This window comes from Trachurus japonicus, chromosome 12 (genome assembly GCF_045865225.1).
Source record: "Trachurus japonicus isolate A0001 chromosome 12, Traja_1.0".
Lineage (NCBI taxonomy): Eukaryota > Metazoa > Chordata > Actinopteri > Carangiformes > Carangidae > Trachurus > Trachurus japonicus.
In genome coordinates, this window is record NC_140918.1 from 14,472,618 (window position 1) to 14,543,999 (window position 71,382).

Below are 71,382 nucleotides of genomic sequence, written 5' to 3' on the forward strand. Positions count from 1 at the left end.
TTGTGTGCTCTGTCTTGCCTGAGCAGCAGCCTGGCTGTTCACAACACGCAAGAGCATGAAACCACAGTTTGACAACATATGCAGTGGTGTATATATTTCTTCATAATGGACATATTCTGTTTTTACTAAATGGCAATGACCACGGCACAACAGGCTAGATGAAAAAAAAAAGGATAAACACAAGAAGTATTCAATATATTGATGTTTATTAGGGATTAAAATGGGACATTTATTAATAATTGCTACACATTCTTCGGGTAAATTTAAAAGGATGGGAAGCGTAAAGATATTTTTCAAGGTGCCCAGCACTGGATCTATAGGAAAGAAAGGAATTGCTACAGTAAGGTTATTGATACATTTAGATTGCTTCATAATCCTGATCAGATAATACAATAAAGCGGATTAGCACAAAGGATATAATTTATATAGTGGATTTATCAATTTTAGGTTACCAGTGCAGTGGAAATTTGGGCTATGTTTTTTTTTTTTGTAACTTTTTTTTTCAATTGTTATTCATTGTTATTTTGTTTGCATCAAGTTAAACTAAACTTGACATGTTAAATTCTTATTACTCATACTACATCTGAGGTATAAAACTGTTTACTTTAGGCTTGAAGTTTGCTATAAGGTATATGTATGTTAAGTGTTGCACTAGAAGATGAATGCCTGTTACATCATAGACACACAGGAAACTGTGAATACATCTCATTGCCACGTGAGCCACACGATGCAAAGCGTAGTCTGAATTATTGCAACATACACTTGGATATATATATATATATGTATACATATACTTAATATAGAGTTAGATATAAGTTATAAGATCTCATACACATGCCAAGTGACATTAGGATCACAGTGGACAGATGACTGGAAACTTGACTCATCTCTTAATGTCATTAGCTCTTCCCCTTAAAGCCTGCTAAATACTAACAGATGTATGTATGAATTTATAGTGTTAACACATATATATCTATGATGTCAACATATATATAATATTTAATAGTTTATATAATACACATTCTTTTATTATTTAATAATATTTTGTATATATATATATTTATATTGTATATCATTAATCATCCACTATAATTTATTCTTTGAATTGATTTTTGGTTGTCACTTCCACAGTGCACTCTATAAGCCGGTGAGGTCTACAATGGCTTTAATGAAGATTGTGTCATCTCTCAAATAGGGGCTTTTGCCGGCCAGTTTGGCCAGTGGACAGAACAGCGGGCAGCCACTGGCGATGTTCATCTCACTGATCGGCCGTTGGAAGGAGGTGGAGGTGACGTCAGGGCGGAAAGCGTCGATAATGTGCTCCCTGTTGTTCTGGTCCAAGAGCATCAGAGTCACCTGGGAGAAGAGGAGGAGAAGAGGGAGATGGATGTCACATCAGTCTGTGCCATTCAGAGTGGGTTCAAATGGGCAGACGGATCAGTTACACTGTGTCCTACCTTCTGACTGAATGGCCATTTGAGCAGCGCATCGCACTTGCCCCTCATGACGACAAAGAACAACGAAAGGTGCGTTCCTCGGCCGGTTCCATCACCGTTCAAATACAGCCTCAGGCACATTTTGTAGCCATATTTGCTGGAGTAAAATGCTATGAAGAGAAAGAGAAAGAAGAATCCAGACTATAATCAGAGATTTAATGATGCTATAAGAGAAGGGAGTGACATGAAAACTCCCCGACACTCCCTGAAGGACAAAATGGGGTGTAACACACTGGAAATCTCCCTTACCCACAAGCCAAGCGTTAAGGTCATGCAAACAAAACATGAAAATAACCTCAAAGCTCTGAGATAAGATATGCTTCATGTAAAGTAGACGCTGGGTGACGTCCGTCTTCTTACCAGGTGAGAACATTGCAGGCGCTCGACCGGCCACTGCGTCCTGTCTGCGGCGAGAGAACTCTGAGATTTTCCAGACAAATATGCCGTCGTAGGTGCAGAACTGGAGTTCTCGCAGCTGCTGGTCCGTCTCCGACAGCTGCAGGTCTCTCATGGACAGTGTTCGCTCCAGCTGTCGGACTTTGTTGGATAGATTCTCAATCTTTTCCTGGTCTAAACGATGTTGATGTGAGAAAGCTTCCAGCGTAACAGAACTGCGCTCCACTTCCCGGTTGAGGACACACACAATGTTTTCTAAGGCGCTGACCTGTTGAGAGACACAAATTCATTTAGATGCTCTTTTCTTCTTATCATCAACAATTAAAGGTCCAGTGTGTAAAATGAGGGGAAAAGAAAAAGAAGAACGCCGCACACTCAGCTCCAGTTGCAGAGATTTATTTTGCCAACGTTTCGGCCAAGGCCTTTGTCAAGTCAATCCATCGCCAGCACCTCTACGCTTCCTCATCTTAAAATGAGGGGAAAACCATGACATCTAGTGTTCAGATTCTAGATTGCAGCGCTCACTCGCGCTCGCTCACCCCTCCCGTCGGCAAAGTGACGGTGAAAAAAATTTTTCAGGAGCATGGAGCGATGAGGTGAAGATCTAAACCATATGACGATATCCCTGCCGTTTCCTCCTTCTTTCCTTCCACCTTCTTCTTCGTTGGTTTATTTATGCACACGAAACTCGCGAAACGCGCTCTCTGGTTGGCTGGATTTTCCGTTCGGGCTGCCGTATAAACATGGCAGCGCAAGATGGCGACACTCTCTAAAGCTATATATATTGCTATATGTATAAAAGAATAATTATAACCAAACACATTTTATTTTATAGCGATTATACACTTCATGGGTAGTACTGTATAGTCAGATTTGGCCAATAAACCTTGCCAAATATTACACATTGGACCTTTAACATTAAATCCATTCAGACTTACCTTTTTTTCTAAGTCTACAGACTGTGCTGAGGCTGCGGCTCCAGCGCCCAGAGCGTCTCCCTCCTCAGGAGCCCTGTACAGGCTCAGACCAGAGTCCTCCTGCCACTCCCCAGGACCAGGAGCCTCGGAGCGAGTCCGGGCCATCGACAGCACCATGGTCAGCAGCAGACGCAGGTGCTCCATGGTGCTGCTGTTCTCATGGTCACTGAGCTTCCCATTCTCGATCTGAGAAACACAACAAATCCTATTTAGCTGCTATAAGGTCTCAACATGGGGAAATTGGTTTTACTGATGGGGTATTTTTTCATCCAGTGAAATTATGGATTTGATTTGATTCCCACACATACCACAGATTTGCAGCCCACTTCGCTGAATGGACAGGCGCTCTTTGACTTGACACAGGTTTTGCTGTGGTCGTTGAACTGAAGGCAGAATGGACAGACAAGATAACGTAAGTGGACCAGCTCCAAACAAAACATCAACTCAGAATGAAAGTGAAGCACTGAATTCTCAGCCTGATGAAACTAAGTGGACATGAGGGGATTTTTAGGTATCGTTTCCCTAAACTATTACTGGTAATTAGAAAGGAGTTCTCAGGTATGCAGTCATGGATGATTACAGACATCAACTTTTCTTGGCTCACTTATTGTAGTGTTGATCTTTCTGTTGCTTGTGTTTCATATAATTCCATGTATTTATTTCTAGCATTGTACCAGTACAGATGGGGGAATAGTTGTAATAACTATACCAAGTGCTTCACATGCAAGTTTATATGGAAAGTTGCTCAGACCTTCTCTCTTGGGATCTTCTTCTTGCCACAGTCCTTGCATTGTAAGGGAAACTTCTGACAGATTTCATCATGGGCCTAAAATGCACAGTGAAGGACAATATTACATTGTGTCCATTCATGGAGACACAACGGGCAGCTGCTCTACTCCAGATAATCTTTATCTCTCACCTTGATGTCTTTAAAGTTGAAGGTCACTTTGCAGTATTTGCAGTTGAGCGTTCTCGCCTCACATTCTCTCTCGTTGTGTCGGTCCTTCTCAGTGCGAAGGATCGAGGCTTGGCAGGCCTCGCACTTTATCCGCTCAAATTCACAGCGGCCTTCATGCTGAGCCTAAACACGGGAAACAGAGCTGCCGTTATCACCACGTCCCTGAAGGTGTTTTCACACGCAAACCCGGATTTGTTTATTCACCGTCTTTCAATAATGTCAAAGCCTGACAGTTGAACTTTATGATGGTAAAACCTGTTATTGTTTTGTCAGTTTGACACACACACCTAAACAGGTGTGTTTGTTGGCAGCAGTATTGTTGAAAACAAGATGTTATGCTATGACTCAGTTCAAAAATATTCAGACACATAATATTTATATATCTGTACTGTGTGAAAAACACAAACACAAGTTAAATACAAAAGAAATGAGACAGGAACCAAAACAAACCAAAACCAAAAAACTAGGAAGTCGTTGGGAAAAGAGGAAATAAAAGTTAAAAAAAAAAAGAACAAAGAAGCACAGAAATAAAAACTAGAAGCACAGCAATTTATTTAGGATGTAATAAGTTTAATAATATATTTTTCTTAATTCTGTAAAACACTCTTTTTTTCTTTGGAAAAATACCGGGAAACAAAAAGGGGAGGAGCTCGATGAGCTGAGGGGGGGCGAGAGGGGGGCGGGGTGGAGTCAATCGGCGAGAAGGAAGTCACTTTCATAATGACTACCAACAACGAGCTGAAGCCACAGAGGAGGGAAAAGAGGTAGGCTAGCCTGTTTTTCGATTTCACAGCTCTTTCATTCGACGCTACGCTGACAATCTTCGATCCAAATCACCACATTAAATATGATTCATATCGAACATCATTTCCGTTTGATCCCTATCCTCACTAGGCCACTCACAAACCACATTTAGTCGACTTTTCCAGCTTCGCAAGACCTCGTTTTTTGGGCGTGTGCGGCTAGCTAACGGAATCGCGGATCTTTCCATAACCCAGTGACTAAGCCAGCAGCCCACAGATATTTATCCAAAAACATGGGTGTATCCATGCAAACTATCATTCCGAGGTAGTGAATAGAAAGCACGTGCTTCACACAAGAAGACAATACAATAAACAAGAGGAAGGGTTATCGCCGAGCTAACCGCACCGAGCCACATTTGCACAGCATGCAAAATAACCTCCGACTTGTGATCTCGACTCAGACATTTCCTGCCATCGCCTCGTTGTAACATTTCCTATCTAGCACCTCACATCAAGAAGCACAAAGGGTACGGTGCAAACATAACACCCACAGACAACAACTATTTACATGCTGTAAACTGAATTAACACGAGGAAGCCGCTTCTTTAATAAACACAGCGTCGCCCAACGCTGAGATGTCTGCAGCAGAGACAAAAAAACTGTAGACAGATGACACACACAAACAGCAGAATACAAACAGCACATGTGGTTAAGAGAGGGCTGTCCTATATTTGCACAACACACTGTCTGTCTTAAGGAGGATATGGTTCACTGGCTGGACCTGTTCCTCTTCGCGATTTGCAGCTGATATAAAACCAGCAGTTTCATTATCACACTGCTAAGTAACCCCGCCATGAGCAATCAAACAGGGTCAGGCGGGTCCATGGTAACATCCTGGTACTTTCCCACTGAGCTGTTTTGATAATGTGAGCCGCAAAGTGGGGACTTTCCAGGCTCTTTCACTTCCTGTTTCTCTGCAGTGCAGTAACACGAACACACTGTTCTGTCATGTTCTGAACTAAAAGTCTTGAGGGAAAAAAAACACACATGACATGGGAGTGGGTAAAATGTGACAGAGAGACTAAAAAGTACTGACAAGACCGGTTTGGGTGTGGTAAAAGAGTAAAGTGACACATGCTGTATGCAAGTGTATTATAGGGCAGACAGAGACTCTCTATAGAAATAGGTTCACAGCAAACAATACATTTAAAGCATTTTTCTTTTTTCTTTTTTTTTTACCTCATACTCTTTCAGTGAACCTGTCCAATCACAGCCCTGGTTCAAACACCTGGCTGGCAGACTTGCAATTTCTCTGCCTGCTGCATTGTCTGGGAATGCCTAGGAAAAAAGAAAAAAGAGCAGGTTTGGTAACCATGCAAAACAAAGAACACTGTGGGTGGTATTTGTGAAATGTGGTGAAGAAATCCCAGCAGTTTTGTTTCCCTTTAAATCAGTGAGGTAAAGTGAGAAGGGAAAGCCAAATTACAGGGAAGATATCTCATACAAGAACAATGTTGCCTTGAAACTGAATAGGTCATAACTTACCTCATTACAGTTGAGAATGGACATTGGTTCCTCATACATTTCTTCTTGGCGGCAGGCTTCACAAGGCTTTGGGCCAGAGCTAACAAACAAAACAGGTTTGTGACTTTATGGTGAAAAACAGCCGATTGGAGCTAACAGTTTCTTGCCGATCCATGACTGGAACGAGTGCCGACCAATATGGATCGCAGCTCATGTGGACAAAAATGATCAATCAATGCAAGAGCAGGGAAAGAAGCCTGTAGCGCTACACAAATGCAGCAATATGCACCTTTGATAAGGTGAGAAATCATGAGAAAATGTAGCTATTGAAGGGTTGAGGACAAAAAAATGACTGTTACTAACACACACAAACGAAACCCAAACAAAAGCACGTGTGAAATGATCATAACAACCAGATGAGTTCACATAGCAGGTCATGTGAAATAACCTTCCCAAACAGCAAATTACAACTAGCAATACACACCCAAAACAAAAATCCCAACTGCAAATCATATGAATTGGTCACAGCTTGTTTTTGGACTTGTTGTATAACATTTCACAAATGCTTTTTGCTTTCATGTGAATGTTGGAAGATTAGCAAAATGAGACAATGGTACATTTTGTGTTTTCAAAGATTAGTTTAATATATTAAGTTATATTCAGTGTTATGTATAGCTATTATGATTCATTTCACCAAGTTTAGCATTTTCTGCCACCTTATGTCTAATGATGACATCAAAGTATCATTAGATATAAGGTGTTTCACCACTGTGTTCTGGAAAAATTCAAAGTGCATGAATCAATCACTGAACAAACAGCAAAAGAGTGAGTCAGCAGCCCACGCCAAATTCCAACCATCAGTGTCAGGGACAGGAAAAAACAACGAAGGCCTTTAGCATGAGCCAGCATCCTAAGTCAGATCCATGTGATCAGTGAAATCTGTGTTAAGAGTCCAGTCATGTGAGGGATGAGGTTGCAAAAAGTAACTGATCTTGGGTGCAAACAAATCCCCAGAGGCGAGCAGAGGTAAAAACACACAGGTTGTGCTGAAGCATGTCCAGTAAGAAGGTAAAGCATTAGGGTGTGGAAGGGGTTTGCGATTCGCACGGTTGTAGGTGGTCTGACGACCTCCGGTGTACCTGGTCAGCTGTTTGAAGCAGTGTACACAGAAGCGATGTCCGCACTGGGCCTGGACAGGCCGCCTCAGCACCTGGAGACACTGCTGACATTTGTATTTATTCTCCATGGGCACCGACAGCACGCTGAGGGGAAACCCTGGTAAAGAGCTGGGGCAGTCCAACGAGATTCGGGCCATTCTTCTCCATCAATCTGGTGCTATAACCTGTGAATGAACACCACACATTGACAAGCTGTCAACAACCAAACAATGTGCGTGCAAACGAATACACTGTTTTGTGCCAACATGCCAGGAACTACATAATGAGCATTTACAACTGAAAATGATAATCTCATGGATGATGCGTGCGGTATGCAATTATTGGTTGGCCTGTGTTGTTTGTTCGTTTGCTGGTTCATGCATCAGCACACAGGAAATTCATCATATATTTAAGAACTTGCAATAAAGGCTCATTTCATTTTAAAAATTAAACTATGGCGCAGATTCATCGCTGTGAAAGACCGTCTTGAAGTATCAAGTTTGGGAGCTATAGTCTCAAACATGTTTTATATTACATCACACCGAAATGATTTAGGCATGTTAGAATAATGTAGAAAAGAAAAGAATATGATGCCCTTTAAAGAGAAACTATGCAGGATTTGTAGCTTAACTATGCTACATTTTACCTTGATTAAACAACTTTGGAGTAACTGTGATGGTTTAATAAATTGTAACTTGTTACGAGGGAGAATGGAGGCTCTCTGCTTCCATGTGCATGTAATTTATTGCGTCTCTTGGCTGAAAAACAACTTTGTAAGATCCCTCATTTCTGCTCAACGCGACACAAACGCAACCCATTACCCATAATCTCTTGTTTATGTAATATCGTAACATTGTTTATGATATATAACGTTATCGACTACCGTCCAATTGATTTATTTCTCGCCGGCTTTGTTGTAAACAAATGCACATGGCCAGGAGGAGGGTTCGAAAATCAGTGGTAAAGCGACTGGACTTCCATAGTTCCTCTTTAAAATCGTGGCACACAAAAAAAAAAACAGCAAAATTTGAAGTGAAGGCAGTGGTGTGGATTCTCTTCCCCCCTACTTCACACGCCAAGGTTATTCAATTTAATTAACAAATAGTTTTGAATGAAATTCAAATGGGTGTAGCCATTGAGGCTACAGAGAAGCATGTGTGTGAAAAAGAATTTGCTAAAACATGTGTGGAAAACATGTTTGTACTCTTGAGTGAGTACCGTGAAGACAATCTCTAATCAGAGATTATGTTGTAATCTTTTCATCTGTTTGCTGGGAAATGCTCGCTGACCTTATCTACTGTGGTGAGGTGGTGAAATGCTATCTATGTGGAGAATGCTATCTTGCAGGTCTTGTACCGGTATCTTTGGGATGACTAGTCAGTGAGCATTGCGTGAGAACGGCCATACAGACTGTACGGTTACTGAGTATCCTTGTTTATTCACAGAAGTAGTAATACTGTGGCATTACTTAACACTATTTCAACATCTTTCTTAAATACTTTTTGTTTCACCAACTGTTGCACACTCTCAAAATTTCACCATAAAGAAAGGCTGAACTGTTAACTGTGTTGGTCACATAACAAACTTCGCTGACAGCCAAAGGCCCAGTGCCAAAAAACTAACTCTCAAACTATGCAGAGTACGAACACAACAACACTCCAATTAAACAACACGTATGTAGCTTTTCGCGAGGTTGTGCCAGCTGCAACAGCACTCAGGATCACAGCGCCACCGCGGTCCTGGTACACCCTTTACGCTGAGCTCCACAGACCGAGCTCAAGCCCGGTCTCCCTGCTCCTCTCACCCGCACACGAGCGCTAGCCTCCCGTCCAGAGCTCAGTGACACACAAAACCCGTTTGCTCGGCAGCGGCACCAGCTCTGGCTCCGTCAACAAATTCATGTAGACTACTTTGCTTCTTGGTGGATAGAGCATGTAGTCCTATTTACGACACAGGCATCAGACAGTTGCCCTTCTCAACCAGAGTGCTAAATTTTACATTGTGTTGTCTTAAAGAGATCTAGGTCAAAAGTTGTGGTCTACACCACCACATTTTTGGTCCGTCTGTGAATGTTTTTCTTTGGTAATGACCAATTTTAAAAACCCCATCAGTCTTCTAAATGTAGGTTATAGGACAGGGCTACCCAACTATGCTACACCAAAGCCCAATGAAGTAAATCTACATTTGCCCAAACAGAATGAACTGAAACTAAAATATGGAATTTGGCACTCAAAAGATGGGGTTTATTAATGAGTACCCATTCGTGCTTGTGCTACCATCTAGTGGTTGCCCACTGCCCACTCACAAGAAATAATGCACAGTAGATCAGAGTAGAGTGTGGTCACAATGTTTACGTTTCATAATATTGCTGCACAATGTATAAAATGCAACAATATATAGGTACTATGTTTACAATTATAATATTTCTCCATTTTGTGCCATCTAGTAAAGGTTTCAGACATCCCTTTCCCCAGCAGAAGGATGTTTGAAACCCCCCTCTTAATCTGCTGCCACAATGGCCATACCCTTGGGGGTAATGGCTGGCTGGCCAGCTGGATATACCAGATATACCTGTTATTCTGTGGTTCCCAACCTTTTTTGGCTCATGACCCCATTTTGACATCACAAATTCCTGGCGAACCTGCGATCATGTGCAGTCACGTGAACGCAGCCGTCAATCAAGATGCACTAGCTCAGATATTTTTATATGCTGCATTTTATTTGAACTGGATTTATATTCGAGAAGGTGAAAGTATAGAATACAGTTGTTTAAGATTGTGTGTGGTGTTTTTAATTATAATTTTAAAAAGAATAATAATTACTTAAAAAATATATTTTCTTTGGTAATTTCTTTTTTCAATTAGGCTACTAGATATTTCAGGCAACCCCATTTGAATTCCAGGCAACCCCACGTGGGGTGCCAACCCCAAGGTTGAAATACACTGCATTAGTGACTACATGTTATGGTGTTATTCACAATTCTCAACTAGATGGCAGTAAATGGAAAAAATATAAGAACAGTGGCTTCATATTGTTTAAATTTACCTGGTGTAGGACCAGGTTATCGGTGTGTAGTTCAAGTGAGTTTGCATGATGACCCTTAGTGCCTTAATTCCATTTTTACGAAAGTGATGCCATTGTAGTTTTAAACTGACCTTTATTGGTGAGAAAGTGACCTGCAGTTTCATAACTTGCATAACATGCATACAGATCACATAGGCCAGCATTTAAGTCAGCAAAATAAAAAAGTGGTAGCAACAGCAATTTCCACCAGTTTACTTCAGCGATTAAATCTTGCTTGGCTGGTGATGCATTTTGACAACTCATTAACTTCAGCTTTATCTTGTTTATCAATAGCTTTAACAAAAACAACTGGATTTAAAAGAGTGTGTCATCTAATTAGCTGTTGATCCGTTCTCACAAACTAATTGCGATGCATTTGACTGATAATCATTATTTTTCTTCAGGACATGTTAAGACTGAAAACAAAAGCAGGAATGAAGCGGATGAGGTTAGCTTAATAGGAACTGAAATTAAATCCGTGGGGTATATAATGTCAGTAAACGGCAGTATCATAGTTGGTCATTATGATATTGTCCAAAGAACAATTTATGAGCAAGAAATTCCTTTGTGGGCAAAGGGGTTGGGGAGTTTTTTCCCCACAAACCACCAGATGTCATCATTTACCAACATATTCCAACCAAACTGCAACTGCAGAAGATCGCAAACTACGCTTCTGCGACAAGGAGTCTATGACTAAAAAATTGCAGACTGCAGCTTTACATGTGAGGATGTGTGAACGTAGCCTTGAAATATTTCTGGCGGGAGTTTAAAGGTAGCATCATAAGTTGGAATTTATGATTCAAACTTTGTGCTGTACAAAGGGCACGTTGAGCAGCTGCACCTACTCATTTGTTTAATTCAAATCATGTAAAAAAAAAAAAAAAATTCAATTCAAATTCACTGTCAGTCAAAATGCCACTGACCTTTGCAGGGCAATAAGATCGACTTACACTTATAGAGTTCAACACCATACTTTCAGCCCACATTTCAACCCACTGTTTGGATACAAATACACTTTATTTTGCCCACTTCATCTGGGGAGAATGGAAATGTTGTGTCTCTGCAAAAAGCAGGGTTAAGACAGCCTTGCATTTCGTGCTTTTGCTGAGAGTTTGACCTTTTTTCTGTTGATGCAGCTTATAAAAGCAGAAACTATCCAAATCCTCTTTTTTGTACAAAAAGGGAAATCTCCTGAAACCTCTGTTTTTTGAAGTTAGGTTAAAGATAAATGCAAGTAAAAACATACTGAGATTATTCTGCCTACAGACTGCTTTCACTAGCAGATTGAGCCCACAGCCTTTACATCACTATGACACATGGCTCTTCAAGGAAAAGGTCATAATGAAAATCTCATGTTAATGAAACTAATAACAAAATCACTTGACAAATGACTATCATGAGACCTGCTCACCATGGGTCCAACATATGACCACTAATGCATCATCAGTCACTATTAATAACTGAAACCATTAAAGCTACAACACTATGATGTTTCATGTAAGACTATTATTCAATTAACTAATTAACTTACCACCTAGCTGATATCCTTTCTAACAATACTAAATGAAGTTGATACAAGTTGAAACTGTTTTCTAAGGAATTCTACTTATATCAAGTATATTAATATGACTTTTAATTAAAGTTTTCCTCATTTAAAACTTCTATCCCATTACATGAGAAATTGAGACGGTGAATTTTCTCAAGTAATGATAAGAAATTATTCAGTTGTCTTGATCCACTCTATATTTGAATTTCAAGAGGAGCTCCAGCAAAGGTAGGACACATTTTACATCTAAGAAAAGCCCAAATATATTTACTATATAATTCTCTAATTATTACTCAGATCTGTACACATTATAGACTAATTGTTGACTCGTGTGATTCAGCTTTACCTGTTAAAACAAGTCCAACCAGTACAGGTAATATAAAACAGTCACATGAGAATGAAATGAGCTTAGCCTTTAGCACAGTACACCTAAGCTGTTGTTAAGGTTCTGTGTACACTACAAATGCAGTGGAAGCAAACATTAAATACAAATGCAGTGGAAGCAAACATTAAATCATGCAATGTCAGAAACCATGGTATCTGTGCCATATGCCACACTATATTATCCTGGAAAGACTAATAAACAGACCAGAACATTTAAAACAAAAAGGGAAGTGACATAAGTCATACAGCTAAAAGCTGAAAAGTGAACTGTGACAAAACAAAAGAAAAAAGACTTGCAGAAGAATCTTGGAGTATTCACTGTAAATTATTAACAAAGCCATCTGGACATTCACTTTTAACACCCATATGAAGTTTACACTCACATTTTGCAAAATATACACTACCAATAATTGCTCCTTAAAAACAATGCACTGGAAAACAGACTGCAACAAGCTATCCCCCTCAGTCTGCAAATGCATTAGTCTTTGTTTCTCCCACTAATGCCCCCATGACTAGCAGTGGGACCACTGGGAGAAAACACCCTGTCACTCCGCCATGTTCTTGCTCAAATAGTATTCCTGTCCCCTGACCAAGGGGTCCTCAGCACAAACACTGCCACCAGACCTGAATCTTTACTTACCGAGGAGCTTCCAAGTAACAGCCTGTTGGTCTTATAATGTCACATCAAGTCAACATAGTATTTCACAGAGTTAGTTTCTCGAGTCCACCTCCACCCTCACACAACACGTCAGCAGAGGATATAAAAGTCTGAGTCAGTGAGTGCTCAGTCAGTCATATAACATCTCCTGAGTCGTTAACATATGTCTTTAACGTTATGGGACTGAATAACTTCCACAGTTGTCATTTTTTTCATGTTTTACCCAGGTTTTACCTCTGTGTTATTGGAATAATTACGTAACATATTTACGTGTTTTAATTCAGATCTTCACTGGTGGCGTGGACAAGTACCTACGCAACTTTTGTGCAGCTAGGTTCATGCTAAGTTAGGCAGTGTGCTTGACTTGTACTTACAGTCAAGTTATGTGTTTAGCGAGTTAACAACGCAGTTAGCTAACCTGGTTAAAATATTTATTTTAGAGGAGGAAGAAACGTCGTTTGTGCTAACTAACCTTTGCCGTCTGGATTGCGCCTCTGTCGACAAAAAGGGAAAACGAAACTGTTTGTCCGTTACAGCATGAGAAGGGCAAGTTAACCTTTAGTACGCTGTTTACAGTTTTAGCTGCATGCGTTTACTTTGTAGTAGCCAGGCAGCTGAAGCGAACGGCGCCAGTCGCTCTTCAAGCCATAATACAGCTATCAGAAAAAGGGAACTAACCCCGCCCCTACACCAGTGCGGCGCCGGAGTTGAAACCTAGGGCTACGTTCCGCAGCGCATGCGCAATAGTGTGTTCAAAAATGTGGCCGTTGATTTGTAAACCTTTGCAACGGCTAAATCAGCGACACTGCGTTTTGATCAACAAAGGTACGAGTTTCCAAACGTTGGTCTGCGTTATTTGACAGCACGTAAATATAGATGTATATATTTTTATAAACCCAGATTTATTATTAGCTGTTAAAAGTTGCTGCATGTCAACCATTAGCTGCTAGCACGAGCTGTCAGAGAAGTCTGAAACTGGTTGCTCAGGATTCTTCACCATAGCAACCAGTCAGCTCAGAACAGCACGTAACTTGAAATCACCATTATTTTTGCACGAAGGAACCATGAAGACGCGTTGTTGTTGTCTCGGTCCAGTAGAAAATCTCTCTTTATAATGTTGCTCCACTTTTTCCCTCAGCAGTGCGTGTCCTGCAGTTGCACAGTAGCAGCAGTGAGTTTGCAGACAGCCACTACAATGGACTGTATCCCGGACACATCCCCACCAGCCCCGTCCAGAAAGCCCTGCTGGCTGTTGGCTCTGGTGTGGCTGCGCTGCGAGACCCCTACAGACATGGTGAGCCATCCTCATCACCAGCGTGGAGTCTGGGCAGCCTCCTTCTTTTGCCACTCCACCCCCATCCTTTTTCTCCTTTCCAAAAATACAGAAATCAGAAAAAAAAAAACCTTCCTATGGGTCAACTGCGGAAGACCCCCTCCCTACACACACACACCCACTTCCTGCATTTATTGTCTGTGTAGCTAAGTTACCACATCAAGGAAGAAATAAACTCTGACAGGAAAAAGCTTCCCTAAGAATTACGGTAGAACTATGGTAGTAAAATAACATCCTGTACGTAAAACAAACTTAAATGTTAACACAGATATAATTTGTTTACTTAAAAAAGTAATATATTAGGATCATCATATATTTTTATCTGTCTCGCAAAAAGTAGGCTACTAAACTACTTGGATTGCGGAAACTCATTTCAGGAGACTCTTACAAACTGTAGCAGCCTGTAGTGAAACATATAAAGTTCATCATAACATTAATTAAAAGCTGTAAAACATGTTCACATATTTTATATAATTTGTTTACATAAAAAAGTCATATATTAAAGCAGAAGTAAGTGGCAAGGTTTAGCTATTCTTGGCAAATGCTGCGTTCCAGGCAGGCTTTTGAAATCGTAAATATACAGATATAAATTTGTCACAGCCTTACGACTTTGTAGCGTTTCAGGCAACCCTTGCTCGTGTTTTTCCGACCTTTTTGTACGGCAGCCCGAACGGAAAATCCAGCCAGCCAGAGAGCTCGTTTTGCGAGTTTCGCTTGCATAAATAAACCAACGAAGAAGAAGGAGTAGGGAACAGCAGACATATCGTAAAATAGTTTAGGTCTTCACCTCATCGCTACATGCTCCTGAAATACTCCCAGTCGTTCCAGTCATGGTAAACAAGTTTTTTTTGTCCTCGGAGGCCACCGTCACTTTGCCGACGGGAGGGGTGAGTGCGAGCGAGTGAGTGAGTGCTGCTATCTAGAATCTGAACGCTAGATATCACGGGTTTACCCCCATTTTACACACTGGACCTTTAAGATCATCAAGTAGGCTACTAAACTACTTGAATTGTGGAAACTCATTTGAGGAGACTCTTACAAACTGTAGCAGCCTGTAGTGAAACGTATAAAGTTCATCATAACATTAATTAAAAGCTGTAAAACAAACTTAAATGTTCACATATTTTATATAATTTGTTTACATAAAAAAGTCATATATTAAGATCATCATATATTTTTACCTGTCTAGTAATTTACACCAAACTTGGTGGAGGGATGGTGCATTGACAAGACAAGAACACATTACATCTTGATGTTGATTCATGATTTTCTTCCTGAACATTGCAAGACAGGGCATGAATGTGTGGTGAAAAAAAAGCTGACTCTGCAAGTGTACAATGCACACCGGTTGTAGTGTCCTCTTTCATAGAAAGCAACAGTGCCAGGAAGCAATATTGAGAAATGCTTACATTGGTGTTTCTATTCTGCATAAAATTACACAATATCAAAGTAGTGGTGACAACATGGCAATGAGTGTCTCAGACACTACCTCCCTGATCCCTTTAGTCCTCAATTATAAGAGCTTGACAGATGTGTTTCATTGTTTTTTGATGTATGATGTCTAGTCAGCAACAGACCAGCTGTTTTTTTCTCTCTATCTTCTTTGAACTCGTGCTAATGTTCAGCCAGGCTGCTATTGCCAAGTTCAAGAATGAACCCTTCAAACTTTAACAAAAAACAAAAAGTGAAAGTTTTCATCAGATCCGGTGTTTGCAGATGTTCTCAAAGTCATCACCACCACAAATGATGTCTAGGAATCAAAACAATGCCTGTTTCTTCATGCCAAAAGTCAGTTGGCCCGTCTAGAACTGAAACTTGGAGACTTGTAGTTAGTAGTTTTCTGTGGCATCCCTCCAGCATTTTACTGGAATTTTGAAGAATGATTCATCATCTCTCTTGGTATTAAAGGGATGCAGTGAAGTTTCTTTGTATACTTTTAACCTCTCAAAACCAATGTTACTCTAGAAAACAGAAATTAAAATCAATACAAAAGTGATGCCATATTTCAATTTCCTCGAAACTTTCATGTAGGAAGAGAGCACAAGTATACCTGTCATCTGACAATTAGTTTGGAGAACAGAGGAGTTTTCAGAGGTCTGCTCCTGACTCAGAGCGCATAATATCAGTCAATAGCCAAATCTAAGACACAACTCTCGACATTACCACGCTGGACAGTTTCAGACTGTTTCTCACACTTGAATCTCTTCAAGACAGACAGATGATATTGACCAGCTGTTTCCACAGACATCGTGGTACTCTCCACAATGAGTAAACTGATGTGACTAATGTGAAAAACAGTCAAGGGCAGGCAGAGAGATCAAGTACAGAGATTTAACTTAAACTTACAGCCACAAAATGTTAGGAAAGGTTATTGGAAAATGCTGTTACTTATAGGTCAGTGACAAATTAGGGTTGACCAGATGAGCAATTCAGAAATATCTTTTTTAGAATTGTATAAGTAAATTTTATGTTTGAGTAATATTTTTTTAAAGAAATTACTTTTAGGAATTTCAAAGCTACCGTACAGGTTCAAAAGGGTGTTTAAAAAAAAAAAAATACATCTATAATTAGCATAATAAACTACTGGTATCTAATAAAATTACCATCATAAACTACTGATTCGACCACACTGGCATCTATCAGAAAGGCTTATTAATAGTGTCAAATAGTGTAACCGGTTACACCATTTGACATTTCGTTTTAAAATTTGACAAGCGTTACCATGCACACCCATGTAAGCACATGGCCTTGGTCTCAATATTTCAAACATAATAAGTCAATATTAATTTTTATGATTCTCATAAATTATTGGTGTTTTTCTAGGGTCATACCATTTGACATGTGACAATTTAAATTTCATATTTTAAAACAATTGTACTCCATTACCTTTATATAATATGAAAAAGTACAAATATAAGATCATGTCAAACTAGTTGATATGGTGTATAATTTTTTTTATAATTTAAAATTTAGTTTTAGTCTTTTTAAGCAAGTCGAAGTTTTTGGTTCAAGTTTTTATGGTTACACCACTTTGACATTTTTGCCATAATTCACCAATATATTCTCTTAAAATGTGTATGTATTTTCAAATTTTAACCCTTTTAAAATTGACTAAACCATATGGACACACAAAAATTAAACATTTAACTACCTGGGACTGTCTGTGCTCTTCACAGATATGGTTGCAGTGCTGGGAGAGACGACAGGACACCTAGCGTTGATAAATCTCAGGGACAGGATGAAAAATGACCCTGAAGGCTACACTATCCTAACGTGAGCCACTGTGCCCTTATTTGGTAACATCCTGATGAAAACACTTGAAAAGATGATTTTTTAAACTTTGATTTTGATTTTTCTCTTGCTTCAATATTGACTGGTTATTAACAGAGAGAGGCCCAGGATCCGGTTGTCCACTCTCGACCTCGCTCAGATGGCCTCGCTGCCTGACGGCTCTTTTGGGAGAGAGTACGTCCGTTTTCTGGAGGACAATGTGAGTGTTTGCTGACGTGACACGAAACTCCCTAAAATAAACATTTGATACTTGTGACACATTTGAACGTGCCACAGTTCACGAGACGGATTTTATCTGGGTTTAACACCTAGATTTTTCACTGTTGACATTTTTCTTTCATATTCATTTTCATATTTACTCTACCTTTTGTCTCAGCACGTGACGCCTGACTCCAGGGCGGATGTGAAGTTTGTGGACAATGAGGAGCTGGCTTACGTCATGCAGAGATACAGAGAGGTCCACGATTTGTTACACACTCTACTCGGCATGCCCACCAACATGTTGGGTGAGTCAGGCTTGAACATGTAACCCAGATGTTATTTCAGCCCACCGCTGTCCTGCAGCCATCAACAGTCCAAGTATTTTGACTCACTAAAGAGCTTCATTGTTAATATGGCTAAGGCTCAGCAGGAGTTATTGCACACATGGCAAACTTAAACTCGCCCACAGCCAGTTTCTACAACTGCCTTCAACTTAAAAGCTCTCTCTTTCGCAATATACAGTGTATCAACAGTTTTGCTGATGAAATACAAGTGAGCTGAGTCACTGTTACACAGAATTTAAGCAGTAATGTTTCATCACAACAGATGTTGGTTTTGACACATTAACCCCTTTCTTGCTCTTTGATCTCCTTTCATTTGTAATAATAATAATAATGGTTTCTCTCTATCTGCGTCCGATGCCTTCAGGTGAAGTGGCAGTGAAATGGTTCGAAGCTGCTCAGACGGGGCTTCCCATGTGCGCTCTCGGGGCCGTGTTAGGCCCGCTTCGGCTCAATACTAGGTACAGTATGCGTGTGCTTCTCCATAATGTGTAGACCGTCTGTAGCGGTATGATAAGAGGTAGAGTTGGCTACAGTTTCCAGGCAGTAACAGTGTTGCGTTCTGTTCTTCATGTGAAAAGAGACAGAAATAGTTGAATTTAAAAAAGGAAAATGAGAGTTAGAGGGAGAAACTGAATCCCTGGTCCTGGTTCCACCTACGCACAGCTGGCCAGGTGTGAATGAAAGGGGGTTTCCAACACTATTGAACCAGTACCTTCAAACAGTATTTTTGTTTAAAGGATGCTGGCAGCATTACCGGCCACCTGTCATGACTTTCATTGTATTAACACAATGGTAACCCTACACACAGCAAACAGCACGGCTCTACAGCAACGAACCAGTCATTCATCTTGGTGAAAACAGGAATATCAAACTGTTATTGTTCAGACTATTTACTAGGAAATTGCCGTTTCTCATGAGTTCAGTTGTGCTAAATGAAATTCAGTGGTCATAATTTGGGCAGACAATATAACACTACCAAACTCTAAAGTTTGGACACACCTTCTCATTCAATGGTTTTTCTTTATTTTTATCATACTGAAGAGATCAAAACTATGAAGGAACACATATGGAATTATAAAGTAAAAATAAAAGTGTTAAATGAAGCAGAATATGTTTATTTAAGATTATTTGAAGTAGCCACCTTTTGCAACACTCGTGACATTCTGTCATCAGCTTCATGAGGTCTTTGCCTGAAACGGTCTTGAAGGAGTTCCCAGAGGTGCTGAGAACTTGTTGGCTGTTTTGCCTTCACTCTGCAGTCCAGCTGTTCCCAAACCATCTCAATTGGGTTTAGGTCAGGTGACACTTTTGTTTTAATTGACACTTTTTTGTTGACAGCATAATTCCATGTGTGTTCCTTCATAGGTTTGATGTCTCCAGTATGAATCTACAATATAGAAAATAATAAAAAATAGAGAAAGATAATTGAATGAGAAGATGTGTCCATGCTTTTGACTGGATATAGCCATATAAGGTCTCTGAGCTGACAATGTATATCAGAGTGAAACCAGACCACAAAGAGGAAGGAACTGCCTGCAGACATCAGACATTGTGTTGAGCCTCAGCTGTGGATGAAGCTATTGAAAATGTTCTGCTGCACTGAGGGCTGAGTGACCTTCACAGTGGAAGAAGTTCAGAACAATGTGAACGAAACCTTGGTGTGTACGGTGACCCAAGAAGCTGATGGTCACTCCAGAGATCCTCTGTGGACAGGGACGAATACACAGAAGAAGAGTCATTTCTGGTTTCCTCCCACCTAAAAACCGAGACCAAAGAGTTCTGTTGAGTTGAGTTTCATCACATCAGAGTATCCTGCTTCTCACAGCCTGAAAGTCCCTTTTTTGGTCACAAGGCCTGATCAATCAAGTGCGGCAGTGGTTTTCCCTGCATGGCAGTTGTTGCTTTTACAGGAAGACAGTCAATCAGTCTGTCTCTGTGAAACTGTACCTCTGCTGTCAACAGGCTGAAGAACAATGCCCTATAAACCCTTTTTCCTGCAAATCATTCATCCTTCCTCATGCCAAAACGGTCAACTTCCCTGTGTTTTAGAGAAGCGGGCTGTGCAGTCTATATGTTGGAGATTAAATTGGTGAATTGTAGCAGGTTTCTTCCTCATTTTTGTATTATTCAAAATTCAAAATTTCCTCTCCTGCATCATCTTCTTCCAGCCGTTTACAGTCACTGTTCACATCCTTGGGGCCCTGGGCTCTGCAGAACGGGCGGCGGGCCCGCTGTGTCCTCAGCATCTTCTATGAGAGACGATGGGAGCAGAGCATTGAAGACCTCCGACAAGAGCTCAACATCGAACCGCCTCCTGTCATCATCAGGAACACCTGAGGAAGATGAGTGGTTCAAGGAAGCATGGGATATTTGTGGAGAAACCACAAACATTTCAATGTGACACAGTGGAATTTTTTCACATTAACTATTGAGGAAATAGGAAAAATTCACAATTGGCAAACTTGAGCTTGTTCTGACTTACATCATAAATCAGTCTCCTTGGTGTTAAGTCAGGTTTTACCAGGACAGAGGTCTGGTTCTACAGGCTGTTTTAAGTCGCCTTCTGTTGTTGAGAATGTGAAAGCAATGTTTAATGTTTAATACATTTGTAAATGATAGAATTTTGTGTAATGTGTGCCTGTAGTTGTACAAACACTTAAGTGTGGGAAAGGAACAGATGCATCCGCTTCTGTTATCTATTGATTCACTCCATTACCACAGCCTATAAAATGGTGAGTAACTGAGTAAACCTTGCCTCTCCCTTTTACAGTAATGCCGCTTACTAATTGTGTGCAATTAATCAGCAGTGAACAAATTGTGTCTCAAATTTTCTCAGGGTGAAAACACTTTCAAGGTTTATTTTTTTCCTTTTATGTTTAGTCAACAATTTCACATTTCTGGGAAATATGAACAATATATGTGTGTGTTGAGCTGTTCCATTAAATGCTTGGGACACAATGCACAATGGTTCTTTGTCCTTTTTAATGACTTTATGGCTATGACAGTTCCATATGAAGTACTATCCCCAATGAGGATGTGTTTTATGCCAAAAAAGAAGTAAAATCCAGCTGGAATACATTTTAAATGTATCATTTACAGCAGCCTTGAATTGGACTGTGTAACCATTAGATGGCTGAAACCAGGTCCTCCCACATAGAAAGCATTTAGCACTGGAACCTCTTAAGCTCCAAAACACACCCTCATTAAACAATGGAGCTTTAATGAAACAATGAAGTGTATTACCCGCTGATCGGTTGAGTTACCAAAGTTTACTGTTGAGACATGTGCTGCCAAGACTAATCCGTAGTAGATTATAATCTGCACCACTCCTATTGTCGCTTTCTTCAGAGGCTGTGTCAGCCTAGTCAGAATAAATGGACAGTTAATGGTGTTACATCATATCCGATTGCTACTTGCACTGTATATTGTTACACTGGAAGTCTTGATTAAACATCCACCCTTAAAGGCAAACTCAATATTCAAACAAAATGCTTTACAAAAATACTACACTGCCCATCCAAAAAAAAGTCACCACTTGGATTGAACTAAACTAATTACTGCATGGATGATTATGTTTCAGCTGGCAGCAATTTATTTAACCATAACTGATGCAGTCTCATTTCTTAAACAACCATGTTGGAGGACACATCATGTGGTTGTGGAAAAGATGTTAATCTGTTTCAGAAGAGTCAAATTATCATGCATCAAGCAAATAAAACAAGGAGATGAGATTCCTAAACTTGGGTTAAGAATTGCCCAACGCATTATTAAAAACTGGAAGGATAGTGGGGAACCATCATCTTCAAGGAAGAAATGTGGTCTAATGTGACCACAGAGTCCAGACCTTGACCCCATTGAGAATATTAAAAAAAAATGAATGCAACTCTGGACGGAAATAAATGTTGTGACATTGCAGAAACTTATCGAAACAATGCCACAGCAAATGCACACGGCAATCAAAGCTAAAGGCAGTTAAACAAAATATTGCAAAAACCAATACAAAACATTTTTTTTGGGACGGGCAGTGTATAATAACTCTGATCATGAACTGGTTAAGCTACTCATATGAATCATATTTATTCATTTCCCCTCGGGCAACCTCGCTGCCTACTAACCTCTTTTCATATGTTTAATCTGGTATCAGAAGAACACACTGTTCCAGGTCACTTGAACCTGTGTGTTAATGATACATAATTATAACCAGCTTCCGTGTCCTATATAAATATAAATGTCAGGTTGGTATTTACAATCACACCCATTCATTCAGCAGGTGACATGCACAGTATGTACTACTCTTTAAGGGTTGGAGGATGGTTGGATGTCTTCTGTTGAAGTCAGCACTGTAACTATCCGTGGTCCTGGAGTCATATTTTCACCTATTTAGCTGACTTCACTGATCTGTCATGATGCTCTTCGAAAGCAGCACTGTTGAAAGCTTCATGTACATTGCTGCCCTCTAGTGGTAGTATGAATAAAATACTGATAAGTAGCTGAGGTTCTGTTTGCTTTTCCATCAAAATACAAATTTTGACATATGGCTGTTTTTTTTTTTTTAGGAACGTTTTGTGCACATTCACTAATGTCTGAAAGTATGCTAGTTAACCTAACCCTTGCCTTTTGGAGCAGTTGGGGTAAAAGCTGAAAAATTAAAGTACAGTTTTGTCAAATGGAAATAAGAAAGTTCAACACAAATTCAAGTCTAATCAGTGTTTTTGAATGTGTAAAATGTGTAAAAGTTAATCCTGCTGTGGAATCAAAGGACAAACTTTTCATTTATGGGGAAATATTATTGTAGAAAATACCAAATAATAACTGTGTAACTACTACTGCTACTACTACTACTACTAATAATAATAAATAATAATAATAAAAACCATCATGGGAATGTCTGTTACAGAGTCAGAGAAAAAAAGAGTCAAAGTATAACAAGTTTACTAAGTATTTGCCACATAACATTGACAATTGTCCTGGATCAACCAGAGTAATTCATATTTTCTACAAGTCTTGCAGAAGCTTCATCACACTAATTATACAAACAATAATATTAAAAAAACACAAACTTCTTAAAAAACAATCATTCGCAGTCTCAATAATACAACTACTGTATAATATGATCCATTGTTTGAGAATTTCAAACCTATTAAATCATTAAAAACAGTAAGAAAAAAAAAGAAAGAATCAGCAGCTACAGTAAATAGAATAAATAGAAACTGATGCTGTGTCTGGAGGTTTTGTTATTGTAAAGATGGATAATCCTTAACTGCTGAGGACATTTACATTAGATGGAAGGCTCTCTCTTGCATTTATTCACATGTTTATGGTCATTTATTTTGACTGTCTGTCAGTGCAGAATGGTGATGCTGCGGTCCGTCACAGCAAAGGCCGGCAGCAGCGGGGCAGTAAATTGTTGGGTGACACAGTGTAGCACAGCACCAGAGTCCGGCTCGTAAAACAGCAACGTCTGACTCGGCCAGTCCAGCAGGAGGCCGATCCTCTGGGGTGTCCTCACCACCTGCAGGGGCACCTTCTTCCCTGCATGGACGAAGGAGTAGTCTCCATCGTAGCGAGACAACACCCAGGACTCTGAGTTATACCCCAGCCGCGCCTCATTCCCGGAGCCTTTGCGTTCCAGAGAAGCGTAGCAGACGCCGACCTTAAAGGCACCGCTCTGGCCTACGTCCACCACCCAGCTGTGGGTGCCAGAGGACATGGACAGGGAACCCAGCGCGTTGGGCCAAGAGTCGAATCGTGCCGGGTCATAAGGTGGAGACTTGCGGACTTTTTTGGGGAGGAAGGTCAATGTGCAAAAGTCATCAGAAAGGGACAGCAAAGGACTCAAAGTGCGCTCATCAAACTTTAGGTAGGGTGATCCATAGGCTGTGGGAAGAATGAAAAAGATGCGAGGACGTCACAAATGGCTGCAGTAGTATGACCACACTTCATGTTTTCATACATTTTGAAAATTCTTCATTTGTAATGAAATGTGAATGAATGTATTTCCAGAGATACTACAAAAAAGAAGGTCCAGGATAGTACAAACTCCAGAAAAACGGTGTCTCCTGTGTCTCTAAAGCAAGCAAATTAAGGGAGTTTACTAAGTACACACAACTCAATATTGGTGCTGTGTGTTGTTGTGTTGTGGAGTAGTGGAAAGGTTTCAGATACTTTCTACTCCACTATAACAATGTGACAGCTTCAGTCAGTTTTTTACATTTATTTTACAGAGATTTTACAACATTAAAAACAGTTTTATTTAGACAGTACAAAACTGTGGGCCACATTGTTATCTTATAATCAGCTAATATTAAATAGGATAGGTTGTTAGTGATGTAACTATTAAGTTTACCTGCACCACCTCTTATATGAAGTGCAGTATTACTTTTCACTTTCATTTCTGTAACTTTTACTATTTACTTAGCTATATTGTGCCTGCAACCCGTCTGTACTAGTGTATTTTAAGTTGTTTTATAGCTACCTTCACTTAAAAAAACAAACTGATATTTCTTCACTTCTTGGTGGATGTTTGGAGCTTAGAATCCAATTTTTAAAGCAGCCCTTTGTATAGCGTCTGGCTCTGAATATGGCTTCTTGCCAGGAGCAGGTGGTTGTGACTGTTGCTTGACAAGAGCTTCAGGAATAGTTTTGTTTACAAGATGAGAGGTTTTAACTTGGCCTCGGAGCTGCTACACCTTCAGGGCAGACTGAAGGCTAAGTGACGAGACAGGTTAGGGGCTAGTTGGTCACGTGAGCTTTGTTTTCCAGTGGAGACAGGTTTATATAGTATACAGTATAGTATATTTACCAGTCTAGAAGAAGTGTTTCAACGCTTCTTCTAGACTGGTAAATATACTATATAGGCTAGCAGCATCACATTTTACAATAGATGCTTTAATATTCTGATGATCAGCACAAGAAGGGACCAGAGTTTACAAAAGTGAAGTTTTCCCTCATGTTCATTATTTGCAAGTCTGCTAATGAACATCACCAGTGCATGTGATGACCTGATATGCCCCCTGCTGGACCTGTTGTGTCTGCACAACGCTCCAGGATGATAGATTTACTGTTGAAACTCAAACAAAAACTCTACTAACCGTTCGGCCCCAGCAGCAGTGCAGTGGCCCACAGACCTCTCAGCAGCTTGCTGTCACTGCATGCTGGGTTCATGTTGAGCTTCTCTGTATCACAGGGCTCCCCGACCCCCTCTGCCTCCTCCACCCTGACACACACAAACAGAGAGGAGAGATATAAACCTCCCTGGTATTTCCTGATCAGAGATAAATATATATAATACTCCCTAGCAGGCTTACCTTTCAGCAATGTCCTGGACACTGGTCTGAAAGATGAGACAAGAAACAACTGATTATGCCCCTGAGGACTAAGATAGTGCAGTAATTTATGACCATAATGACGATACTGAAATTTGAGCACAACTTCCTCTTTTCTTCAAAGATCTTCCCACAATGATTCCCAGTCATCCCTTAAAGGGATAGTTCAGCATTTTGGCATTGGCAGTAGGTTCATTACCTTTAATTATCGGTGTGTGTTGTTTTGAGATCTGCGGGGCAAAGCCATTTTATTTGTATAGCCCATTTTTTACAAACAGTTTGTCTCAAAGGGCTTCACATGGCATCATAACAACATCCTCTGCCCTTAGACCTTCACATCGACTGAGGAAAAACTCCCGGAAACCCTTTTAACAGGGAAAAATTGGAGAAACATCAGGGTGACCAACAGAGGAGGGATCCCTCACCCAGGATGCGGGGCAGAAGGTTAGGTGAATGGTACCGGTCCCCTGTGCCTCAACAAACTCATCCAATACACAATCCAACAACTCAAAACGCTCTCGTGGACAAGTTGTGACCTGCACATTCACCACGCTATGAAATAATAATGTAACATTATGAGACAGAGTTGTTTTGGGGGCAAATGCATAGCCAGAACTACATTCTTTCCAATCTAGCTATGCATTGGCCTTGAAAACAACTTTGTCTTATGCACTGATAATTAAAGGTAATGAACCAACCCCTATGACTATAGGGATTATGGCAATAGGCGAATGCCAAAATGTTGAACTACCCCTTTAATCCCCCCCCCCCCAGTCCTTCCTGATACAACTGTCCCAGTCTCTCACCACAAGCTGTGCATCTGGAGTGTGCGTGAGCGTGTGCACCAAGCGCGAGCGTGTCTGGGACAGAGTGGCCAGAGCCTGGTTCCAGTGGGCTTTCTGCGTGAGGAGGCACTGCTCCACCCGCTCCTCCTCTCTGTGCACCTCCTCCAGGAGGCGCTGCTCCTCCTCCTCCAGGGCTTCACGTGCCGCGCTGACCTGAGCCAGCACCTGCTCCCTCGCCCCGCTCGCCGCCGCCTAACGCAAGAGAAGGAGAAATAGTGAAGAGACATTAGAGTCAGTTACAATGGAAAAGCAGCATTTACTGATACTGTACCCTGTACTTAGCTTAGCGTTAGCATTTCAAGCAAGGGTGATTTTAACTTGTTGCATTGTTTCATGATTCATCTTGCTGTACCTTCTGTGGATTTTAAATTTAATTTCATAATCAAGCAATAAAACACAATTATACTAACTAGTCACTTAAATCACTAAAATACTCTGACTTTATGACCATCCATGTGAGTCTAATTTGAGTATAGCACAGTCATTATCAATGTTATCAGTCAGTGTGCTTTTCCTGCCATGAAATCACAGAACCTGTTGTGAGAAAAGGTCCAACAAAAAGAAATCAAAAACTTACTGAAGGATTTGACTACATCTCCAAAGGTTACTCGTCAACCCTGCTCAACCTGCTTCATTTCCACTAAGTGATGTTGTGTTCAGTTATGAATGAAAACAAGTGAATTACTTTCTCACTTCTTGGAAATGGCTCTTTAAGTCAGATCCTATAAGAGGGAATGGTGTTTTCTGAAGTTTCCTATTCCTATACTGTAGTTACCTATAAAAGTTATGTTGGATTCAGGTGTCTTTAAAATCAGTTCTTCAGGTACTGGTAGGTCAAACAATGTCGCTGCCCGAGGTTCTGTTGCTCATAAGCAGAAGCAGGCAAATTCATGTACAGTTATAGAGATTCACCAACCACTCAAATAGTTCCCACGATGTGAAGCAAGTGGTTCTGAAGGTAGAAAATGTTTCCTTCTACTTTTCTTTTTTAATCGCGTTCTGGTTTTCTACACATAAAGGATCTGTATCTGTGTCTGTGACCAGTAACCACTCATTATGTTAAGGTGGTTAATAAGTGCAGTGAAAGAGGAGCTTTTCTGCAACCTCTGCAAATGCAATGTTTACTTCAAGGTAGGCTAAGTGAACAACTTCTATTTTTATCATACTTAACAATGTACAACCACAAAGTAAAAGAAATGTGCTCCACGAAGATCTAAGCTCAGGTATTTGCACGTAAAATAATTTAAAGAAAATATGAATGTATCACATAAAGTCTTGCTATAGCAAGATGATTTCCTCTGGTGCTATAGTAATATTCAAATATTTAGTCTGATACCCTATTAACGGATAAGTTATTTATCCTGAAGAAATGCCAAGTATTGTTTGGTTCCAGCTATTTAAGTGTGACGATTTCCTTCTTTTGTCTGTTCTGTATCATTGTAAACTAAATACCCTTGTTATTTTTGGAGCAGTTGGCCACACAAATAAGGATATTTGAAGATGCTATCTCTATTTTCAGTTGTTTTAAACACTAAACAATGAAGTGAATAATCAAAACAAACAGTCAGCAGATTAACTGATAATAAAAATGATGCTTAGTTGCACCTGTAATGCCAAGAGACTTGTTACAGCGGAAAGTAATTACATGAGCAAACCGCACACACGTCTGCAAAGCACATGTGACTTTTACACAAAGATGAGCCGGTGACTTGTGTCTTCTATTGTGATTATTAAGTGGGTGTTTCTCACCTGAAGCTTTTGCTCCTTGGCTGTCAGTGTCTGCTCAATAAACTTTTCAATCCTCAGAGCCTGGAGTTGCATTTTCTCACACACATCCACCAGGTGATTCTAGAAAACACACACACACACACACACACACACACACTGCAGTTTTTGAACAAGCACATTACAACGGATGAACCATCATCAGCTGGAGACACAACAAGAAAATCCAGTCTTTTCAAATTCCATGCAAAGGAATCAGAGAGGGAAAAAAACTATACGCAAGATGTGACACACCCCAGAAAGAATGATCAAGTGTACAAATATTACAATCTGTCAAATAATGTGAACACTATGTCTGCATGTTATCACTCTGTCCATGTGGCTTCATACCAGCTGCTGCCCTTGACACATGACTGAGTGAGGGTACTTTCTCAGGTTTAGCATGAAACACTTCATTTTAAGGGAATTAATCTGTTTTCAAGGAGGCCTGATAAGAAAAATTGTTATATGCATGTGAAATCAATATCAATAGTGAACAAGTGTATATGAGGTTTATAAATTGGAAGCCAGGCCCAGTCACATGAAGTGAAAGTAACCCTCCTGGGCTAAAATTATGTGCTCTTAGTAATGAAAGTATATTAACCTTGGACAAAGTTGAAAACAACAGTAAAAAGTAGACATAAAAATTAAACATTTACGATAGCACAAACAGTGCTCCTTCCTTGCACTCACCCTGACTGTGGTCACCCTGGTGGCCAGAGGGGTCACCGTGTGTCCGGAGCAGGAGCCCACGACGGCGCAGTGGGAGCAGATGGTTTTCTGCTCGGTGGCACAGAACCAGTCCAGTTCGGACTCGTGCTCCACGCACAGCTCACATTCACCGGAGAAGATCCCGGACTCGGTATCTGAGGTGGTCGCAGCCGGGGAGGCCACTACTACTACTTCACCACCACCACCTCCTCCTCCACCACCACCACAGTCGACGCCGCCGTCGTCGCAGGAGTTGTTCGCCCCCACCTCCACCTTCATACCGCCGTTCAAGACCGAGAAAATCGGCTGGTCATAATCCATCCCTCCGGTTTTCAGCGCCTCTGGTTCACTCGGAGAGCATGTTAACTCGCACGTTACCAGCTCCTCCGGCTCTGACATAATGATAATAATAATAAGGCAACAGGTGCACCGGTTGAGCAGGAGTCGCGCCTACACAGCCTGTAGCGCAGCGCTGTAACGCAGGTGTAACAGGTGAGCGGAACACGGAAGTGACACCAACACTAGAGGTCAGAGAGCTGAAGACACACACACAGACACACACACAGGGTTGGCTTTTCTGGAGTTTGTTTGATTTGGGCGTCAGTTTATAACCGTCGTTTTGTATGGTAATCTCACACATTTAGGTAAAATACTAAGTAGGCTATTATATTTAAAGCTTCTCTCCTTGTTTTTGTTTCTTACTCAAAGTTTCTGTAACTTAAGACTATAGCCTATGTTGGTTATAGTAGTTTGTTTTGAACACCACTTGGATCAGTTAGCCTATTATATTTACATGCAGCATATATTGGCCTATAGATTAATCACTCATAAATCCCACTTTGCTCAATGTAAGACACTAGAAATACAGTATAGGCTATTTCTAGAAATAGTAAAAGCAATTATTTATTGTATCCTTGTAGGTGCAATACTAGTGATACTGTATGTGTAGGCTGTGAATCTATGGTCCTATCTCCAATAGTTTAAGTGGATGTATAAGGTTTGTTTGTGTGAATTATATTTGTCAAAAACAATAAAACATGTCTAGTTGAGCTGCAATCAGTTTAGTAGCCTACAATATCTCCAAATTCTCAGTTATAAATGTGTCTTTAAATGGATTGGGTTGTAACTGTGAAATAAGGTCTCGGCAATCATATTGAACCACATTCACAATAATTCACATCCGACTCACATGTAAATCTACTGTTCACTGACATTGTGTCACTAATTAGACAACAAAAGTCTCTAATAGGCTATAGTATAATTTATGTTTCATCAATAAGATTTTATTAAAATCCAATGGAATATCGAAATGTCACCTACATTATGAAAGAAACTGTATACAAAAGACATAGAAACTATCAAAGAGTATGATTCAATTTTTCCAGGGTGGATAGGTGTGATAGATACTCTGTTTCATCATGAGTATGCCCAGGGATCAGAGGAGCAACCACACCTCCGATCTTGTTTAGCAATGGTAAACAACACCCAGTGTCTGGAAAAGCCCTTGATTCAAGAGAGAAGACTTTAAAAACATTGGTCTGCTGTTTTAAAAAGGCGTCTTGCTGTTCACTGAAGATGTATGTTGGTGTGTCAGGTGCGGCATTGCAATTATATTTTTATGGGGAAATCAAAACAATCTGTTGGTAGAGCCAGATTAGTAGAATTGTTTTACAGTGTAGGCTATGTAAATGTCAAATGAAACCAGAAGTAGAATAATCCAATTGAAAATAATTAACTTTGTATTGTCTTTAAATCCTTTTCTCTCTCTGAGCAAACTGAGTTAAAATGAAAGACTTACTGCTGTTGGGTTTGGTAGGAAACAGGGACAACACATTAATCTCCCACTCCTCCCAACTCCACGTCTAGGTAACTGGAGAGGGGTGATTGACAGAACAGTGGCATGCCTTAGGTGGGTTACCACACATTTCACTTTGAAATGGGAACAGCAGAGGCACAGAGACACCATTGTTATACAAGCAAGAATAGCTGTTTTGTGAAGACAAACACATGACATTTAGTATAGGCTACAGGTGCTCAGATAATGTATTGAACAAGATTCCCAGTGTTTGGAAGAAAAAGCTGTACCTACATTTGAATCCCTCTCCTTGGCAACAAAATAAAGAAAAAATTACACTTGTCATAACAATTTCATTTATTTTCTAATTGCATTATTACAAGGTGAAAATATCCCCTGAGTTTTATTGTCTGCAGCAAATTCTTTACCTCTTTAAATATCAATTTAATAAGTATGAAAACCATTTAAAAAATGACATGCTAAATAAACAGTGGATGTATCAAGTAACATGCAGAGATTATAAAAGAGGGGTGTTTTTGATTCCTGAATATGAACTGTATGCTGTAGTGTAATCTAAATAAGATTTATTTATTTATTTATTTGTTTGTTTGTTTATTTCGGGCATGTCAATTAAATCATCATCATCACACTTCATCTTAGTTCAAATAATACAATACACAACACACAAGATTTGTTAGGATGTTGGTAATAATCAGAGGATAACAAATTAATAAAAATATTACTACTGAGTGTATAACTGAAGATTACACAAGTCTGCCTTGTTTTTCCCGTTCAATTCAAAATCATCTTTTTAGACAATCACATTTTTCAATTTTCCCAAGTCAGCCCCTGATTTACCATCTGTAATATGGCTCCTGACCGCCAGGTGGTGCTCTGCACTTTAATAACTGAACCATGAAGTCATCTTCATCATGGGACAGATGTGCTGGGATTTAAACTGAAGATGCAGGTGACCACATGATGAATGCACTTGGATAATTATACTGTTCCAAGTACCACTGGGTTTTGAATGCATCCTTCATTGGTCTATAGGAAAAACGGTTTGTGTAAATGCTGATTTCAAAGAAAATACATTGATTCAAAATTACCAGAGGCTAATATTTAAAAAAGAAAAAAGAAAGTAATATTCAGACACAAAAATATAAAACAAAATAAAAATATAAACATAAAAAAACTCCCCCATAATCACTAGTAGCTTGTTTCATTTTAAACTGTAATAAGGTTGCTTTACACAGAAGTCACAACAAATGGTCAACTAACTAACATCATTATATTACATCACATAGCCTAAATAAAAAATGTAAGGAAAAAGTCATATCTAAATAATGTTTATAAATAACTACACTCAAGATGAATGATGAACAATCTTATAAATGTTACATTTTTCAGCTTCGATTCAGGTCAATAATATTGATGTACAAACGCTGCATACGCCATGACCTGCATCAGTTCTAATTTCGCAGTAAACGTCATAAACCATGACGTAAAACACATCTGTAATAAATCGGTTAGAGAGGTTTCAATAAAGGCAGATAATCCCACCCAGCTATCAAACATTTCGCGGGAAAATGGCTGGAAGTGGTCACGAGAGTATGTTGACGTAGCAACGGAAACAGGCGGTTCTAAGAGACGCCAGTTCCCATTGGACAGCGTGGTCGAACGTCTGGCGCTGAAAAACGGAACGTCGAATTTGATTGGACGCTGTGTGGTTAGCGGCTCATCTGGCCCCGCCCCCCCAACAGCTCGCTCGCTCGGCTTTCCTGCGCCAGCGGCGGTGTGTCACCGAGGCTGGGCTGCTGCCGGAGAGACCCGGAGTCAGCGAACACCCGACCGGTTAACCCCAAACTGGCAGCGACTTAGCGGGGCTGAGGGGCTGCCCCGGCGAGTTTTAAACCCTGAGTACCGTCTCGGTTGGATCCCACGCCTCTGTCTGTCTGTCACCACCGCCCGTCCTCCTGATGTCGGACTTCAAGCTGGGGATCGTACGGCTCGGCCGTGTGGCTGGGAAGGTGAGCTGGATCCCAGGACTGCCATGTGCGGCCGGGGGAGGGCCCGCGGGGACCACAAAAGGCACTGGAAAATACACATTTAGCAACGATGAGTCGCTTTTAGCGCACAGCGTATATTGTTAGCGAGCCTCCGCCGATGCGAGAGTGGTTCAGCTTTAACGATTTTAGCCGCATTTGAGCGGATTATGGAAGCCGGCCGTGCCGAGCCGAGCCATACTGGTTTTCTGTTTCTCCGCCGCCGCCGCACAGTCTCTGCTAGGAAGCTAACGCTAACTAGCATGTAGCATGTAACGTTAGCTGTTGTCGGTTAACGTTTAACGGCAAAATAACGTCACAAAGGTAAAGTCGTGGGTTGCTTCTCCTTCACTACCAGCGTCGGGTTGTGTGGGAATCGAACACCCTGTTGTTTCGCTGTCGGCGGTGACGGCGGAGATGTTGGTGGTGGTGGGTTCGTGTCACGGTAACGTTAACGGTCGGCGACTCGGCTAGCAGTCGCCACGCTAGCTCGGCTCTGTTATTTGGATTACACGGTGAAGTGTCTCGCTAATGAGGAAGCCATCGCCATGCTCCATCAACTGATTTCTTTTGTGCAACGTGACATGACACAAAGCACCGGGAAGACCAACAAACACACAAACACGTCTCTTGGACAGATGTGGCCCCGCAAAACTTAAAAAAAAAAAAAAAAATGTGTGTGTTTATGTTTTCGTTAAAGTTACATATTTATCGCGACGTTACACCATGGTCAAGAAATACTCTGCTGGGTGTCACAAGACCGTCATACCTAAAGGGGAGGAGGAGGGGGGTACATGGACCGTTTTGTTTGGCCACCTGCTGAGTGACAGACACGGCTACTTAACATGATGTCACTCCGGTGGGTCCAGATCAACACAATTGTCTGGCAGCAAGAGACAAAGTGTCACATTGCATGTTTCGACCTTTTTGGTATGTGAGTGAGCAACCACACCACCCATGAGCTGTGGCATCATGCTCAGTGAAGCGTGGCTAGCTACTGTGTTGGTATCTTGTCACGTGTGTTTGTGAATCCCACCTACCTACATGTACAACAGGGAGAGGACAGGTAGCTCTCCCCAAAACGGCTACATCAAGTGTCTCTTCTCATAAAAGTGTTGCATGAAGTGTAAAAGAGATGCTCCCTCCTTCTTCTTTTTTCCTTTTTTTTTGCAGCTGTCACGTGCAGGGCAAATAAACCTGTAGCTGTTGCTTTCTGTCAACATACCACGTTTGTTTTATACGTTTTTAAGCATTAAACCAGCAAACGTGTATATACAAACACGTGCTTAAGTCGCATATCAGTGTAATTTTGCAGGGGGAGGTGGTTGGTAAAATAAATGGCTGCCTTGGTTGTTGATAACTGAACTCATTGTTGTGGGTAGCCATTGCTAAAGAAGAGATGGTGGTGGTTCTGCAGTATACGAGCATCCTCCCCTGGAAAAATTCACATTTTCCTACTACTGGGTTTATGAAATTATTCAATTAACAAATTTCATTTGTAGATCATATTTATGTTATTTTATTTATTAACTTTAACAACCTCATTAGAGTGTCAAACTATTTGCATAGGTACTTGTCAGTGCCTATGGGTGACAGTAGTAAATGCTTGTGATTAATTATGAGATGGCAGACTAGCACTAAGCTGACAATAGGTTATCTGACAAGTTTATAGGGACTTCCTCTTGCGCTTGTTTTCCCCCCACCTTCAGGCACCTTGTAAATGTTTCCCAATTGTTCGATTAACAAGCAGACTCTTTGCTAAAGAAGACCATGATTGCTGCTCCTGAGAATGATGTGGGTGTTTCAGATGTAAGTCTTACCAAAAAAAACAACAACCATGTTTTCTCTCTATTTTCTCATTTTTTAGACAAAATACACACTGATTGATGAGCAGGACATACCGCTGGTGGAAAACTATGCCTTTGAGGTAAACAATGAGGAATCACTGAATGTTGTTTGCTACAAAGATTTGTCTTCACCACTTTTCTGACGGTGCCAATATTAAACCATTACATCATTTCATTTGTAGGCACGCATGGAGGTAGATGCGGATGGCAACGGAGCCAAGATCTTTGCCTACGCTTTCGACATCGGAAAAGGCCGCTGGGCAGGAAGGCCGCTGCATGAACTGCTCTGGTAAGTAATTTGTTCATTAAATCAGGTGCAGTATAAACAGTTTTTTTTTTTTCCCTGTTTGAGCATCTGGAATCAAACTCTGTGTGTTGGCAAGTATCCTTATTGTGGAATTGTCCTTGATGGGACCGACTGATTATAATAAACCCAGAAGTAAATGGTCTGTATCCAGATGTCTCATTATTGTCTCCACTTTTTGTCAAAACTGCAAGATGGGGGCTGTGGAAGCAATTAGTAAAACAAAATAGAAAAATTTGAACCCTTACAGGCAGGTGCGCTGTCGCTGACCCTACCTCAACAATCTAAGATTACTCTTGTGCAAGTACCAGTAAAAGTTTAAGGAACAATTTGGTACCTTACAAATGTCTGGATGAGCAGACAAGTGATACATGATGTCTCAATTTGTCATTTTTCAATAGCTGATGTGTGAATGTTATCATTGATCATCATTTTTTTCTCTGGTCCACACTGTGTTGTTTTTAAAAACAATCGGGAGTGTAATGCTGACAGTGTTTTCGACAAGAATGTTTACGCCCTCAGAAGCCATGCAGTGGTATTGTCTTAATGAGCTGTGGTAGTTTTGTCATTTTAATGTGGTAAAGGCTGACTTACGATCGGGATGCATGTTGTTGACCCCAGGGAGAAGCACAGAGGAGGCATCGCGCCCAGCTTTCAAGTAATCCACATCAACTCTGTGACGGTGGACAACCGGCTAGACAACCTGCGACTGGTGCCAGTAGGCTGGAGCCCCAAGCCGGAGGAGATTTCCAGCAAGCAAAGGTCAGACCACAGCTATACTTGTTCTTCTGCACTAAAGGCTGAAATCTGTAGGAATGTAGAGCATTACACAAGCAGCAGCAGTAGCAGCACAGTTTCATCTATAAAAGAAGCCACTCTGATTTATGGAGGTCCCAGATTGGGATGTTCCTGTGCAAAACAGATATATTTGCTTAAAAAATACAAGATTTCTTTGTTCCTGTATGTTTCCTTGTTCATCAGTAAGTAAATTAGCCTTGTGGTGTAATGAGTTGATCATCATCAGATTTAGTAAGCCAGGTTATCTGCTACTTAAAAGAGAGTAATAGAAGTTAAGAGCTGACTTTTTGCCTCTTAAAGAAGCAGTAGAAGTAATGTAGCACTTGCACAATAGAGAGGAACAGACTGGTGTGAGTGGTCTTGGTTAAGAGAAGTGGAAGTCTGGATCAGTATGATCATGTGACTTATGAAAGAGCTCAGTATAACATTTTGTAAGGCACATACCAACATTTTTTTGTTCTATAACACGTGGCTAACGTTTGTTGTCGTACTCTCTTCCTCGTCCAGAGAGCAGTCTCTGTACTGGCTGGCCATCCAGCAGGTGCCAGCCGACCCTGTGGAGGAGCAGTACCTGGAGCTGAGCCGCACACGCTACTACAACGCTAACGGGGAGCTGGTGGAGGAAGAGGAGTGCTCCTGCACCTATTACGAGTGTCACTATCCTCCATGTTCACTCATTGAGAGGAGGGTACGTACTGTATTGATTGATTGATTTGTTTTTTTAAGTTTCATGCACATTTTTTGTGCCCAGCCCACATGGGTTTATTATAAGACACTTAGTATTAAGTATATACATTCAAGAATGGCTAGCATGTCATCTTAAAAGAAAAGAAAGGAGACAAGACAAAAAACAGACAAGATTCCATGATATACAAAACAATCAACAGTAATTTATGGTTTTATGTGGGATATATTATGTTCTGTATGAATCTAGCCAGGACATAGATCTCCTCCTTAAAAAAACCTCACAACATATGTTCAGACATCCAAAATAAGTCTGGATTCTTCATCTGGGCTTTCTCAAATAGGACTCTTTCAGTTTATCATATAAAGGGCAATGAAAAAGAAAATATAATTCATCTTCAACAGTATTAAGGTCACACAAAACACATAAACGCTGCTCTTCTGTTACCCTTATACACCAGAAGAGTAGTAGTAGTAGGAGTAGACCTCTAGATCCCATCCACATGTTGTTTTATCCAGTAATATTCTTACCTTAGGATCACGGCAACAAAGCATTTGACAGTCCGATCCTCACACCCCATACTGACCTTGTTGGTCGTCTGTCCACAGCTGCGGGAGTTCAACATCTGCGGCCGCTGCCAGGTGGCGCGCTACTGCGGCTCCCAGTGCCAGCAGAGGGACTGGCCCGCCCACAAGAAGCAGTGTCGCGAGCGCAAGCGGGTGCTGGCCCTGGAGTCGGAGCCCGAGCGGTGATCTGCCTTCATCCTCGCCTGGGAGAGGATGAGGGGAGGATGGGGAGGGGAGGGGGCAGGGTTTGACTTGTGGGAGGGGAGCGGGGGACTAAGTGCAAAAACGGGGCGGGGGAAATCGCTGACAAGAGACTAACGACAGAGGACAATGTTGGTTGCTTGATTGTTTGGATTCAGGGGGAAAAGAAGATGGAGGAGGGAAGAGGAGTAAAGCAAAAAGACATCTGCCACTTCCCAGAACTGGTAGTTCTCCATAGCTTGCTTTTCATGTGGATGACGGGGAAAGGTATTTGTTGTGTTTTTTTTTTTTTCTTTATTTGTTTTTTGTTTGTTTGTTTTTTTGTCTTTATTTTCCTCGAGGAGGGAGACCCTCGAGCTCTACCTGCTGCTATGGTTTTGTATGTGAGGGGAAAAAGACGTCTTGTTGATGAACTGGACAAGCTTCTTTGGACCACAGTCGAACATGGACAGTTGTCGTCATCCACTTTTGTTCCTCCACCCATCCGCTGGGTGCGATGACGTCTGTGCAAACGGGGGACCCAGGGGCTACAGTACCCGTCGTTCAGCTGGTACAATGGGACATGGACCTTTTCACTGTATCGCTCCCCTTTTTTCTGACCTCTCTGGTGCGCACGGCTGCCGTCTTCATGGTCATCGACACCTTAGCCGCCTCCCTGTCTGTCGTACTCACCATGCAGCCAACCACGACACACATCAGATAGATTTCACTGATTGAATCACACTACCAGTATTGAGTGTGGGAGTGTGTGTGTTTGTGTGTGTGTGATAGAGAATGTGTGTGTATGCGTGTGTGTGTGTATGTATGTGCTGCCAATATGTACTGAAGGACATTGAATTGGTCAAGTAGGTTACAGGCTGGACTAAAGTTTGTCTGTTCTCTTCTTAAAGGGGCCATATTACACAGTTTTAAAGTTCATATTTAATCATAGACTGGTGGGTAAAAAACATTTTCACTGTTCTATATTAAAGTAGCTGCCAAATAAAGGCTTTCATTTTTTTCTAGAAGTTTTCTTGACCCATGATTATTATCATTACTGTTCTTTTTTTCAAATCAGTTGGATTGGACTTGTTCTGTTGTTGAAGATGTGGTACAAAGTTTTTAATTGCCTAAAAACTAGATTTATTACAGTTTTCCAAAAAAAGAAAAAAATCTACATTTTGAAAGTTCTCCAGTTGTATTCGAAAAGCTGGTTCCTGGTGTTATTTGGTACTTTGATAGACCATTTTTCCATGATCACAGAATATATAAAAAAAAAAGTTCCTTTGTGATCACAAAATTGTTCTCATGTTCTCGAGACAACACATCCCTGTCGAAGTTCTCCAATTAATCAAATGGAAACAAAAATTTATTTACCAAAGTCTGCTCTTCTCCTGTGGTTTGGCACCTCTTTATCACCTGGTATGAATCCCTCCAGTCAGTCTTACTTTGCTGGTTTTTAAAACACACACCTGTCTTTTCAACGGTATTTTTTACATCTGCAGGGTTTACGGTATGTGTGTCGGGGTCGGGGTGGGAGGGTGGGTGGGGGTTAGTGCTCAGTTTCTCGTGTGAGAGTTTGCTCTAAGGGTTATTTTTTTGAAGAAATTCTATCAATGGAGCTATATTTATTTAAAACATTTGATTGTGAAACATGTTTTTGTCCTGGTGATATTTGAAGGCAAACGTAGTGACAAAGTGGACAATGTGGGACCTTTATGTGTCACATGTATGGGCGGGGAGGGGGACTGAACATTTCATCCCCAGTACTTGATTTTTCTTTCTTTTTTTTCTCCTTTTTATCCTGAATGAGTCCTACTCATTGTTGCCCTTCCAGATTTTCCATGAAAATGCTGCACACCATCATTGTCACTAAAAATCTTCCACGTGAGAAACGTCTTGGAGTGTAAAACTTGAATTCCTCCCGCTACATCTTATTTTGAAAGGTTGGTTTTTTCAGAACGGAACCATTTCCTGTCTTTTCCTTTCAAAGACACGGCAGTCCAAGTGAAATGATCCTGTGTCAGATTTATCCTCAATCGCCTGCTTTCCTTGTATTACCTACAATGCACACCTGCTTAAACGTGTCCTCTTGTGTCTTAGGTGACGAGTCCAGACACTTAACACGCATGTGACTCACAGATGCACATGCGACTTGTTGATTGTTTCTTTTTTGTATGTGTGTGTGAACAGGTTTTCAACACTGCACTAAAAATTTGGCTCCCATGTTAGCGTAATTGTCCTAGATGGGTTTGAAGGGAGGGCGTGTGATTTGGACAGCGTGTACAGATTGTGTCTGAGATCTTTTTGTTTTGTAAGAATATAAGCATTAATCACCTAGAAATAAAGAGCTACAATATGTGAATGGAAGTACAGTTGGGGATAACTGACAGTTGCTTTTCCAATGTAAAATGATAATAAATAAAAATGAACCTCATTTGTCGGAGTTAAGTGAGTGCTGAAAAGTGCAAGAGTGGGGGAAAAAACGTGTTTATTATTCGTGTTCATATGTTCATACTGCACCTTGGATGGCAGCTGTCGCCACACGAGTGGGTGAACAAGTGAATGAACATTCATTGTGAAGAGCTTTGACCTGCGGAGGCAGACAAGACTAAGATCATAGCAGTACATTTGCTATAAACTTGTATAGACAAATAGAAGGACTGCACAAACCAGCATCCAGGCTCAGAGTAGGAAAGAGGTTTCTCTGTTGACTTGAAGGCTGCGTGGAAGATGTAAAATTTTAACCAAAGTCAGTTGAAAAAGAAAGAAATTAACCAGCATGTCCCGACAAAGACAGTGAGCTGAATCCTTTTCCTGTACCAGTGTCCATGCTTTCACGCACTCAGTCCAATCCAATCCAATCCACTTGATTTATATAGCACATTTTCAAAACATAAAGGTTTACCAAAGTGCTGCACGGTGAATAACATACAGGAAATAGAGCACAAAATGGTTAAGAAAACCCATAAGACTAGATAAATAAGAGCCATAAATGGACACAGATTAAAAAAAACAAACAAAGTCCACAATGAAAGTATTTGTACAGAAAACAATCTCTTTTGTGAACACAGTTTAAAAGTAAGTAGTGAATATTGCATTAAAGTACCAACTCAGCCTTAAGTTTTGAGATTTATCTCCAGTCTTTAAAGAGCTTTGTGTGAGACAGAGCTTCTTTAACTCACTGTGCCCAAACTGTACGGTATCAAAACTAATTGGACACCAGAGTACTAAATGTGTCTTAGGTTATTTCAAGTTCATGTACACGAGAGTTGAGCTTTCAGAGCCGAGAGCTGCTGTTTAGAAAGAGGCGGAGTCTGTCGGGGTGAGGAGTGAAGAGGTGAAGAAGAAAATAAAATATATAAGAAAAAAAAGAAAGCTGGTATTTTACTGCATAAGCATTCAAAGCATTTAATAATACACTTTTAGGCAGTATATTAGGCAAGTTTATATTACACCCAGATAGCACACATACGTCGTGCCCCCCCTACACTTGTAAAGTGTGGTGTCTGTGTGTGTAGAAGGTGTGTGTGGTTATGGAAATAAACTAAAACAATAACAGCCATCATTCAATCAATAAAACATCTTACATGTGTTTTACCATAAATCCCAGTCTCAGGGCCTGCCTCCAAGAGACAGAAAAGATAAACATATAACTTTAAGAAACAAGTCACTTCATCACTGTATTTTTTTTTTTTAGCATTTAAAATAGTTATAATAAAATTTGTGTATATTACTATCCTTTGATACACATTTTTTGTTGTGCAATTTAATTTCTCCTTATATGTTCCGTTTTCTGATTATTTATAGGCTACCTGGTTAATTTGTACATTAATATTCCTCAATTAATAAAAAGACAGAGACCACTGGTGATATAAATTGGTATTGTTCATTAACGAAAGCAAATACAGTATATCCTATGTCCTCTTGCTTGAAATTATGACCTGAATAAAACGGGGGAAAAAATAATGAAAAGTGTCCTCTTTACTGAGGAAGCAAGTCCAAGTTGAAAAAAGTATCCAAAGGAATTAGGAATGAGGAATTAATTTATTTAATAACAGTGACAATGCACAAAAACATTAACATGTTAACAACATTTACAAATGGTTGTTTTTCATATAATATCTGACTATATGGCAAAATAAAATAAAGAGGAACAGTTGTGGCTGTATGTAGTTATTACACTAATCTTCAAAGTCTCAAGGCCTGACAAACACCAAACACATGCTGTGTTTATGTAACTTAATGCACAAAAGGATTGGCCAGTGTTAAAGTCCATTTGCTTTTCCATATTCTGTCAGCTGAGAATACTATCACATCATTTTCCACTTGACTGTTCAGTCCAGCTTTCTGTTATTCATTCTGACTCATTGTAAGAGTCATTGATAAGAACAGAAAATCCCCCAACAAAAATAGTCTTCCATCTGCACACCAGTTATTTGTGCCTGTGAGAGAGCTGCTAAAAGAAGACGTGTGTGAAGCACCCTCTCTTTTGATTGAGCTCCTTTGTTTTCTTGGTGCTGGTTGAACCGGGGCAACAGTTTCAGCTCGGCGTTAAGTACAGAAGATTACACCCAAATCACTGACTCAGTTCAGCAGCTATTCAGAGGGACCCTCATTAACCCTCATACCTGATGTGGACATTTCTGTCCACTAGGGGGCGCATTTTCTCCACTAATTTCACACTGGAAATAGTGATCCTCAGCATGTTTGGTCAGGTTGTGAATTTTTTGACTATTTTTAAAAAATTTCAAACACATCATATTCTATGCATTTTTCCATTGTGAAGCAAAATACACCTTAATTTCTAAAAGTGGACATTTTTGTCCACAAATAAAAACAACCTAAAAACGGCATACATTAATATTTTTTTCATAAATATTTTTTTCTACTTCAGTTCTGCTCAAACCTACAACATTTTCAATTATTAATTTTTTTTTAACCCTTTAGATGCCACGAACCGTTTGAGTGCAAATTTCAACACTTTAGGTGCCAGGTATCTTCAATATATGCAATGTGAGTGGGTTATTGCAGCCTGGGATGACCAATGATGAGCAGCAATATCAGTTTTTAAAGCTTTGTGGTTTTTCTGCTATGGCAGATTAAAGAAAAAGCTCCCATAGACATCTATTATAATGAATTTGCATTAGAATGTATGGGAGATTAGCATACATACACATGCATGCACGCACAGACAACTGATATTGCTGCTGACCACAGTCGACTACAGCGATGACTTCACCACGCCGACGCTACTACTTCGTCACTGAAGGTAATCACAGTCTAGTTACAGTAAATACTCAGTGTTACTACACAGTATCTGACGTTGTGTCTGTCTCCTGCAGTGGCTCAACTGGACGAAGTCAGAAACCAGGTGAGTCCATTAATCAATCATATTCAACTGATTATTGATGATCAGTATTCAACTGAAGAGACAAAATACCTCTCTGATGTTTAAGACCAGACACTAACAGGCAGAAACACCGCTTCTTCATGCACTGATCAATTTTGGTCTGTTTCTCTTCTTTATCATGTCTTCTTTCAAAAAAGAAAGAAACAGTATAAAATCCACTTGGAGCTTTTTATTTATTTTACTTTATTTCATCTGTAAATTCCTCCTAAATTCACCAGGAGTTAGTCTGTCATGTCAGGTGTCATTGTAAAGCTCTCTCTCTCCTGAACAATGATGTCATTTCCTTTGTATCAGCAACAAATCATAAAAGTACGATTGACAATATAATAACAAAACTGTAAAATCTATGTAATTTTACAGTCCAAGTCTTTAAAGGCCGTTTTCTCAGAAAGAGTTTTTCAGACTCTGAGCTAGAAATCTCCACTTCAGCAGCACTTACAGACACCAAACCTTCCACTTTGACCCCTTTCTATATTCTGAAGGTTTTTACAGAGGGGATTGTTGATATATCATTCACAGCCTGATTTGGACAACATTTTATTCCTGAAAACATGGGACATTAGATGTTTTACGGCTAGTGACAGTATTTTCTCATTTACAGTAAAAACTTCTGACTCTAATATGTCAACAAAATAAAGTAGCTTTATCTATTGATCATATTTCTGTTCTGGAAATGTATGCAGCAGATTAGCGCATATTTAATTAGATGTTGCCTCATTTACATATTAAAACAAAAAATAAATGTCTTAATGTGAGTGATAAATTTGGGAAGTGTCATGTTGATATCTGTTAGTTTATATTTTTTAAAATTACCCCTTTAACGACAGAGACAGTGAACTCACCACTGACTGGACGGTGCTGCTGTGATGGCATCATGATATCATCTCCTCCCTCTGGGATTGGTCATTGGACATCTGGACCTGGGGGGTGGGGGGGCGCACGCCTGCTGACATCACCACTCTGAGAGCTGATTGGCTGCTGACCTGTGACTCGGTGTTGCCACGACAACGGCTTCTTGACAACTCCATTCTTAATATATTCAGTTCTGTAATAAATGATGTCACTGTGACCTTTGGTCCTATTATTGATCCATTGATTGATTGATTGATTGGCTGCTGACCACACACACACACACACACACACACACACACACCGCTCACTTGTCACCAAAGTTTATTGATCGATTATTTATGACGGAGTATTAGGACCACATTGACGAATAAAAAAAAGTCACAAACTTCGAGAATGAAGTCATAAATTTACAACTTTATTCTCGTAATGTCATGACTTTTTTTCTCGTATGAAATGTACGACTTACTCTCGTAAATTTATGACTTAATTCTCAAAGTCTGAGTTTTTTTTTTCTTCTCAATGTCGCCCCAATACTTGTTGTTGTAAAATGTTCTGATAATTACGACAAAGAAACTACTGTTTAATTATTGATCAATTGATAGTTGTGTAGTTTTATTGATCACATGTAGATCATCAGTTCCAACTCATTAGTGAAGTAGTGAGTTACAGCTGAGTCTCACTGTCAAAAGAAATTATTGTTCAATTGTTAACAAACAAACTCAAATTGAAACTTTTATATTTTAAAAATAAATATAAATTAAAGCCGCAAGCGGCGATGACGGGCCCTCGCTCACCCATGCGACCGCGGGGCCTGAGGCATGCCGGGGATGTGGCGCGAAGGTGAAAGGGAGAAAAAACCAGGAAGGAGGCAAAAAAAAAGTAATATTTCGTTCATCCACTAGGGGGCAGTAATGGGATGCGTGCAGGTGTGTTCAGGGTCAGTCCCTCATCACACATGTGAAGTTTGGAGTGAATCGGACAAAGCATGAGGGAGTTATGAGCAGTTAATGGTTCATCCACTAGGGGGCAGTAATGGGATGCGTGCAGGTGTGTTCAGGGTCAGTCCCTCATCACACATGTGAAGTTTGGAGTGAATCGGACAAAGCATGAGGGAGTTATGAGCAGTTAATGGTTCATCCACTAGGGGGCAGTAATGGTATGCGTGCAGGTGTGTTCAGGGTCAGTCCCTCATCACACATGTGAAGTTTCGTGGAAATCGGACAAAGCATGAGGGAGTTATCAGCAGTTAAAGGTTCGTCCACTAGGGGGCAGTAATGGGATGCGTGCAGGTGTGTTCAGGGTCAGTCCCTCATCACACATGTGAAGTTTCGTTGAAATTGGACAAAGTATGAGGGAGTTATGAGCAGTTAAAGGTTCGTCCACTAGGGGGCAGTAATGGGATGCGTACAGGTGCGTTCAGGGTCAGTCCCTCATCACACATGTGAAGTTTCTTGGAAATCGGACAAAGCATGAGGGAGTTATGAGCAGTTAAAGGTTCGTCCACTAGGGGGCAGTAATGGGATGCGTGCAGGTGTGTTCAGGGTCAGTCCCTCATCACACATGTGAAGTTTCGTTGAAATTGGACAAAGCATGAGGGAGTTATGAGCAGTTAAAGGTTCGTCCACTAGGGGGCAGTAATGGGATGCGTGCAGGTGTGTTCAGGGTCAGTCCCTCATCACACATGTGAAGTTTCGTGGAAATCGGACAATGTTGATGTAAAATATGGCACTTCCTGTTTCCACTAGGGGGCGAAAGGAGTGAGATCGCCTACGACCATATAGAAACGTTGAGGTCGTGACCCTTGACCTGTGTACCAATTTTCATGTTGATACGAGTTCAATAAAGCCACCCAAAGGGCAAACGTATTGTCATGGCGAGGAATGATAGCCACGCCCCCACACGGACGCCATTACTCGTAGCTTCACAGTCTTCATTAATGTAGCTTCACCAACTGGTTCTGCATGTTTTAGAAGTGGAATGAAGTTGATGGGGCAAAGTATGTACATTTTCCAAATTTTAGTCCACTTCCTGTTACCACCGGGGGCGCTATGAGTTACGTGGGAAGTTAATATATCGGACGTTCAGGGCGGAGCCATCATCATGTCCAGCAAGTTTGAAGTTGATTGGATGAAGTATGTGGGCGTGAGAGCCACTCGTATGGACATGGCGAGCACGCCAAAGTGAATTGAGCGCTGACAGCCACGCCCTTTGACCTACGGACTCACGGAGCACAAGATAAGCTCAGCTAGGTCTGGAGATGTGGTGTACCTAATTTCAACTTGATCGGGCGAACGCTCTGGGAGGAGTTAATTTTAGGCGGGAAAAATCAAAACCAAAATGGCCGACTTCCTGTTGGGTTGAGGTCATGAGGTCAAGAGGCTTTTTTGCATATCTGGGTATAATACATATGTGTACCAAATTTCGTGAGCGTAGGACAAAGTTAGCAAAATTCCCTATGGGCATTTTTGGACATTGTAGGGGGCGCTATTCCGCCATTTTGCGTCGACCGTGTGCGACCACTCAAAAATATCGAATTTCGGATCCGGCCGGACGCCCATGCAAAAGTAGACGCGTTTTCGCCTTTGGGAAAGGGGTCAAAATGGGGTTTTAAGAACGCAAGAATAAAGAATAATAATAAACAGCGCGATTTCAATAGGGCTTTCGCTGGGCGACTTGCAGTCGCCGCTCGGGCCCTAAATATAAATATGTTTCTATGACGACGACCGTTTATCAGAGTGAACAGACTTGCGTTTCCATGGACAGCAGGAACTTATTTAAACTTCTTGAACTGCCAGAACAAAAAGTGTGCAAATGTATGCAAATGTCTTCACAGTCATTCATGCAGGGCCGTAGCCAGGATTTTTGAAATACCGAGGTCATAGTCGTGGTGCGCGGGGGGGTGGCGTCAGAAATTTGGGGCAATTTTATATTAAAAGGCTTCAATCTGGTGCACTTTGACAGATAAAAACTACACACATCCCTTACGAAAGAAAAATATATTGCAATATATTAGAAAATATCATGTGATATATTAGGCAATATATTCCCATATATGGGATTTAATTTTTATATTTTCCAATATATTGCAATATATGCATGGATCATATATGTGTATATATTGAGAAATATATTGAAATAAAGACCAAAAAGGCACTATATTTTTAAACATTTTATATATTTATATATATATGCATGGATCATATATGTGTATATATTGAAAAATATATTGAAATCAAGGCCAAAAAGGCACTATATTTTTTTAAATGTTTTATATATTTTCATATATATGCATGGATCATATATGTGTATATATTGAAAAATATATTGAGATCAAGGCCAAAAAGGCACTATATTTTTTAAATGTTTATATTTTATACAACATACACACACACACACACACACACACACACATATATATATATATATATATGTGTGTGTAAAACATTTAAAAAATATAGTATATAGTATAGTATATGTGTATATTTATAACCCCCCCCCCCCCCTAACAAGTTAAGTAATTTATCTAACATCACAATTAGTCGAAGCTGAAGGTAAAAATTCAATTAAAGTAAATATCCTGCATAGTTCTCCTCCTCTGTGTCCTCTGATCAGAGCGGTGACCCTAGCAACGGTGTGTTTTACTTAGCAATGGTCTGTGAACCGATTGCAGGCTGATTGCAGGTCAGGAATTATTTTTTTTATTAGATATAAAAATAAAAAATAAAATGTTACCACAATGAAACAAAATCCATTGGCTGTCTCATCGTGAGCATTTGAACATGATTGGTTGATCTGACTGACATAATGGCTCTTGGCCAATGACAGCTGTGCGCGCCTTTCCGGCGCCAAATTTGAAAATAACCGTTACTGCTGCTGTGAAACGGGAACCGCCGCGACGCACTTCAGTCGTTCAAGAATGACCAGTCATGTGGATTATTTTTACGATACGGATAAATGGACAAACAGTCGGCTGGAACCTGGTCCTAGCGAGAGCTTGAGTGAATTTAAATCCTGCAAAAAATACCAGGTAAGATATTTCTCTGTTATTATTGTGGCGTTGTTGGTGTCAGGGATTCAAACGAGGCAGGCTCTGGTGAGAGGGAGGGGGGCTGTGTAACGTTAACGGACGTGAAGTCCTGGACATGTGTCGACATGTCACCATGGAGGGTTTTTTTTTCTTATTCTCCTTGTTCTAACCAACGGTGAGGAGGATGTTTCAGCCGGTACATAGCTTCATTAACGTGTTACAGAGAAAAGGGTTAGAAAGAAAAGAGAGAAAAGCTAATCGCCATTAGCACATGAGCTATCCGGCTTTCAACCCCGTAGTAGCATTCTAGCGAGCGGCTAACTGGTAGCGTTAGCGGCTAACTGGTAGCATTAGCCACCGGTGTAGGCACCAAATGTGGAGGCTCCGGGCTGCCAAAACCGCCCTGACTAATCTGATGTTTGTTAAATCTACAAAACGAATTACCGAACAAACACCACCACTTCTGTGTGCACGCCTCTGCAACTAGTCATGGCTATCGTAGCCGTTAGCTTAGCTGCTGCTGACAGCTAACAGCAGCAGCTAAGCTAACACCAGGACGTCAGCTGTTAAAACCCTCCCGTTGTCGGACACAACATGAAACTACTCCAATTAGCTCAGTCATGTTGTAACAAAGATATCTGCTGGAAAAAATATTTTTTTCATGGGCTGTTTATTGAGTTATTTAAGACACTGTTTTGAACACTGTGTAAACATAAGTGAAAGTTCCTTTAGAACAGTGGTTCCCAAACGGGGACGGGGCGGTAAACCGGCTTCGGAATGTGTTTTATTTTGAAAATTAACCGGATTCTTCCGCTGTTTCTTTGTGCGACTTCCTGCCCGGCTTGACAGGCTCGCTCGCGGCCATAGCTCGCGGCTCGCGCGCCGCTGCTGCTGTGAACCGGAGCGACGTGGCTCCGGTGTGACACAGTCGTTAACATCAAAGGGCTCCGCTTCTCGCTGCTTCGCGGCTACTCGCGGCGCGCGCGTGTGTGTGTGTGAGAACCACTGCTTTAGAAAACGCACTCTGCTGCAGAAGAAAACAACATGAACTCTGCTAGTAACAGAAACTACTGGAGATGAGACACTACACTGACTGTGGCCTCTTAGCATGGTTACTAATACTCACTCCTGTTAATAAAAGTAAAGTATCACTGATATTAGTGTATACTCGGTTGATGAAGTATTAGTCATCCAGCTGAAAATGATATAGCCTGCAAATAAGCCATCATTAGTGAATCCAGTTTATACACACAGGTGTAATAAGTTCAATTCACCCTTCATAGGTTGGACAAAATAATAGAAACTTTAAAGTCAAAGATATGTGGCAGTAATTTTCATTAGGATATTAGTTCTAAATATATTGTTATTTGAGTAATAATAATCAGGATCAGCCGCAAAATAAAATAAAAAAAAATCATTCTATCCTTAATACTGTGACACAGCTAAAGATATTTTTGTCCTTGATTAATTAATGTTTTACTCTGTTTCTAATTGACTGAATACTCTTTGTTATGTCAATCTGTATTTTACACAGCCAAGGACCCACAGCAGTGCTCTACCCATGAGATCATCGTGCTGGAGAACCCGAGGTGACAATAGAGCAAAAGATGATGGGGTACAGACTTCAACATGCAAACAGGTAGGCAAACAGACCAAGAATTATGGCAAATGCATTTTGCTTCTTACATTTTTTCATTAAACCTAGTTCAGATTAATTTCAGTTCAAGTTTTTAAAGTGATAGTTCACCCAAAATTGAAATTGCACTCATTATCTACTCACCCTCATGTCGACTAAGGGCTGGGAGAAGTTTCAGAGTCCTCAGTGGCTTCTCTCTTACAGGGGGTCTCGACGTAGCAGTGCATGTCCATATAACGGTTGCAAATAGATACCAACTGTCTTCATAACAAAAAGACACACCAAAAAACATCCAAATACCTCCATGCTGCTCGTATGTAATGTTCGTCTTGTATTGAAGCCCCGAAATGCAAAATTGTCCCAAAAACAATTAAATAAGTCAATTTTTCGAGCTTCTCGAAGCTCTTCTTCCCGGTTCGTCATATTTGGACGAACCAGGGTCTGTTCTCTTCCCAGTTCGTCCAAATATGACGAACCGGGAAGAGGAGCTTTGAGAAGCTTCCGCTACAAAACAAGCTTGAAAAATTGACTTATTCAATTTTTTCCGGGACAATTACATACGAGCAGCATGGAGGTATTTGGATGTTTTTTGGTGTGTCTTTTTGTTACCAAGACAGTTGGTATCCATTTGCAACCGTTATATTGACATGCACTGCTACGTCGAGACCCCCTGTAACTCAGAGAAGCCACGGAGGACTCTGAAACTTCTCCCAGCCCTTAGTCGACATGAGGGTGAGTAGATAATGAGTGAAATTTCAATCTTGGGTGAACTATCGCTTTAAATGTATAGCACCATCCCATACAGAAGTAATTGAAATTTCCACAGGACTGATGCTGGCTAGCCTCGCATCACCAGGCTCTTCAGACAAGCGAAGAGCCTGGTGTCAGTTACCTCCCAATTAGTCTGCATTCTGGTTCCTGTCTGTAGCTGATACCGAAATCACCAAATTCACCAAAATAAAAGTATTCACCAACATAAAATTTATAAAATAACAGGGTACCCGCGGGGTCTTAAAAACTTGAAAAAGTCTTAAATTTGATAACTATAAATTAAGGCCTTGAAAAGGTCTTAAATTTAGTTTACAAGTCTTAAATTTCATTCTCAAAGGTCTAGGGGTGTAACGGTACATGTATTTGTATTGAACCGATTCGGTACGGGGCGTTCGGTTCAGCACAGCGCTGTGAACGAGTGAGTTTCGGTACAGAAGTTGTGTGTGTTTACAGTCCGCCTGCAGCTACACGTGCAGCCCGTTTACGTCGTGGCTATCGCTAATGCTACTGCTAATGCTACCGCTAGCGAGAAAACAGAGGCTTGAAGACCCTCCTGCTTTTGGGAGGAATGGAGGTGGAGGTGGAGGTGGAGGTGGAGGTGGGGGGGCTGTGGCTCCTATCTCCTCTCTGTCTGTCTGCCTGTCCGTCTGTCTGTCTGTCTGTCTCTCTCTCTGTGTCTGTGTTGCGCACAAGCTCCAGTACATGTGGATCTGCTGCAGATGCGCCCAGAGCAGGCGCACGTCGCTGCTGTGTTGACACTACGCACTGTGCCTCGTGATGACCCGCGTTATTCATTCATTTATTTATTTATTTGCGGCCGAACGGTTGCATCGTCAGGCAGCCGTTGTGGCATTTGCCCACATTGCCCTATGGTCAGTCCGTCACTGGCTCGAACTGTTAGTGCTGCACTTTACATGTAAAAAAAAAAAAAAAAAAAAAATCATTGTAAGGCTGTATGTTTTGTTATTTTGAGAATAATTTATTGAACTTATTAGGCAGCACTTTACAACAGTAGCCTTTTATATTTTTTTCATATTTTGTATAATGGCTTGGTTTAGTTTAATAAGTTTATTTGTATCAGGGACAGAATGTACCTACAACATAGCATTAGTAGGTGAGTAAAATAATTACATTTGACTAAAACATGTAAATTTGGTTTAGAAAAATTCCTAATAAACAACAAGCAAATTTATGTTTTGCATTTTGTTCTCTTACCGAAAATGAACCGAACCGAGACCTCAAAACCGAGGTGCGTACCGAACCGTGATTTATGTGTATCGTTACACCCCTACAAAGGTCTTATTTTTTATCTATCTGCATGATACATCGCAACAACATAACTGTATCTACTTGCAAAAAATCATGGAATGCTGCGTTGGCAAACGTAAAATGACTGTTGCGAGGTTGGTCTTAAATTTCATTAGATGTGGTCTTAAAAAGGTCTTAAAAAGTCTTAAATTTGAGTTGCAAAATTCTGGGGGTACCCTGAATAAACATTAACTTGTAATACAATAAAAGCAAAATGTCAATTTAATGGCTCGGGGACTTTCTTGTAAATTATATTCCTTAAATTAAAGAGTTTTACCGCATTTTATTAGCTTGGTGCTTTTATTTTGAAGAAAAGGTCTGTCTCTCTCGCCCTGGATCCGTTTCCTACCAAAACAGCGGGTCAACGCCCTGCTGAAAAAAATCTGAGAAACCATTAGGAATATTCTATGGGTTTCTAATGGTTCCTGATGGTTTGTAATGGTTTGTAATGGTTACTTATGTTTTCCTAATGGTTCGGTTTGTTTTTCTAATGGGATTCTATTATGTCCTACTGGTCCCTACTAGTGGTTCCTACGGAGTCTAATGGTTTCCAACAGGAGTCTAATGGTTCCTACGGGAGTCTAATGGTTTCCAACAGGAGTCTAGTGGTTCCTACAAGTGTTTCTATACCAGTCTAATGGTTACAGTGGTCTAGTGGTCACTACAGGGTGTAGTGGTCTCTGTGATGGAGGAACACAGATGTCATGACTTATCCATCCAAGAGGAGGGAAAAGAACACAACCTAATGGAGGTGCTAACTATTTCGCAATTTTGTGTTGTTTATTCGTTACGTCCCCGGTGTGAAACAGCATACTCCAAACTTCTTTGAAATGCAGGTCTTTTATTGACATACACACAATACAATAAAATTTAATTATTGATTTATTTTACTCTTAAATCTGAAGGTTTACAGCTATCTTTATTTATTCAAGTTAGATTTTAACTTAGATATAAAATATTTTTCTGAGCAAATATGAAGCAAAGTTGATACAATTATCCAGTCAATTTTGTATTTTTGATTCAATACTGACTATACGAAAATTTAAATCAACACACACGTGGTCAAATACGAGTAAATTAAACTATCTGCGACCTGACAGGCAAAACGCAGATAAATGTGAATTTATAGGGGAGAGTGGGGGGGAGGAAGGGGAGAGAGAGGAGAGGGAGGGGGGTTGCTCTCATGGATGTATTATATTAACTGGATACCGGACCGGAAAATGGCCGCCGTTCATTTCAATGAAAGTTGCTCGCCTGGCGCATACGCCGAAAAAGTTTCTGACTTCCGGGTTTACTTCCGCGTTATCGGGCCCATAGAGCATGCGCAGTTGAGTCACCCCCCATGATGCTCTGCGGTCTCCCATCATGCCCCGGGGCAATGAGAACGAGCAACCGCCGTTCTAGTTTTGGCGCTGCGCGTTCATGTATGTGTTACTTGTGGATTTAAGGAATGAGTATTAAGACTTTTACAGACTCACACGGACTTTAAAACAAAGATAATGATTTAAAATGTAAGACGGCCGATCGTAGGTTTACTACGGTCGTTTATATGATCGTTAAATCGTTTTGACAGTTAATTAATATACGATGTTACACTGAAAACAAGTTAGTCCGAACCTGTAAGCTTAAATCACAATGGAAAATAAATCATAATTAACTGTATTTTTGTTAAACATGACAGAGATGACCACAGAACACCTCAAATAATGTAATGAGGCTTTACTCTTACCTTTTTTATATATTTAACTTGCTGCACAGTTCACCAGTTGTTACAGGACGTTGGTGGAGGTATTATAAACTTAGTCACACGTGTTTTGTTTTTATCAACCACACTGTGATTAAAGAAAGTTAGAGCTCTATGGCAAATGCATCTTCCTTTTAATAATTGTCTGTAGGCTACTGGCTGTGTTCATAGTTTCATCATCATCATCATTAAGCTTCAGGTGGATGAGACTCTTTGTAATTCAACAGTTTAACCTTACAATATTTCCACAACACGCAGAATATCAGTGTCCACTAAATACAGCCGTTACAGAACCAGACATTTGAATTAAACACGATGCCCCAGACACAGTTGATGTTGGATTTGGTAGAAGAAGAAAAAAGTCACAAGCATGTTTGTTTTTTTCCGAACAATTTAATAATATGATGATGAGTTTAAGTGATCATTTAGCATACTGACACTGAACAAACACACACTGACGACGGTGAGGAGGAGGATGAGGATGAGGAGGAGGAGGAGGAGGACGTTCATGGTTCTTCCTCCGGCCCCGGTGAAGACGGGGAGCAGCTGCACCGTCAGGACACCACGACACACACCGACCATGGAGGAGATGTCTCGGTTTACATTTTACCACCGTGGCATTAATTAAGCCGTAAAATAAATTAACGTGGACGTTGTGAACGGAGCAACAGGTGTTGAACATCAGCCGCGATGAGACACTGTTGACACACACAAATACAGACACATACAGACAGCATAAATGACTTATCAAGCTAAAATTACTGAAAAATATGAGTTTTACAGGAGCAGTAATGTAAAACAGTCCGGTTTCACGTCAGTAAATGCAGTCACTACGAGGCGATCTCATCAATTAAAACGTTACGTTTAAGAATACGAGTTGACAAGAGACTAATAACAGACATTAACTATCATAAAGTTAAACTAACTCGATGTGACCAAACAAAAACTCACCTTTGAGCCGTGTCTTCCACTTTTCTGAGTGATTTTAGCACCGGACAGAGTCTCACTAGTTTCAGGCATCCTCGGTCCCGAGACACACACGACCGCGCACTGCTGGTGCACGGACACAGCCGTGACGTCACGGCCAGAAATTAGACTTTTCTGTGGCTTTTCTGACCGTTAGAAAACATTTTGACGGATAAAAAGTCCATGACTTAAAAATATAGAATACAAAGATTAGTAATTAACGGAGGTTACAGCTGGAGGTGTCCTGTGAACAGTTTTACAGGCTTCTCTTTTACTATTGCGGTCTATGGGAAAAATCCTTTTTGGGCCCCATGGGATTTTTTGTTGCAGTACCACGGGTGGCCACTGGGAAAAATCGGCGTGCCTGCTGAGAGGATTACAGGGGGGCTGGTTGCTCTCTGCCTGTTGCTAGCCTGTTGCTGGGGGACTTTTACCAGCTCGACTTTTGATTGGTGCATCGAACATGCAGCGTCACTGTGATTGGCTGTTGGATTAGGCAGTTGAAAACCTAACGATCTCCGTGGATTTTCGCACTTCGACAACGGCTGGAGGAGAAGGAACCAGAGCAACGGCTCCCTGTCCTTTTGACGGAAGAACTATGAAAAAGGATGCGTGATACAGGCGTGGTGACCGGAGAGGAAGCCCAGAGATTCAGAGGTACCGGTACTAAGCTTAAATTTAAACGAGTGTCATGTCCGTTGACAAAACGTTAGCGTTAGCATTAGCATTAACATTAGCATGCCTGGCAACACAAAACGGGCCTGCAGCTCGCTCGCTAACGTTGCTCATACTAACGTTACCCAATATAACTTTGTTAGACAGTGAGGCAGTGTATGTAGCTCGCCTTTTTAAAAGTTTTTCCTGCTCTCAGTTTGTCAATTCGTGCTAAAAGTCTAGCCATGGTCAGCTAACGTTAATGTAAAATGGGCTAACGTTATGGGCTCTATTTAAAAAAAAAGTCCGTTATCTAACGGTTATAGCAGCAGCGCGCGAGACAGCTTTGTGGACTGTGTGTGTGTGTGTGTGTGTGTGTGAGAGAGAGAGTGAAGTAGTTAACTTAGCTGCACTTTTTTTTTATGACCGATAACCAACGCTCCTTAACCGTTGAGGTAAAAACATCAACTTTTTTATTTTTATTATTTTTTTTGCTGTTATAAAACACACCTGCGCTGCAACGGCTGATCAGCGCCAGATGAGTGTTCTCTGTATCAGCTGGAGGTTAGTCTAACAGTTAGATCGTCCAATGTTGAACTGTGTTATTATTTTTGACATGGGCTATAGCTTCTCAAACTGTTGATCTATATGATGGAGGAAACACTGAATGTTATTGAATTTTATTTATCACAGCTAAGACATGCTTTGGGTTAGGGACAAGCTAGAAATATCTCCCTAGTTAAGTTAAATTATCTGAGTTTATCTTGACTGCTTTCTTTGTCAAGTGTGCAGCCATTTCATTTCCCTCTGTTTACTTTTTTCAGATAATGATGCGGATGGTGTAACAGTTGAGTGAGGCCTCGCAGACACCATGGTGCCCATTTAAAGGATCATTGAAAAAAGCAGATCAAATTCAGTTAATTCATCAACAATCTCAAGGAGCCAGTCACATCAAGGTGAGCATGTGTATGATGCTTTCAGAGCTTTCCTGAGTTATGTTTATATGTTTTTAAGGAAGCTTTAAATTCAAAAGTTAGAACCTGCAAGAACCAGCCAGAGAAACATGTCCAAAGTCAGTGGTGCACATCAGACAAGTCAGATGTGTATTTCTAACCCCCCCCCCCCCCCCCCCCCCCCACCCCCCCCCCCCCCCCACCCTCTCTCAAAACTCTCATAAGGCATCAAGCGTTCGTGGCGAGGACCCATTCTCCATTGAGGCTTACATGAAGGTCTAGCATAGCCAGTACTGGAAGATGCACCCAGACACTAAGGACACCAACTATGGTAAGTGAAAACGTATCTTAAAGTGATAGTTGGGATGCAGACTACAGGGGTGCAAACTTGTCTTTCGGCGAAAATCGCGGCGAGGCGAGGCAATGCCCCTGTCTCTTTAAGGCGCGTGCACCTTATCTGGATGAAAACAAGTGGTGGCAGCGCTGCTCTTCTGTCCAGCAATATACACCTGAAGCTTCACTTTTCATACAAACTAACGCGACTTATATGTTGCACGTGCTACATCAAAACATGCCTGTGCTAAGAATGAATCTGCCCTGTAGCATGGGTGCTATGGGTAAACAAGAAGAAGAATCGCGACCAATTAGCGATTAGCGCGTTTAGCATTTATTAGGCTGCAGCGTGACCTGTGCAGCAGCAGGAGGAAGAGGAGGAGGAGGAGGAGGTTGACTGACTGTGGCAGGACACCTCTGCCTCTGTTTCACTTTATGTTGCTGGTAAATAATGTGGTTGTAGTAGTAGGCTAAAGTTAAATTATTTAGTATGCACTAATTAAAGGGGCAGAGCTTTAAGAGACCTTTTAGCTTTTATATTTTATAAGATATAATTTTTGTAAGAACCACAATTAATAAATATAGGTTATATATTTCAGTGAATATCTAATTGTTCTTAGCATTTGTTAGATAACTTTCTTTGCCCAATAAATTAAAACATGTTGGAACTATCGATGTCTCCTCTCTTGCAGCCAGAATCTTACTTTTAACCTCAGACTGTCACAATGATGTATCAGATGTCAGACTGCCTCATTCTTTCAGTTTTAACCTGAATATACAAGACACGATTGATTTTCCCAACGACCAAAGTATAAGAAACCGAACTGAAAACCATGACCACAAAACCGTGAACCGAACTGTTTGCTTGAACATCTTTTAAATACATATTGCCGCTTAATATGTTTTATGTAACCTATGGCATTTTTAAGCTTCATGTGTGTTATTGGACAGAAAGAGCAGCGCTGCCTCGGAGCATAGCCTACGTAGCCTACAGAAAACACATTTACATCAATAAATAAATGTTTCCCCCTTCACATGTTTCAAAACCAAACACAGAGAGACAGCTTGTGCAGGTTTAACAGGAGCAAAAGCTATGCTAACCTGAGTAAATCTGGACCCTAGTCTCATGCTAAAATTGACTGTAAATTCACCTTTAAAGTTGTTTTGTTTTGTTTGGGGGTCGGTATCTTCTCACCTTTTTTACCCCTGATGAGTTTGCACCCCTGAGACTAGAATGTTTATTTGTCATGGCACATAAAAATACAACATAACTCAGTTTTGCAGCTTGAATTATATTCAACAAGATTTGGACCTGCAGTCCCTCGCTTTGTACTGGAGCAAAAACTCCCCCTTTAAGTCTTGAAATGTTCTTGAAATTCCTTTTTCTTGAAAGTCAGACTTTGACTAAAATATGAATATTTTTGTCTTTTTCTATTCCTTTCCAGGGAAAACCAAAAGACTCTCAGCACTTGGAGTAAACTGCTATCCCTGCAGACCCTTGACTTCATCTCCCTCCAGGGATGCTGGGTGTTTTTTTTAGTGGGGGTCCTGCTGTCTACACCCCACTTCCCGTGTCCCTGTCTCTCTCCCATGTTTGTCTGTTTATGTTCAATATGTTTTAAGGTTTTTACTTGCTTCATGATGGTTTGATGGTTCATGTTCTGAAAAGATGTAATTAAAATCACAAACTGCATCAAGTTGTCACGCCCCATATGTCCTGTTCCCAGTTCGGAGGGGAAAATATCCGAATACATACACAATTACACATATGTATAGACATGTCTCTGGTGCCCAGTGTTAGGACTCTGCTATAATTTCTGTTGCAGGAGTAGGTTTCTCAACATTGTTCTAATAGTTTTAGATCCTAATGGGACCAGTTTTCTAATGGTTTTCGCTCCTAATGGAACCAGTAGCTTTCTAATGGTATTACATTCTAATGGGACCAGTAGGTTTCTAATGGTTTTATATCCTAATGGTTCCTAATGGTTTATTTCCTAATGGTTTTATATCCTAATGGTTCCTAATGGTTTTATATCCTAATGGTTCCTAATGGTTTTCCTAATGGTTCCTAATGGAGGTTCCAATTCCCATTAAACCATTAGGAACCTAATGGTTCCTAATGGTTTTTTCTAATGGTATTCTACTGGATTTTTCAGCAGGGCGGCCCCAGACTAGATGCTGGCTGACTGAGTGATAGAGTTGAGGGAAATCATTGACTATACAGCTGAATACCGACTGAATACTAACATTAAACTAGTGGTCTATTATCTTGTTTTTACTGGTGTGGAGTCTGGACTCCAGTAGGGATGGGCATTTCAAGCGAAAGTATTTGATAATCGCGGAGTACTAATCGATTGACTCTTTGACACCCCCCTCCAAACCCCCTGTGAATGATCTGATGTTTGATGTTAGGTTGAACATTAGAATGAAGCAAAGGACGTCAGAGCATTTTATACAGATAATTTAAATAATATTTAAAAAATCTCTTTTTTTTTCTCTCTTTTTCCCTAGATGCACCAAGGAGCCAGCTGATTACTACCAATTGGAGGGTGGACATCTCTTCATCTGCTACATACATACATCTGCTTTATCTGCTACATCAATTTTCTTTTGGCTATTTATTTCTTTTCCACAGTTCCCAAAGTATATGTATTGTCTGTTCAATGGCATTCTTTAAAAATGTTGCACTGTTCAGAAATGTAGAGTCAGTCACATTTCCTTTGTCTGACCATATGCCAGGCCTGTTGGCAGGGTTCTTACGGATCCTTAAAAAGTCTTAAAAGGCATTGAATTCATTAATCTAAAAACAAGGCCTTAATTGGCATTAAAATGTCTTAAATCAATTTTTCAAAAGTCTTAAAAATGTTAACACTTGGTAAGTGGTATTTTATGGTGGCCGTCAACGCTAAATTTCTCACAGCCACCAGATTCCGAGTCAGTGGTGGTTTTTTTTTTTTTTTTTCTGACTTTTTATGCATTTATTTTGAAAGGACAGCTGGAAAGAGACACAATCCAATGTTCATGTAGCAGTCACTTTACCTTGGATCACATAGGAAAGTGGGTAAAATTGTCCCTAACCCTATGTAATTGATGTGAGGTGTTTCTTTTTTTTCTGCATTTGTGTTTATTATGAAGTTGGTCTTAAATTTAATTTCAAGTGGTTTTAAAAAAAGTCTTAAATTTAACTTGGCTTAAGCTGTAGGAACCCTGGTTGGGGTTTTAATAGGCCTGTATAGCTCCCTACCTCAAACTGGGTTCAGTATCTGTGCCTGATTAAAAGAAAATAAAGGTTGCTTTTGATAAATTACCCAGTCTGTGTTAATATGTGGTATAAAGGTTTGTGCACATATTGCAGTTTGCATATTTAAGTATTCATCCACAATATATTGAACACATATGTCATGTTTTTGTTTCCATATAATTTTCCATATATTAAATATATTGAACACATAGCCATACATATATTTCATGTATAATTTTACATATATTTAAAATATATTCTACCATATATTGAACATACATGTGACACTATATCTTTTCATATATTATCAATACATTTTATCATATAAATCTGAATACATTATGGTGGATATTTATAAATATAAAATTGCATATATTTTGGGATATATAAACCCATATATTATATATTCAGGTTTAATATATTTCAATATATTGAAAGGGGCAGTTTTTTGTATATTTTGCAATATATTGCAATATATTACAATATATTACATCAATATATAATATGTTGTATAATATATGTGTCATCAATATATTTTTCCATATATTTACAATATATAATATATTGGAAAATGTAATGGAAGAATAATATATTACAATATATTACAATATATTGCAAGTAATATATTGGTAAATATATTTTTCTTTCGTAAGGGATCATATTAGATTAATGCCATTTTTTATGATATTATCATCACTAGTGATCATCCAGAGAAGACCCAACTTCACTGAATTCTGACGAGAACACACCACCTATTACAAACAGTAGACTAGCTCCTCACATTCGTAGCAGCCACAGAGTAGCAAAAATATTATATTATAAAGTTTAATTCCAGCTCGAAAAAAAAAGTCTGAAATGCAATGTGAAGGTCCTGGTTGTTAACATAAAGATTAACAGGTTTCTAGAGTGAAGTGTGCACTCTTTTTTTACCATAGCTATAGCCTACTATTTTTGGGTGACTTCCTTCTGGAGCGTCAGCTGTGTTCCTCACTTTGAAACAGGCCCAGGAAGTTAGTTTGCTTTTCCTTATAGTTACCACAAACATACATCTGACTGCTCCTTGTTGCAGCAAATTTTGGTTTGTGTTATAATTGGTTATTCACGTTGTTTAGCTATGTAGTATTTCACATTTCTATGCATATTTTTTATTAGTAAAATATTGGTGTCAAACTTCATTTCGGTTGTATGGTCTTCTTTGAATGGGAAAATATGAAGAGGTCTAGGTGAAATCAAAATGAGCCAAAAAACAGTTGTATTTGGATGGAGTGAATATTATGACACAGGCTATTAGTGAAATATAGCCTAATTAGTTTTCCAAAGGTCAAATTCCACCTGGACATACGTATCTCTGATAATAAAACAGCTGCAAAATTGCTCAGGTTCATTTTTTTAGCATCTACTTTTACACAGTTAGCCTACACATTACTTATTCATTTGCCTGATATCCCATGATTCAAAGGTAGATTTTACTCTAATGTGATTTTTGTTAGTATTCTTACTAGGCAGAGATGAAAAATTTACATTTTCTACTGTAGCCTACTCCAGACATGTCTGTAGTAATCTCACCGGTCTTAGCTTTCTTTAAATAGGCCTAAATAAATAAATAAATAAAAAAGACTGAAATAAAACTAATGGTTGCCTAAACTTTACACCGTATGCTCTTTGTTAAATCTGTCCAAAATTTTTTAGAAACAATTTCACAGTCTTTGTTTGTGAAATATTTGTGCTCGTGCACCACATATGCTCACATCTTTGGCATCTCCTGGGGGCTAAGCCCCCCCTGTCCTTAAAACTTAGTGACGCCCCTGTCTGTAAACATAAAATTTATCATGTCACTGTGCTTTTCACATAAAGTTGATGGAAGAATGGACAGTGCAGTAGATGCCCCCTCAGTATAGTATCTGCAGGAAAGAGGTCTCTGCTCTCCCCCACTTTGCTCAACTAGTGCATAGTGCAGGACACAGACAGTAAACGGCGCTGAATTGACGCTATTAAACAGCTGTTTTCTCCGCATACATGAGGTTCCGTCCCGAAATAATACAGCGCTTCAAGTGCACGTATGTACGAAACTTTTACAGTGCAACAACTGGTTGGAAAGAGCAGTTTATCTAGAGCCAACTCACTCAGTAGCCTTCTCCTCCATGCACACAGGCTCCGCGACGCGCTGTATCACTCGCTTTTTCCGAATGAATCGCCTTTTTTCCCGCGACCAGTAAACAAACACCAGCGTACGTGAGGGCGTCAATAAACAAGAGCATTATAGGCCTACCGGAATTGTTTGGACAAGAGAGGAGAGTCACTCAGTCACCTTCCATCTGTCCTCCCTAATACTTTGCGCTTTTTTTTTTTTTCATTCATTAGGCCGAAAAAAATACCGAGGTCATGACCTCGGTGTCCTCAATGGTAGCTACGGCCTTGCATTCATGGTGAGGATTCAGAAACGATTCTCACAGATTCTGAAAATTACGGAGTTCATCCACACTAGAGGAGAGAGTCTGCTCTTCAACGACAGTCTCATCTCACATCTGGCACAGCAGGTGAGTGCAAACACAGAAACTGAACACAACACCATGATCGGCTTTGAAAATGCAAAACAACAGCCTTGTACTTTGTTCTGAATTGTGTGACATTTATTGGGTCTATATCGAGTACGACTGCTCCAGATAGTTCTTTGGCTGTTGCTGTGTTTGATTGCCCTGTAGTGTAAAGTGTTTATGGCCCTGTGGATAAAACAGTGCAGCTGCTGAATTTGGGCAGTATATTCTGCTTAGTAGAAGAAATATTCACAACATGCACCAAAGTAAATGTATGATTACTCATCTGAAAATGGAAATCTTGCAGCCAAAATCATGCTTGTGCAAATTCTTGATCTGCAGGAAATCACTCCTTTGAGTGACATTTTGCACCAGTGTGCACGTTTCACCACGTTTTCTACAGTTTGGTAATTAGTTAGGTAGAGTCTCCCAGGGCAAACAGGTCCTAGGTGATGGGTCAGACCACTATGACAAGCATTCAAACAAGGACGTTTACATCACCCAGATTGGTGTCACTGGGGCCCCACCCTGCATGGGGTTGGGCATCTGGTGACTGGGTCTTTGCCCATGGGACCTGGTCATCTGTAGGCCACCACCTGCAGGAAGGTTCAGAAGGGGCTGCTGCATTGTGGATTGGGCAGCAGTTGTAGGGGGCCTCAACAACACAATTCCTGGATAACGATTCTGGCCATGGGGATATTGAATGTCACCTCACTGGGGAGGGAGTGCCTGAGCTAGTGTGGGAGGTTGAGTGGTACCGGCTAGAGATAGTCAAGCTCACCTCCACACACAATCTGGGCTCTGAAACCCAACTCCTTGAGAGAGCCTGGACTCTCTTCTACTCTGGAGTTTCCCACAGTGAGAGGCAGCGAGTTGGAGTGGGCTTTCTCATAGCTCCCCACCTCAGTCGCCAAGAGGGTCACCTCCCTTCGCCTTTGGATGGGTTTAGGCAGGTTTAGGCACTGTCGGCTTATAGGCCAAACAGCAGTGTAGAGTACCCGACCTTCTTGGAGACCCTGGGAGGGATGCTGGAAGCTGCTTCGACTGGGGACTCCATTGTACTGGGGGACTTCAACACCCATGTGGGCAGCAACAGCGTTACCTGGAGGGGTGTGACTGGGAGGAACAGACTCCCCAGTCTGAACCTGAGTGTACTTTTGTTGTTGGCAGGATGAAGGAAGGCCCGGGCAGGGTTTGAACCCTAGTGTCCCAGGTGTGGCAAGACAAGGGTTATTTATACTATGTTGTATAATAAATTTGTCGCCAACAACGCCACCTTGGGTTAGGGCCCAAGGACCCATACTAAAGGTCAACTATCACCTATCAAAGGACACTCAGGTTTGTTAACTCAGGGAGGGTAGGAGACGGAGTTCAATGATCACATACTACCCAGGGGGCAAAATCCCAGTTTTTTGAAAAACGGACACGGAGCGGAGACCAAAAAAAGTACTGTTCGCCTGACAAATTCTAATGAAAATTATTAATTATTATTAAAATTTCTTCAAATTTCTCCAAACTCGGATATATCATCTGGGGGTCCGAGGGGAGTCCAACGCAGAAGGTTTGGTTGAAATCGGGCCAGTGGTTTTGGAGAAAATGACCAAAAACCAAACAGGCCATTTTAAAAAGACGACAGGCGCGCGCCTGTCGTTTTTTTTTTTTTGACCAAAAATGAAAATTTCTCCAAACTCGGATATATCATCTGGGGGTCCGAGGGGAGTCCAATGCAGAAGGTTTGGTTGAAATCGGGCCGGTGGTTTTGGAGAAAATGACCAAAAACCAAACAGGCCATTTTAAAAAGACGACAGGCGCGCGCCTGTCATTTTTTTTTTTTTGACCAAAAATTCAAATTTCTTCAAATTTCTCCAAACTCGGACCAAAATGACCAAAAACCATGTCGTTTTTTTTTTTTTGACCAAAAATTAAAATTTCTCCAAACTCGGATATATCATCTGGGGGTCCGAGGGGAGTCCAACGCAGAAGGTTTGGTTGAAATCGGGCCAGTGGTTTTGGAGAAAATGACCAAAAACCAAACAGGCCATTTTAAAAAGACGACAGGCGCGCGCCTGGAGAAAATGACCAGAAACCAAACAGGCCATTTTAAAAAGACGACAGGCGTGCACCTGTCGTTTTTTTTTTTTTGACCAAAAATTAAAATTTCTCCAAACTCGGATATATCATCTGGGGGTCCGAGGGGAGTCCAACGCAGAAGGTTTGGTTGAAATCGGGCCGGTGGTTTTTGAGAAAATGACCAGAAACCAAACAGGCCATTTTAAAAAGACGACAGGCGTGCACCTGTCGTTTTTTTTTTTTGACCAAAAATTAAAATTTCTCCAAACTCGGATATATCATCTGGGGGTCCGAGGGGAGTCCAACGCAGAAGGTTTGGTTGAAATCGGGCCGGTGGTTTTTGAGAAAATGACCAGAAACCAAACAGGCCATTTTAAAAAGACGACAGGCGCGCGCCTGTCGTTTTTTTTTTTTGGACAAAAATTAAAATTTCTTCAAATTTCTCCAAACTCGGATATATCATCTGGGGGTCCGAGGGGAGTCCAACGCAGAAGGTTTGGTTGAAATCGGCAGTGGCGTCCCTAGGCTAAAACATTCGGGGCTAAAGCCCCGGATGTTTTTTAATTAGCCCCGAATATTAATTTTTAAAAAAAAAAAAAAATTTTTTTTTTTTTTTTTTTTTTTTTTAAGATCACATCCTCAAACTACGGTTATCTTATGTTGATGCTTCGATAAAACAGTGTTTTTGGACAGGTTTGAGTAACAATTAATTATATTTTTAAAAAGCCACTACTTTGGCTTTGGCACACAAGTGGTTAACACCAGGGTTCTAAATTAACTTTTTAGATCACCAGCCAATTTGGCTGGTAACTTTCTAAAGTTACCAGCCAATCAGGATTTCCACTAGCCAAATTTTTTCCGGTGAAAATAAGAGAGATTCTTTACGTTCATACTGTGTTTCCCATGAAAACAGCATGTTTTTAGCCTAGCTATCATACTGACAACTGAAATTGCGCCTCCTCTATTACAGTTTTTCTCCATTGGTTTGGCTCATTTTTCAAAACAGAAATCACATTCTCAAAACAACATGGACAAACCTCCAAACCACTTGGCAAATGTTCACAAAAGAATTGTATTTCTCATTAATTTCATCACATTGTAGCCTAAATGTCTTCGTACATATTTGCAAATGATTAAGTAGCCTACAGGTAATGTGTGATGTCAAACCTTATAAGCTACTCTTACCCTAAAATCCTGTTTTTATTATTTTATTTTATCATTTATTTATTTATTCAGTTTTACACACAACTGTATTCTGTTAGCTAGACAAAAAAAAAAAAAACTAGTCCAGTAACTATTGTCAATGAAGGACTGGGCTAAGACTGAGAGGTGGACATGGGGGATATTTCAGTGTTTCTCTTCTATAAAACACATTCTACATGTGGGGGCAGAACTCTGTGGGAAACAGGGGAGAACCAGCTGGACAGGGAACCAGGATTTGACACAACACCGACAAGCACTGAGAGCCAGGTAGCATGTTACTGCAGGACAAGCAGGTCCGTGCAGCAGCTGATCGATTCACATGACATGCAGTTTGCTTGCTGCCTCCCAAAAAGTTGAGCACCGCGGATGAAAAAACAAACAAACCGCGACGCATCGTCTGCCGCCGCTACGGCTTCACCTAGTTGTGAGCGGGCATGTGGCGCGTCTACACGTTGCATCTGAACGGTCCCATGCACGCACACACGCTTCAACTACGGGCCGGTGTGAGTCGCGAGCGACGTGTTGGAGTCTCCTCTCTGCTGTAGCGTGAAACACCGGCCTGCGCGCAGCCAATGGGCGTCTGATACGTCATCACGTAGCATGTAGTGTTCATGGGAAATGTAGTAAACTGCCAGGGGGACAAATGACTGAGAACAGTAGAGCGGCTCTGGCCGTGATGATTGCCTTGTGCATCACCGGCCAAACTGGCTAGTAAGTATTTGTTAACACCCGCCAAAATGATTTTTTACCCGCATTTGGCGGGTTGGCGGGTGTTAATTTAGAACCCTGGTTAACACCTCCAGGTCGCACTTGACGTCATTCACCCAAAACAGCGGCGCATTTAACTTGACAACAAATACCTGACAGCAGGCAGGTTTGACAACAGCAAGCTGCAGCTGTCTTTTGGTAGCTAGTAGCAGCTAAAGTGTATCAAGATGCCACAAAAAAGATTTCCATGTTTTCCCCCAAAGGTGGTCAGCAATCAAAAAGGTAATGGGAATAGAAATTATGTAAAAATGTATAATTTCGAAAAGAGTGTTGCAGCTGGAACTACAAGAGGGTAGTAGCTAACGTTAGCTAGCTAGCAGCTAGTTGATATTGCTCTGGTTGATATTACATGAGAAAAAAAGCAATCTGTAATTAAAGCCGCAAGCGGCTATGACGGGCCCTCGCTCCACGCCACTCGGCGCCCCCGCTACCCCCGGGCCGCTCTTCGAAAACCCCCGCGCGCAACCGGACGCGGGCGGCTGCGTCGAGGGCGGTCCCCTCGTCGAACACGTGAAGTTTCGAGCAAATCGGACAACGTACGATGGAGTTACGGCAGGTTTACGGTTCGTCCACCAGGGGGCGGTAACGGGATGTGGGCCGTTGCGTTCGGGGTCGTGACCTCATCACACATGTGAAGTTTCGAGCCGATCGGACAATGTCGATGCAAAACGCGACATTTCCTGTGTCCACAAGGGGGCGTATTGAGCGAGCTAGCGTACGATCAAATGGAGGCGTAGAGGGCCGGCCTCTGATCATGTACTGAAATTTTGAAGTGACTACGATCAAGTATGTGGGCGTGGAAGGCAAACGTAATAGCATGGCGACTAAACGAGCAGTTGACCAACTTTGTCGCCCCCTAGCAGCCACGCCGTTTCACGTAGAGAAAAGCTTTTAATAGTGTTTGACCAGCTCGGTCTCCTGATGATCTGTAGCGAATATGAAGTCAATCGGGCAAAATCCGTGGGAGGTGGCAGTTCACGATGGAGCGCTATTCCTGTCGCCTCCACTAGGGGGCCATTAGCCGTAGCGTCATAGCGTTCATGAAATACCTTCACCAACTTGTTCGGCATGTTTTAGAAGTGGAATGAAGTTGATGGGGGCAACTATGTATTTTTGATGAATTTTAGCGCACTTCCTGTTACCACCGGGGGGCGCTATGAGTGACGTAGGAAAATAATATGTCGGATCGTTCAGGGTCACGCCCTCATCATGTGCACCAAGTTTGAAGCTGCTGCGATCAAATCTGTGGGCGTGATAGCATTTAAACCTTTTTAGCTGAATTCGGGAACTTGGCCGTGCCCTAGCAGCCACGCCCTTTGACCTACACACCTGCGGAGCACAAGCCGTAATCAGCTCAGTCTGGAGATGTTCCGTGCCCAATTTGAAGTCAATCGGGCGAACTCCCTCGGAGGAGTTCGTTTTGCGTCAAAGAAATGCTAACCAAAATGGCCGACTTCCTGTTGGGTTTAGGGCGTGGCTCCAATTCAATTTTTGGTATGTTTGGGTATGATACACGTGTGTGTCGAGTTTCGTATGTGTACGACAAAGTAAGCGAAATTTGTCTATGGAGAATTTCGGAAAAACTTCAAGGGGGCGCTATTGAGGCATTTAGCCACGCCCATGGGAAACGACTCTATCCGCGGAAAGAGCTCGCCATTCTTGACCTGTGTATGAAATTTCTTGAGGACACGACTTCGTTAAAGCCACGAAAAAGGCAAACGTAATTGTACGATAAAAAATCGTCAGTCGCCGCGGCGGCACACGGACGCCGTTCGTCGTATCTTCACAGCGTTCATAATGTAGCTTCAGCAACTGGTTCTGCATGTATTAGAAGTGGAATGAAGTTGATCGGGCGAAGTATGGATTTTTAATGAATTTTTGCGTACTTCCTGTTACCACCGGGGGGCGCTATGAGCCAGGCAGGAAGTCGATACATCAAAACGTTCAGGGAGGAGCCAACGTCATGTCCTTTGAATTTCAAGTGGCTACGACGAAGTATGTGCGCGTAATTGGCAAACGAAATTTAAATTGGGATGATACACATTCGCCGCGGCGGCACACGGACGCCGTTGCTCGTAGGGTCAAAGCGTTCATGATGTAGCTTCACCATCCGGGTCTGCATGTACTAGAAGTGTAACAAAGTCGATTTGGCCAACTACGTATTTTTAACGAATTTTTGTACGTTTCCTGTTACCACCGGGGGGCGCTATGAGCGACGTCGGCAAATAATATGTCGGATCGTTCAGGGTCTCGCCATAGATTTTTGCACCAAGTTTGAAGCGTCTACGATCAAGTATGTGGGCATGAGAGCCAATCGTATTTACATGGCGAGCACCGAAACAGTCGCCAAACTTCGGGGCACGCCAGAGGCCAACCCCTTTGAGCTACAGACCTGCGGAGCACAAGATAAGCTCAGCTAGGTCTGACGATGTTCTGAACCCAATTTGGAGCCGATCGGGCGTAACCCCTAGGAGGAGTTCGTTTTGCGTAAACGAAATTTGAACCAAAATGGCCGACTTCCTGTTGGGTTTTGGGCTTCGCCATAAGAGGATTTTTTGTTCATCTCACATTGATAAATATGTCTGCCGACTTTGGTCCGCTTTCGTTAACGTCATTTTTTTCCCTATGGGTTTTTGAAAAGTTTGTAGGGGGCGCTATTTTGCCATTTGGCCACGCCCACATGCGAGACCACCACTCAACGCTAAGTTGCCACAGGTCCCACGTGCGTCTAAAATTTGGTGAGTTTTCGTGCATGGGAAAGGGGTCAAAACGGCGTTCGAAGTGGGAGAATAATAATAATAATAATTAAAGCCGCAAGCGGCGATGATCGGCCCTCGCTCGACCCATGCGACCGCGGGGGCCTGAGGCGTGCGGGGGCCGTGGCGCGAAGCGAGAATGGCGAAAAAGCGCTGCGGGAGCGGAAAAACGCAACGTGCGGTTCGTCCACTAGGTGGCGCTACGAAGCCAGAAGCGGGTAGCGGCGTTCAGGAGCTGACCGGGATCAAGCACCTGAAGTTTGATGTGAATCGGACAATGTAAATGTAAAACAGGTCACTTCCTGTTACCACCAGGGGGCGCATTTGTATGAATCCAGATGTGGGTGGGTGTGTTCAGGGGCGGAGTGTCATCACACGTGTAACATTTGAAGTCGATTTGACAATGTAAGTGTAAAGCAGGTCACTTCCTGTTACCACCGGGGGGCGCATTTGTATGAAGCCAGATGTGGGTAGGTGTGATCAGGGGCTGACCGGGATGAAATCTGTAAAATTGGAGGTCGATTGGACATTGTAAGTGTAAAGCAGGTCACTTCCTGTTACCACCGGGGGGCGCATTTGTATCAATCCAGATGCGGGTAGGTGTGATCAGGGGCTGACCAGGATCACATGTGTTAAATTTGAAGAAAATCGGACAATGTAAGTGTAAACCAGGTCACTCTGACCACCGGGGGCGTATTTGTATTAGGTTTGTTCAGTGGCTGACTGGCATCACCCATGGTAAATTAGAATTGAATCTGCTCATGTAAGTGAATGCAACAATAAAGCAGGTCACTTTCTGTTACCACCGGGGGTGTACATGGGAAGTTTATACATCAAAACGTTCAGGGCGGAGCCATCGTCATTCACAGCAACATTGAAGTTGATAGGATTAAGTATGTGGGCGGAGCATCCGCTCGAAGGTGAAATGGCGAGCAAACAAAAAGGCGCCAAACTTGACAAGGCCGCAGAATCCACGCCCTTTGACCTAGAGACTTGCGGAGCACAACTTTTAATCAGCATGGTATCTCGCTGGTCTGTAGCCAATTTGAAGTTGATCGGACAAAATCTGTGGGCGGAGTTAACTTGTTTATGTAAAAAAAGTCACTTCCTGTTACCACCGGGGGGCGCATTGAGCAAAGTGGGATATTGATATATCGGGCGAATCAGGGACTCACTGCCGTAATTGCAATTCAAGTTTGAAGTTGATAGGATAAAGTATGTGGGCGTGACAGCCAACCGAATTTGGATGGCGTTCGAGCCCAACTTTGGCGCCCACCAGAAGCCACGCCCTTTGACGAATCGAGCTACGGAGCACAATCTTTACTCAGCTAGGTCAGAAGATGTTGTCTATCAAATTTGGAGCGTGTCGGGCGAATCGTTTTGGACGAGTTAATTTGGCGCCAAAAACGACCAATTCAAAATGGCCGACTTCCTGTTGACATTTCACCATGACATTAAGAGGCTTTTTTGTATATCTGGGTATGGTACATATGTGTACCGAATTTCGTCCGTCTAGGCCAAAGTGACCCAATTTCCCTATGGGCTTTTTTGAACTTTGTAGGGGGCGCTATTTCGCCATTTCGTGTCGGACATGCGCGAGCAGCACAAAATATCGAATTTCGGAAGAAGCCGGACGTCCGGCAAAAAGTTCACGCATTTTTGAGTTGGGGAAAGGGGCGAAATTGGGGTTTGAAGGCGGAGAAGAATAATAATAATAATAATAAACAGCGCGATTTCAATAGGCCCTCCGCGGGCGAGTGCTACTCGCCGCTCGGGCCTAATTAAAGCCGCAAGCGGCTATGACGGGCCCTCGCTCCACGCCACTCGGCGTCCCCGCTACCCCCGGGCCGCTCTTCGAAAACCCCCGCGCGCAACTGGACGCGGGCGGCTGCGTCGAGGGCGGTCCCCTCGTCGAACACGTGATGTTTCGAGCAAATCGGACAACGTACGATGGAGTTACGGCAGGTTTACGGTTCGTCCACCAGGGGGCGGTAACGGGATGTGGGCCGTTGCGTTCGGGGTCGTGACCTCATCACACATGTGAAGTTTCGAGCTGATCGGACAATGTCGATGCAAAACGCGACATTTCCTGTGTCCACAAGGGGGCGTCTTGAGCGAGCTAGCGTACGATCAAATGGAGGCGTAGAGGGCGGGCCCCTGATCATGTACTGAAATTTTGAAGTGACTACGACCAAGTATGTGGGCGTGGAAGGCAAACGTGATAGCATGGCGACTAAACGAGCAGTTGACCAACTTTGTCGCCCCCTAGCAGCCACGCCGTTTCACGTAGAGAAAAGCTTTTAATAGTGTTTGACCAGCTCGGTCTCCTGATGATCTGTAGCGAATATGAAGTCAATCGGGCAAAATCCGTGGGAGGTGGCAGTTCACGATGGAGCGCTATTCCTGTCGCCGCCACAAGGGGGCCATTAGCCGTAGCGTCATAGCGTTCACGAAATACCTTCACCAACTTGTTCGGCATGTTTTAGAAGTGGAATGAAGTTGATGGGGGCAACTATGTATTTTTAATGAATTTTAGCGCACTTCCTGTTACCACCGGGGGGCGCTATGAGTGACGTAGGAAAATAATATGTCGGATCGTTCAGGGTCACGCCCTCATCATGTGCACCAAGTTTGAAGCTGCTGCGATCAAATCTGTGGGCGTGATAGCATTTAAACCTTTTTAGCTGAATTCGGGAACTTGGCCGTGCCCTAGCAGCCACGCCCTTTGACCTACACACCTGCGGAGCACAAGCCGTAATCAGCTCAGTCTGGAGATGTTCCGTGCCCAATTTGAAGTCAATCGGGCGAACTCCCTCGGAGGAGTTCGTTTTGCGTCAAAGAAATGCTAACCAAAATGGCCGACTTCCTGTTGGGTTTAGGGCGTGGCTCCAATTCAATTTTTGGTATGTTTGGGTATGATACACGTGTGTGTCGAGTTTCGTATGTGTACGACAAAGTAAGCGAAATTTGTCTATGGAGAATTTCGGAAAAACTTCAAGGGGGCGCTATTGAGGCATTTAGCCACGCCCATGGGAAACGACTCTATCCGCTGAAAGAGCTCGCCATTCTTGACCTGTGGATGAAATTTCGTGAGGACACGACTTCGTTAAAGCCACGAAAAAGGCAAACGTAATTGTACGATAAAAAATCGTCAGTCGCCGCGGCGGCACACGGACGCCGTTCGTCGTATCTTCACAGCGTTCATAATGTAGCTTCA

General features: G+C 41.4%; 4 protein-coding genes across 7 annotated transcripts; 2 read left to right on the forward strand and 2 right to left on the reverse strand.

The window, feature by feature from the left end:
* Window positions 1-1,099: 1,099 nt before the first annotated feature.
* On the reverse strand, window positions 1,100-13,509 carry traf2b (Tnf receptor-associated factor 2b). Of its 3 annotated transcripts, none has more exons than XM_085793353.1 (11): window positions 13,375-13,509; window positions 7,234-7,436; window positions 6,116-6,194; window positions 5,810-5,908; window positions 3,789-3,950; window positions 3,621-3,695; window positions 3,178-3,252; window positions 2,831-3,055; window positions 1,857-2,160; window positions 1,458-1,606; window positions 1,100-1,356 (listed from the first exon to the last, which is right to left on the reverse strand). In XM_085793353.1, the coding sequence occupies exons 2-11, from the start codon at window positions 7,407-7,409 to the stop codon at window positions 1,138-1,140; spliced, it is 1,563 nt and encodes a 520-aa protein (XP_085649479.1). In that variant the 5' UTR covers window positions 7,410-7,436; window positions 13,375-13,509; the 3' UTR covers window positions 1,100-1,137. The 3 variants fall into 3 exon arrangements, with proteins under 3 accessions (XP_085649479.1, XP_085649481.1, XP_085649480.1); XM_085793355.1 differs by lacking the exon at window positions 13,375-13,509 and adding an exon at window positions 12,885-12,908; XM_085793354.1 differs by lacking the exon at window positions 13,375-13,509 and having other exon boundaries at window positions 7,234-7,460.
* coq4 (coenzyme Q4 homolog (S. cerevisiae)) lies at window positions 13,078-21,582 on the forward strand. 2 transcript variants are annotated; one of them, XM_085793357.1, is made up of 7 exons: window positions 13,078-13,727; window positions 14,044-14,196; window positions 17,412-17,508; window positions 17,623-17,725; window positions 17,903-18,032; window positions 18,436-18,529; window positions 20,240-21,582. In XM_085793357.1, exons 1-7 carry the CDS (start codon window positions 13,661-13,663, stop codon window positions 20,406-20,408), a joined length of 813 nt encoding a protein of 270 aa, XP_085649483.1. In that variant the 5' UTR covers window positions 13,078-13,660; the 3' UTR covers window positions 20,409-21,582. The 2 variants fall into 2 exon arrangements, with proteins under 2 accessions (XP_085649483.1, XP_085649482.1); XM_085793356.1 differs by having other exon boundaries at window positions 14,041-14,196; window positions 20,240-21,034.
* A 1,418-nt stretch (window positions 21,583-23,000) lies between these two features.
* On the reverse strand, window positions 23,001-29,242 carry bspry (B-box and SPRY domain containing). Its single transcript, XM_085793358.1, has 6 exons — window positions 28,699-29,242; window positions 27,991-28,089; window positions 26,203-26,433; window positions 25,379-25,404; window positions 25,163-25,287; window positions 23,001-23,948 (listed from the first exon to the last, which is right to left on the reverse strand). Exons 1-6 carry the CDS (start codon window positions 29,113-29,115, stop codon window positions 23,413-23,415), a joined length of 1,434 nt encoding a protein of 477 aa, XP_085649484.1. The 5' UTR covers window positions 29,116-29,242; the 3' UTR covers window positions 23,001-23,412.
* Window positions 29,243-32,083: 2,841 nt separating this feature from the next.
* zmynd19 (zinc finger, MYND-type containing 19) lies at window positions 32,084-39,301 on the forward strand. Its single transcript, XM_085793359.1, has 6 exons — window positions 32,084-32,541; window positions 34,424-34,483; window positions 34,586-34,692; window positions 35,329-35,469; window positions 36,013-36,193; window positions 36,799-39,301. Exons 1-6 carry the CDS (start codon window positions 32,491-32,493, stop codon window positions 36,940-36,942), a joined length of 684 nt encoding a protein of 227 aa, XP_085649485.1. The 5' UTR covers window positions 32,084-32,490; the 3' UTR covers window positions 36,943-39,301.
* The last annotated feature ends 32,081 nt before the right edge of the window (window positions 39,302-71,382 follow it).

What these genes read in the sequence shown, in the direction of transcription:
- zmynd19 (XM_085793359.1), top strand. Translation starts at nt 32,491, where the DNA reads ATGTCGGACTTCAAGCTGGGGATCGTACGGCTCGGCCGTGTGGCTGGG. An exon ending in TCGGCCGTGTGGCTGGGAAG is followed by an intron (nt 32,542 to 34,423) that starts GTGAGCTGGATC and finishes CTCATTTTTTAG; the next exon opens with ACAAAATACACACTGATTGA. An exon ending in TGGAAAACTATGCCTTTGAG is followed by an intron (nt 34,484 to 34,585) that starts GTAAACAATGAG and finishes TTTCATTTGTAG; the next exon opens with GCACGCATGGAGGTAGATGC.
- coq4 (XM_085793356.1), top strand. Translation starts at nt 13,661, where the DNA reads ATGTGGCCGTTGATTTGTAAACCTTTGCAACGGCTAAATCAGCGACAC. An exon ending in GAAGGCTACACTATCCTAAC is followed by an intron (nt 17,509 to 17,622) that starts GTGAGCCACTGT and finishes GGTTATTAACAG; the next exon opens with AGAGAGGCCCAGGATCCGGT. An exon ending in CATGCCCACCAACATGTTGG is followed by an intron (nt 18,033 to 18,435) that starts GTGAGTCAGGCT and finishes CGATGCCTTCAG; the next exon opens with GTGAAGTGGCAGTGAAATGG.
- traf2b (XM_085793353.1), bottom strand. Translation starts at nt 7,409, where the DNA reads ATGGCCCGAATCTCGTTGGACTGCCCCAGCTCTTTACCAGGGTTTCCC. An exon ending in TGCTTCAAACAGCTGACCAG is followed by an intron (nt 6,195 to 7,233) that starts GTACACCGGAGG and finishes TTTGTTTGTTAG; the next exon opens with CTCTGGCCCAAAGCCTTGTG. An exon ending in CTGTAGACTTAGAAAAAAAG is followed by an intron (nt 2,161 to 2,830) that starts GTAAGTCTGAAT and finishes GTCTCTCAACAG; the next exon opens with GTCAGCGCCTTAGAAAACAT.
- bspry (XM_085793358.1), bottom strand. Translation starts at nt 29,115, where the DNA reads ATGTCAGAGCCGGAGGAGCTGGTAACGTGCGAGTTAACATGCTCTCCG. An exon ending in CCAGGGTGACCACAGTCAGG is followed by an intron (nt 28,090 to 28,698) that starts GTGAGTGCAAGG and finishes TGTGTTTTCTAG; the next exon opens with AATCACCTGGTGGATGTGTG. An exon ending in CTCCAGATGCACAGCTTGTG is followed by an intron (nt 25,405 to 26,202) that starts GTGAGAGACTGG and finishes CTCATCTTTCAG; the next exon opens with ACCAGTGTCCAGGACATTGC.